The sequence below is a fragment of the Trachypithecus francoisi genome, unplaced genomic scaffold (assembly GCF_009764315.1).
Source record: "Trachypithecus francoisi isolate TF-2019V2 unplaced genomic scaffold, Tfra_2.0 Lachesis_group10, whole genome shotgun sequence".
NCBI classification, from domain to species: Eukaryota; Metazoa; Chordata; class Mammalia; order Primates; family Cercopithecidae; genus Trachypithecus; species Trachypithecus francoisi.
Window position 1 is genome coordinate 89,622,069 of NW_022681455.1, and position 72,089 is coordinate 89,694,157.

General features: G+C 45.9%; 1 protein-coding gene across 1 annotated transcript; it reads left to right on the plus strand.

Annotated features, from left to right (window-relative positions):
- The first annotated feature begins 21,472 nt into the window (after positions 1 to 21,472).
- Positions 21,473 to 45,596, plus strand: CUNH16orf78 (chromosome unknown C16orf78 homolog). The gene is made up of 5 exons (XM_033219917.1): positions 21,473 to 21,768; positions 25,440 to 25,559; positions 26,186 to 26,315; positions 42,603 to 42,858; positions 45,296 to 45,596. Exons 1-5 carry the CDS (start codon positions 21,619 to 21,621, stop codon positions 45,441 to 45,443), a joined length of 804 nt encoding a protein of 267 aa, XP_033075808.1. The 5' UTR covers positions 21,473 to 21,618; the 3' UTR covers positions 45,444 to 45,596.
- Positions 45,597 to 72,089: the final 26,493 nt, after the last annotated feature.

A 72,089-nucleotide genomic window follows, 5' to 3' on the forward strand; every position in this document is an offset into this window, starting at 1 on the left:
TGGATTTTTTGCACAAATTTTGATTTTTTAAAAAAATTACATTAACAAAAGTGAGTACTCAAACAGATACACGTTCACCTATGTTCCTGGCAATGTTATTCACGACAGCCGAGAGGTGTCAGCAACCTAAGTGCCCATCATCAGATGAAAGGATCAACAAAATCTGGTCTATCCACACAATGGAATAATATGCAGCCTTAAAAAGGAAGGACGTCCTAACACAGGCTACAACACGGCTGGACCTTGAGGACATTGTGTTAAATGAAATAAGCCAGTCACGAAAAGACAAATCCTGTATGATTCCACTGCTATGAGGTACCTAGAGTCATAAAAGTCATAGAAACAGAAAGTAGAATGGTGGTTGCTGGGCAGGAGGGGGAATGCGGAGTTTTTGTTTAATGGGGAAGAGAAAGAGCTGGGGAGATGAGTAGTGGTGATGGTTGCACAATGGAAATGCACTTACTGCCACTCAACTGTTCACTTTAAAATGGTCACAATGACTAATTTTATGTTATGTGTACTTTACCACAATAAAAAATACTGCGTGATTTCTTCATCTTGATTATTTATCTTCATTACCAAGTTTTTTTGTTGCCCTCTTGAATTTTATGCATGAGTTGAGAGCTTCCTGTCTCGTCCATGTCCGCCCTTGAATTCCCCATATCGTCTTCGTTTTACAGAGGATAGGGCTGAGCCTGAGGAATGTGAGAAGTTAAGAGGCCTGCCCAAGGCCATCTAGCAAACCAGAGGTGAACCAGGAACTCAAAAGTCAAGGTCCCAGCTAAGGGCTTAGGCAGTACAGCTCCCCCTGCTGCCCACCCCCAAGAAGCTTCCAAGGAGCTCTGTCTACACCACCATCCTTTGCTGCTCCTAGAGGGGAGACTGACTCCACAGGACAGGGCCTCACTGGATCCAGAACTCCTATGGTCCAGCTGTGCCCACCCTTTTGAAGATGGTCTCCACATCAACCCCACAGAGAAATTTCTGGGCAGATGCAGGGTTGCTGGACAAATGGGGAAATCAAACTGGGTCAAGTCCAATTTTTGCATTCCCTGACTGTGACAATGGCTGTGACTTATGCCCCTTCATCCTTCATCCTTCTCTTTTCCTCCTTTACTAACAGAATCCATGTTTTCTAGCTAGACACAAGCTGTTGGGAACAAAGCCCACATTTCCTAGCTTCCTTTGCTGGCTGTGGCTGCCTGCGACCTTAGATCTGGCCAAAAACCCAGAGTCAAAACATATGTACAACTTCAGAAAAGTGTCCTTATAAAGAGCAGCGCCCCCTTTCCTCTCCCTCCCTCATTCCTGCTGTCTGGGAAAGCAGGTATGATGGCCAGTGCACGTGCTGCCACATAGGAAGAAGCCATGTACTGAGAACAGTGGAGCCCAGGATAAAGGGGGCTTGGGCCAGCCCTGCACCACTGACCTGCTCTCTTCTGTTTGAGTTTTGGATCTCAGAAGGGCACAAGGCCATAAGCCCCGTGACAGCAGCCACTATAGCTTTCCTCTCCATAGGGCAAGGCCTGTCTCACGGAGACAGTATGTAGATCATTCTCCAGCCCCTGCTGGTCTTTCCTGGAACACTTCCCAGTGAATCACTTTCAGACAAGTCCTCCTTGGGTGGATTTCTGGAAGCCCAACATAAGACTTCCCTCCCCTTCCCAACTGGTATTTCATAGACTACATGGTGTCCAGTACCGCTGAGGGCCAGCTCTGGATCACCCTACCCTGTAAGTGAAGACAGAAACTTCTACCAAGCGTAAGTCATTGCTGTGTGCCCTTGGGCAAGCCTCTTGGCCTCGGTGGCTTTAAGTTTCTCACCTGTGAAATGCAGATAAAGCCAAATGAGAAAGTTGGTATGAACACATTAAGTAAAATGTAGAGTCATGTCACGGACTGAATGGTTGTTCCCGAAAAATCTATGCTGAAATCCTAATCCCACAATGTGATTAGGAAGTGGGGCCTGTGGAAGGGGATGAGGTCATGAGTGTGGAGCCCTTGTGAGTGGGATTAGTGTCCTTATAAAAAAAGACACAGAGGCTGGGTGCAGTGGCTCACGCCTATAATCCTAGCACGTTGGGAGGCTAAGGCAGGTGGATCACGGGGTCAGAAGATCGAGACCATCCTGGCCAACATGTGAAATCCCTTCTCTTCTAAAAATACAAAAATTAGCTGGGTGTGGTGGTAGGTGCCTGTAGTGCCAGCTACTCAGGAGGCTGAGGCAGGAGAATCACTTGAACCCCCGGAGGCAGAGGTTGCAGTGAGCAGAGATCACGCCACTGCACTCCAGCCGGGGTGACAGAGCAAGACTCCATCTCAAAAAAAAAAAAAGAGAGACACAGAGAGCATTCGCCCTTTCTCTGCCAGGTGAGGACACAGGGAGAAGGTGGCCATCTGCACCCCAGGAAGAGAGCCCTTACCAGAACCGACCACACTGGAACCCTGATCTCAGACTTCCAGCCTCCAGAACTGTAAGAAATATGTTTGTTGTGTAACCACCTTGCCTATGGCATTTTCGTTGTAGCAGCCCAAAGTGGTTAAGATGAGGTACATATTTGTATGATCTGGTAAGTGACCAATCTTTAAAACCAATAGCTCTCCACCAAATCAGTGACGGTCTCTGAGCCCAGGGTGTGTATTTATTTCCAGCAATTCTGGCTGAGAGATCCATCCCTCAGACTCTTCTATGGGGAACGTGCCCTGAATGTCCTCTGTGCAGCACCAAGACTGTGGGGACCGGCTTGTCCGAGGTGCCGAGGACCTGCCTGCCCTCCACAGTCACCATCACATCAGCCATTCCCCAGATGCCCCCACACCCTCACCCGTGGCCGCCTGGCCTCCATCTGCAGGCACCCTGCGTGCTGCCAGTTCTGCTGACTTCTCAGCCAGGTCTCCTCACTGGGCAATGAAGTGACAAGGTGCTGGGGCAGCTCCCAGAGCAGCCTCCTCAGCAGGAATGCAGGGACAGGGTCCTGCCCCCAGGGCGAAGGGCTGGAAAGGAAGGAGAGGGAGGACACTGTGGGGGGTGGGGGTGACACCAGCAACTCCCTGCTAAGGTGTCACAAAACCCACACACTTCACACTTTCAAAGCACTCCCTGTCTACACGGTCTCCTTATCCCCAGTGAGGAGACAAGGGTTCAGATACTTCAGAGGGCGTGCCAAGGTCACACAGCAGTGAGAATGGTGGTGTCTCTCCTCGTCTTCTGATTGCAGGACACTGTGTCCACCCACCTTCAACATTCCTCAGAATGTGGAAAATGGTCCAGATACTTGGGCCCTTGGTGGTAGACGTAGGAAGGACAGGAAAGGACATGCACCTGCTGACCATTTCCCTGCTGTGACCTGGCCCCTTAAAGAAGGGCCTGAACAGATGTAGAGGCAGAGGGAGGGCATCTTTCTGGGGCTCCAGGCCCCACCACATGCCCCTCCCAAAAACCTGGACCTAGCTCAGTTGAGGGGATGCCTCAATATCCACTCCCCTCTTCTGATGCTAGCACCCCAGTCCTGATTTGGGATACACTCTGAGTCCCTTGTCAAAGGTCCTGCCCTCCCCTGACAAGAGGGGTATCCTGTGACCAGCAGCCAAGCTGACCAACTGTGTCCCCCACCAAAATTCGAGCAGAGGGACACACAGGTGGCACAGCCAGCAGAGGCAGATGGCACGTGGCTCTGTCCCCAGCTCGGGCTTCCCAAGACCCAGATTTCCACCTTTTCCTGCTGCTCTGAGAGCTACTCCAGCTCCTTCCAACAAATGTGTTTGGTCCAAGTGAGTCAGGGCCAGTGCCTGCGGCTTGCAACCCCAGTGCCTGCCCAATGGCCCAGCCAGGCCCAGCAAAGGGAGACGTAGAGGAGTTCAGACCCAGCGGGCCACAGGGCCACAAGGCTTGTATGAATTCTTCCTGTTGGACCATGGGGACTTGGTGAGGGGGCAGGGTAGGAGCAGCATTCATGATGCTGAAGTCACAGTTACTCCCAATTATGTAGAGTGCACTTAATCAGAATCAGGAGCCAGGGAACTGGGTTCGAGGGCAGGACAGCCCGCACGGCTCCAGGGGTGCCAGCCCAGGATCCTCCATGCAGACGCAATGCCTGAGCTGCTCCCTGCAGCTTTGCCTAGAATGCAACATGGGGGCAGCTCCCACCTGCCTTTCAGGCCCCCCAGCCCTCCCTGCCTCAAGGTCCCATGGCTCTCAGTCCCCAGCTTCCTTCATCTGAAAGGAGCCCCTGAGACATTGGAGCCAAAATCCCAGCTCAGGCTTATGGCCCTTCCTTTCTTTCCTGGGCAGAAGTGTCTCTCTGCTTTGCAAGCTAATAGCATCATTACTATTTCCCACATGTTTACTGTGTTCAAAACCTTTATGTGGATTAATCCTCACCACCACCTGGGAGCTAGGTGTTATTATTAACCCAAATGTTGCAGGTAAGGAAACAGAGGAAGAGAGGTTAAAAATTGTGTCCATGGTCATATGGGCAGCAAGAGGCAGAGCCGTATTGTACAGTCTGGCAATCTGGTTCCAGCACACCCCCTAACCCTTAGACCACACTGCCCTGAGATAAAGAGGGCTGTGCCCTCTCTCCCAACCCTGAGCTCAACCTGAGACTCCACCCAGGACCTATGGCCAACTCCCTCCGTTCTTGCCACCTTCCTGACATCTCATCAGGCTCAGCCTCCCCCTGCACAGTGGTCACTAGATGCTGACAGCGTCCCCTCCCTTCCTCTCCAGCCCCACCCTGCCCAGCCCTTGCAGTGATGGCCACGCCTTCCTCCTCCCACCAGAGTCCCCTTTCACTCTCTCCTGTAAGCTTTAAACAAGAGGCACAGCTGGGAATCTGCTCAGCAAACTGCTGGGACGCCTACACTGGGGCTCCCAAAGCGCCCTGCTGGGGCTGGCCGCCGGAAGGCAGACATTTGGAGCTTCTCAGCTGACTCCAGCAGAGAAGTCACCGCCTCATCACCGACTGCCACCATGCTGTGATTAGTTAATCACTAAGTGCGTGGAGCTTTTAATTAACTGCCAGCTCTGCACGGGCAGCTGTTCCACGAACCACATCTGATCATGGCATCCCCAGTCCGGGCTAATAGAACACTTCAATCACACAATTGATGCTTGGATATTTTGATGCTGCAGGGATGGCAGCTGCCACTTCTGCAGCCGCAATGGAAGCCACCAACCATAGGATAAAGAATACACCATATTCTGTATGGAGGAAGAGAGCAGCTATGAGTTGGTGGGCCATCAGGTGCACAGGGGAGAAGCAAACTCTGCTCAAGATATGTGAGTGTGTTTCTAGCATAATGTTTATCTATTTATTAGAACTAAACTCAAACAAGTCTAAGGAATAAAGAAACCTAGAGGTGCCACATGACCAGAGAGTACAAGAATTCAGGTATGGCTGGCTCCAGGAGTACAAATGAAATTACCAGAGCAGATGGGGCTTGAACTGTCAGAAGGGCTGTATTTGCAGGCTTGACAAAATCAACTGAAGCTCAGGAACATATTTGAGACACAGAGGAGACAAGGATATTGTCACTTCCCCCATGGGCGCTGCCTTTGCTTTCCTCTGATGCGGTTATTCCCCTCACTTCTGGACCTTGAAATAATTCTGTCCCTGCTTCTGCCGTAGCCTTCTCACATTTAATTTAACCATTCGGCCACATGTCTGTGTTGTCCAACAGACTAGAATTTCCCAATTTCAGCACTATGGACAATTTTGGCTGAACAATTTTTTGTCATGGAGGCTGCCCCATGCCTGGCAGCGTGTTTAGTGGCATCTCTGGCTGGAGTGCACACCATGGCTCCCTTATTGCCCATGTGACCAGAGACACAATTTTTAACTTCTCTTCCTCAATGACCTTACCTGCAAAATTTGGGTTAATCATAACACTTACCTCCCAGGGTGGTGGTGAGGATTACTCCATGTAAAGATTTTGAACACAATAAGCATGTGGGAACTGTTAATAACACTATTAGCTTGCAAAGCAGAGAGACACTTCTTCACAGGAAAGAAAGGAAGGGCCGTAAACGTGAGCTGTGACTTAGGCTCCCATGTCCCAGGTGATCTTTCTAGGTGAAGAAAGCTGGGGACTGAGAGCCACAGAGCCTTGGGGTAGGGAGGGCTCGGGCAGCAAGAAAAGACAGGTAGGAGCTCCCTCCAAGTTCGCATTCTAAGTAAGCAGAGCTCCACAGATGCCAGTAGCACCCACCAAACCAAAAATGTTTCCAGACATTGCTAACTGTCTGCTGGAGGTTGGAGGGGGCAAAATCACCCCCTCATGAGAGCTCCTGCAGGGCAGCGTCTATCTCTGGTGCAGGGCCTGACACCCACAGGGTTTCAGTGATGCTTTGTGGGCAAAGGTGAGAGGGAGGAGGTGAAATAAGTGCAGCCATGAGAATGCCAGGGGGAGCCAAGCACGTGGGCTCACGCGATACAGAGGGAGACCTATGTGATGCTGTGTGTCCCGTGCCCTGAAAAGATGAATTCTTGTGCTGGGTCACTGAGAAACTCCTGTGGCACAGCAAAATCGCAGACTCGGAATTGGAGGCGAGTGGGTGCTAAGAAACTGAGCAGCAGCAGGAAAACTCAGACTCAGGGAGTGGAGAGTCTTGGGGGTGGGAACCCAGCTCCCCATGTTCTCCCTGCAGCTCCACACCACTGTTCACATGCACCAAAACAATGGCGGCCAGCAATTCCATATGCCAGGCATCGCTGTAAGCACTTCACACCTATGGCCTGATTTCAGAACTCTAAACAGTGATCTATGAGGTTTGTTACATGGTTTTGTCCCATTTTACAGAGGAGGAGAGGGAGGCAGAAAGGGTTTTGTTGTTGTTGTTTCTGTACTTGTCAAAGATGTCCAGTGGCAGAGCTAGGATTCGAATCTCAGTGACCTGGCCCCCAGGTTCATTCACGTGCCTGTTACACTCCATTAGCCCCTGCCAGAGGATGGAAAAGCTGGCCTCTTTTTTGCAGGACTGCATAGAGGAGATGTCTCTGGGGACAAGAAGTGGCAAAACACCCGTGTGAAGCTTTTGAAAGGGGCTGGCAGTTCCATCGTGAGGGCCTTCCCCATTGGGCTAACTAGAAACGGCTGTGGATTCGAGACCTGGGGGCTTGCTTAAATTCTTGACCCTCCACTGATCAGCTATGGCACTGTTGCTTCCCTTCCTGGGCTGCAGTCTCTTCATCTATGCAATGAGGAAAAGAATTCCAGTTTCCTGAGAAGCAAGAGGAATGGGGACTCCACTCCCTGCCACTGGTGGGACCTCAGTCAGCAGCTTCACCTCCATGACACTTGATTTCTCCAGCTATCAAGTAGGGATTATAGTACCTCTTTTGCCAGTTCGCTGGGAGAATTAAATGAGAGAATACATGGAAACGTCTAGCACAGCACCTGGTTGGCAGTGAATGAGACCACCCGAGAACCAGTATCAGCCTCGTTTCACACCCCAGATGTTTCCTCCAGGGCCTGGCAGTCTTAACCCCAGCCCCAAGCCTCACTCCCAACCCAACTCTCATATCCTAGGGTCAAACAAGAAAGCTGGGACACCTATGAGCAGGGGTCAGCTCAGCCTCCTCTCCCCACCCCTATGCACAAAAACTTCACACCCAGGGCTTTTTTTCTCAAGGAGAGAATTGCAAGACTGGTTCCACAAGATGGCTTCCTATAAAACAAAAAGGCAGTCACCGGCATCCCTTCCTGCAGTGTGCGCGGCTGTAAGTGGCCACTCCCCTCAGGGCAGCAGAGGGTGGGGGGTTATTACTACTTAAATTACGATGATTATAACCGGACTGGGACTTGCCAACCAGGCCACCAGTATGGAGCAGGACTAGCTTAAGATGGCCAGACTAAACCACCCCGGCTTGATCAATTTGCCCAGAATCTGGGGTCAGTCACCCTCTGTCTACCCACTGGGCCAGACTTCTAGGCTACCAGGCTGGGCTTTCTCTAAGAGACTGGTAACAGAGGGAAATGAGCCCTGAGTTATCATCCTGGACAGCAGGACAAACTCTCCGAGAGCCTACACACAGCCCCAAAGTACCTCCTCATGGATTCTTGCCTCCCTGCTCCAGCTGTGGTGCTGATGACCTGCAGGAGGAGGAACAAGGGCAAGGCCATTGCCTGGACTTTGCTGAAGGTGTTTCCCCTGCACTGGTCCCCCTGGTTTGGCCTTCCCAGGGCCTTCATTCTGTGCATTTCAGCATCATTCCCACCCTTGGTCATCATAGGCCCATGTGTTTGTCCATATTCTATATGGAGAACCTACTGGAAGCCGGGCACTTGGTAGAGATATCTCATTGGATGCCCACAGTTGCTCGGAATAGGGATTACTATTGACTTTATTTTACAGAACACAAAACTTGGACCAGAAAGATTAAGCAATCTGCCTGAGGGCACACAGCTGGCACATGGTGGATTTGCCTACAGAGCCTATGCTCTTAACTCTGATGCTATCATCATCATGCTGTCATGTGCCCTGAGTTTCTGGAACTTTGCAAAGCCCTCGGTTGTCTCATGAGCACCTCCACAAGGAAGCAAGGGTGATGTTAATGCCATTTTACAGATGAGGAAAATGAGGTCTATGAAAAACTGGCCTCCCTATAGTCATGAGATCAGGAGGCCCCAAGGAAAGAAACAGAGTCAGTGAATCCCCTGAAGCCGAGCCCTGCATTCTGCCCACTACCCTGCCCAGCCTCTCTATACATCCCTCATCCCAAAGGCCTCCCTCTCCCTTCTAGTTCCCCTATGGCATGCAAAAACAAGTGCACCAGAGAACTTTACATGTGTTCCCAACCCCTTAGCCTTTCCCTCTCTCCTCCCAGTGGCAAGCAGTGAAGTGTCAGGGTTTCACTGGCAATGAGACCTACAAGGACCCTTAGCCTCAGTCAGCTCAGGTATGCACTGGAGATAAATCCCCCACCTAATGAGAGCTTGGAAGGAGGTGGGGCTTGAGCTCAGACAGGTGTGAGTACAGCTGCACCGTATAGTAACTGACAGCCTGAGTGAACACATGTCTTGGAGCCTTAGGCTCCAAACCTATAAAATGGATAAGAATCTCTACTTCTCCAGATCAAAGATAGGGAGATACAACTTTGTCTTTGTAACAGTAAAGTGGGTGGGATTATTACCTAATCCAGGGGTCACAAACACATATGTCTTCAAGGGATAAGCAGGTTCCATAGATGGGTGAAGCTGGCCAGGAGGGATTATAGCAACAGGTGGCACCCCCACTGCTCAAGGGGGCCAGTGCTATCCAGGCCATCATATCAGACTATTTATTTACTTAAATCAGAAATCTGAGTGTGTGTGTGTGTGTGTGTGTGTGTTTTATTCCCTGATTTCTAAAACACTTTGCTGGTTGAATAAAACACATGTGTGGACTAAATATCACTTTAATATGGTTTGGCTGTGTCCCCACCCAAATCTCAGCTTGAATTGTAATAATCCCCATGTGTCAAGGGTGGGGCCAGATGGAGATAATTGAATTATGGGAGCGGTTTCCCCCATACTATTTTCGTGGTAGTGACTAATTCTCACGAGATCTGATGTTTTTGCAAGTGGGAGTTCCCCTGCACCAGCTCTCTTGCCTGCCACCATCCATGTAAGACGTGACTTTGCTCCTCATTTGTGTTCTGCCATGACTGTGAGGCCTCCCCAGCTATGTGGAACTGTGAGTCAATTAAACCTCTTTCCCTTATGAATTACCCAATCTTGGTCATGTCTTTATTAGCAACGTGAAAACAAACTAATACAACTTGCACCAGTTTGCAACCCCTAAACATATCCTTTTCACTTCATAGCAGAAGGGCAAGACTAAAGAGGCCACATAGTAAGCCCAAGGTCATCCAGCGAATGGACACAGAGCCCGATAGGCCTCATAGCATATCTCTGGCTCCTGGATCAGCCTGATCTCCACAGTTACATGCTGTTCCTTGCCTGGTCTTTAACATCACCCTCAAAGGCATCCAGCTCCAAGGCCTGTGCCCCTTGGGAAGCCAGTAGTCTCCTCAAGGGCCCTGCAGAGCCAAGGAAGGACATTTCCAGAGCCAAAGAGACTGCAGGGCTCTGAGTATGTAAATCACAGTGCACTCCACAGCACATCCATCCTGCGGCCTAATTGAGACATTTGCTTGTAATGTCCTAGAAAATAGGGCAAATGTGACATTCCAAGAGTCAGAGCCACTCGCCTGAGATGCCCTGCTGCGACAGGGGGACCAATGGCTTTTCTCCGGAACTTAGACCAGCAACAGAGAAGCCAGTTCTCATTAATAAGATTATATATTCTTTAGATGCCTTTTGTTTATTGCAATGATACTGGATATTAAAACAGCAGAAAGTAGTACAAAATAAAAACAAGACAGCTGCCCCATCTTTTCGGAACTGTGCAGCACCAAGGTGAAAAATCCTGTGGATTTCACCCTCGTGAACACCCCAGGGCTGGAGATGTGTTCAGACCTTTCTCCACTTTCAAGGCCCCCTCATCCTTGAGGGATGACTGCTGCCTGAGTCCTGTTTCTCAGACTCTTCTCTTGTGGAACCCCACTAGACTGGGGGCCAGGAGAACTGAGTTTGAGTCCTGACTGTTCTTATTCCCAGCCAAGTAGACTTGAACAAGTAGCCTTCCCATCTCTGTGCTTCAATTTCCTCTGCAGTCACTTGGCCTGATGTGCCTCCTAGCTGTGGTAAGGGTTGAACGAGGCAGAAACTGCAGATCGGTCTGAGCACGATCACATGAGTTTTGTCCAAATAATAATAACAATAAATTAGCATGCCCTTTTTTTTTTTTTTTTTTTTTAGAGACAAAGTCTCACCATTGCCCAGGCTGGAGTGCAGTGTCACAATCATAGCTCACTATAACCTTGAACTCCTGGGTTCAGCCTCCTACTTCAGCTTCCTGTGTAGCTGGGACTATCGGTGCACACCATCACACCCAGTTTCATTGTGTTGCCCAGGCTGGCCTCAAAACTCCTGGCCTCAAGCAATTCTCCCACCTCGGCCTCCCAGAGTGCTGGTACTATAGGCATATGTCATTGATCTCTGCCAACATTTCTTTTCAAATTGGTTTCTGTTACAGTTTGGACTTTTGTCCCCTCCAAATCTCATGTTGAAATGTGATTTCCAATGTTTCACCTGGTGAAAGGTGTTTGGGTCATGGGGTTGGATCTCTCCTGAATGGTTTCGTGCCACCCGAGTTAATGAATGTGTTCTCCCTCTATTAATTCGCATGACAGCTGGATGTTTAAAAGAGCCTGACAGCTCCTCCTCTCTGATTCTCCTTCTCTCACCATATGACACACTGGTTTCCCCTTCTCCTTCTACCACGAATACAAGCTTCCTGAGGACTTACCAGAAGCCAAGCAGATGCCAGTGCCATGCTTCTTGTATAGCCTGCAGAACTGTGAGCCAAATAAACCTTTTCATAAGTTACTCCACCTCAGGTATCCTTCATAACAACACAAAATGAACCAAGACAGTTTCCAACTAGTGTCACATACAAATCAAAATTTCTAGCTTCCCCCCAAAAAAAATTAGAAGATCTGACCACACTGGGCTCACCTTCTCACATGGCCACGACCACCTGACACCAAGTGACAGCCACTCTTTTAGGAAGGGCATGTGATTGACAGTTCACTCCACACACTTCCTACTGCCTTATACTCAGCCAGCTTCACTCCTCTATGTCACCTGCGTGACACCTGAATTTGAGACCCATGACCTAGCACAATAGATATGAAAAGTCTTCCTATTGCCCACCTCTGTCATCTTACACTCCTTTCCCATGATTCTTCCCTTAGGATGGGCTGCCCACGAGTGCTGTGCCCTCCTTACCTTTGGGAGGTGAGCACACGCAGTGTGTCTAGGTAGTTGTATGCATGCCCATCTGAGGCTTTCTTCCCTTTTCCTGTGGTGTGCCCTGGAAGGTTATACTCCACCATTTTATCTCTTAAGACATGTGCCCAGGAAGTTGCTTCTCCCTGGTACCTGCATTCGATTAACACTTTCGTGCAACAGGTTTGGGCCATCAAGAAATGGCCTCTCCCTAGTGCCGGCTGCCAATTTATCACTTTCAGAGAGGCAATGTGATGACTACCAAACCATCACCCAACATCCCTAGTGCATGAGAGAGAGCCTGTTCCTGCCCACCTCATACCTGTCTAACTATGTCTAACAGTACCAGATGACCATCTGGAGCACGGTGGGCCTGGCCTTTGGTGTCTTTTAAAATAACAGAGAAAGGCCAAGTACAGTGGCTCACCCCGGTAATCCCAGCACTTTGGGAGGCTGAGGTGGGTGGATCAGTGGATCATTTGAGGCCAGGAGTAAACAAATTAGCTGAGCATGGTAGCACATGCTTGCAGACCCAGCTACTCAGGAGGCTAAGGTGGGAGGATCTCCTGAGCCCAGGAGTTCAAGGATGCAGTGAATTATCATTGCACCACTGAACTCCAATCTGGGAGACAGAGCAAGACCCTGTCTCTAAAAGATCAAAGAGAGAGCTAATACTTTGTATTTGCAAGAGTAGAATTCTGGTAACCCAATCCCCAACCCAGCCCCTGACAAGGCCTCCAGCTGCCTTCTGTGGAGACAAGGGCAGGGCTTCCAAAACATGTAGCTGCTGGTCTCTACTACAGATTTGGGAAAGAGAAACTTTGGGTGAAAAAGCCTGAGAGTCACCCCCACGTCTTGTTCATTCACTCATTCATTCACTCGCTGGCTGTATTTGTGCCTGTTTATCATCGCCTCCCCTACCTACAGATCTGCTGAATGGGAGCAGACAATGTAACTGTGGCCTGCCAGCCTGTGCCCACCCCCACCACCCTTGATAAGATTGGGATAACAGTTGACCCAAGGAAAATCAGATCTGAGCCAAAGAGAGTGGACTGAGTCCTTTAGATTTCTTTCTTTTCAGGGGGTTGTTGGGGGAGGATTTGAACTAAGAAAAAATGCAATTTTTGGTGTCATCAAGTCCAAAGCTCACACCACTTGCAGCACAATAGCCAATAAGTCAAGAGACAAGGTCTTGGGGCAAGGAAAGTGACTTTATTTCAGAGAGGCAGCAAACCAAGAAGATGATGGACTAGTGTCCTAAAGACATCTTACGCTCATAGGAATTTGGGATTCCTTTAATATTATAGAAAGGGAGGAGGGAAAGGGTGGTGGTCAAAAGGTGACTGATGACGACAGACATCTGTGCGCCGGCAAGGGTAACTTTCTTTGGCCTTGGTTAGGTCACGATGCTCCTATAAACCTTTAACACAACACTATTAACCATGTATACACCCTCCTTATCTTCTCAGGGGTTAATTTTGGGAAGGGGCTATTGTCGTCCTTGCTTTAAAGGTAAACTATAAGCTAAAATTCCTCTCATACTTGGCTTGGCCTACGTACAGAGGTAAGCAAAAGCAGTTAACCTAAAAGGTAATCATTACATGAGGCGGGAGATTAGAATCAAAATAGAGTTTGTGATGCTAGACCTCCTTTTCACTGTTACAGTGGTAGGCACCTACGCTGAAATGTCTTGTAAAAAAAGGATGTAGGTAAAATGATCTAGAAGACACTAATTGTGATAGGGACAGAATCAGAAAGCCAGAATAAAAGGAGAGAAGGCACAACAGCTCGACAGACAAATGGACAGGAATGAGAGGGACGTGGAGCCCTCAGCCTTGGCTTCCATCTACTCTGTTTCTGGTTCCAGTACCCTGAGGCCCAGCTGGGTACCCTGGAGCCTTGGATTCTAAGATTATCAGTAAAATTTTCAAGTGGACATTTTGGGTGTGGGCTTTCCATCTCAGTTCACACGGTATCAACTTCTATGTTCTTGTGGAAACTTCCTTCCTTCTCAACAGAGAAACACTGTGTTAAGTTGTTAAGCAATAGCCTGCCCTCTCCTAGTGCTATTTTTACCTGGGCTAGTCTGAGTAGGTTTCTGTTCTCTGCATCTAAAAATGCTTTGACTAGTACAGATATTGACACAGTGATTCATTCTAACCTTAACTCATTGACTGATGCCCTCACTGGTTTTATCTACTCAATGTTTCATTTGAACAATTCAGTCATTCATTTACACATTGATTTGCTATTTATTATAGCAAAAAATAGTTGTCAAGCACCTGCTATGTGGCAGACCCTGTGCTTGACACCCCAGGTGATGTGGAAATGAACCAGGTGTGGTCTTTACTCTCAAAGTCTCATGAATAATAACATGGATGGAATGCAATTAAGTATAAGGTAGACATTACTAAATATCAATGTTGGTAAGTCAAGTTTAGCCTAAAGCTCCCTCCTTACATATTTTAAGTTTTGGCCTAAAGGTTTTTCTGTATATCATGAACTGTAACAAATGGAAGTGTAAACAGACCATAGCCTACACTTGTGCCAATTACTGAGTTTTGGCAATCAAATGTAGCCAACTGTTCAAACGATATTCAAATAAGGCAAATGCCAACCTGTAACCAATCCAGCTGTTTCTGTATTTCACTTCTCAGAGCCTACTCTGGCCTGGGAGGTTGCCTGATTCACAAATCATTCATTGCTCAATTAAACTCTTAAATTTAATTCAGCTGAAATTGTCTTGTATCAATGTGCATTGTACATTCAGTAGAAAGAAAGGATTTCAGGATAAAAATCAGAAAAGGTTTCTTGGAGAGACTAGGCCATAAAAGAGCTTCTACTTCAGTTTGAATTTGGAAATTAGAAAGAAGGGAAAATAAGAAAAGCCAGTGATGTTTCTCAAGTTTAATAGTAGCAGCCATTTGTGAAATGAGAGGGTATCTGAGAGATTAAAGAGCCCAGATAATTGGAAGAAAGTTTCTACTCTTGGAGACATAACTAACGTCATGGCTTGACTTTGATGCCTTCTAAATACACCCTTATCCCACGAGGCCAGGAGCCCACCAAAAGTGCCTTCTAGTCCCTGGGCCAAGTCACTCCAGACCCACTCTGCCTCTCCATCCCATTGGGAAACTAACCTGGGCTTCTGTTTCCCTTCTACCACCAGTGTTTCTGAGGTATTCCAGTCAGAAAAAATGTAATAAAGCTTTTTAGCCCAAGGTTAATATCCTTTGAGGAAAATGCATTTCTTTTTCAAAGTTGATTTGTTTGCATGAATGTTCAGGGAAAAAATAGACCTTGGAAGATAAACTTTCATCCATGGAAAACTTTCAAAACAGAACTTGCTCCCCACAAAAACTGCAGAAATAGAGTCTAGACAGTTTTGATTATGCTGTTAGTTTTCAGTGGGGTTGTACCCTTCCCTAAGAGACATTTAGGAAATTTGGGGGATTACCTTTGTAAGCCAAAAATAAAATCCTAAGTCACCCTAATTGACTGCACAGACCTCTCTGGGACAAGAGAAACTGAAAAATTGAATTCCTGGTCTTGATAAGAAGGAAGATTGAATATGCCTCAGTATGGTCCCTCCCTTACGGAGTTTAGGCACAAAAGAACAGAATTAACATTAAAATAGAGATCCCTGCTGGGCACGGTGGCTCACGCCTGTAATCCCATCACTTTGGGAGGCCAAGGCAGGTGGATCACGAGGTCAGACGATTGAGACCATCCTGGCTAACATGGTGAAACCTCATCTCTACTAAAAATACAAAAAAATTAGCCGGGCATGGTGGCAGGCGCCTGTAGTCCCAGCTACTCGAGAGGCTGAGGCAGGAGAATGGCGTGAACCCAGGAGGCGGAGCTTGCAGTGAATCGAGATCATGCCACTACACTCCAGCCTGGGCAACAGAGCAAGACTCCGCCTCAAAAAAAAAAAAAAAAAAAATAGAGATCCCAAGTTTCACAAAACAGACTCTTTGGCAATAAGATACCAAATTCCAACCTGACACTGGTATAACATCACATGACAGATAGAAGACCCTGAAGGAAATGAAACTATTTTATCCCAAGAGATTTTTCTTTGACATATTTTGAAATGGCCCTGCAAAGCCATCTTTTGTAGCAGAAAGTTTGCATCTGTAAGGAACTTCTGTTAATGCAGCCAGGCCTATCCCTGATCTAGAAGAAATTAGCTAAGAGTCAGATACCTTTTAAGGTCTACAAAGAGACATTTACCATCTATTCTCTCTGAAGCCTGCCACCTGGAGACTTCATCTACATAACAAGAACCTTGGTTTCCACAACCCCCTTTATCTTAATTCAAGCATTTATTTCTACTGACTTCAAGTCTTTAGCTTAACTCTTTCAACCTGTCACTAATCAGAAAATCTTTGAATCCACCTGTGACCTGTAAGCACCACCCCACTCCACTTCAAGATGTCCCACCTGCCTGGTAGCTCACACCTGTAATCTCAGCACTACGGGAGGCTGAGGCAGGCAGATCATGAGGTCAGGAGTTCAAGACCAGCATGATGAAACCCTGTCTCTACTAAAAATACAGAAAATTAGCTAGGCATGGTGGCATGCACATGTAGTCCCAGCTGTTCAGGAGGCTGAGGCAGGAGAATTGCTTGAACCCAGGAGGCAGAGGTTGCACTGAGCTGAGATCACACTACTTTACTCCAGCCTGGGTGACTGAGCAAGGCTCTGTCTCAAACAAAACAAACAAACAAACAAAAAATATATATGTGTATATATATGTGTGTGTGTGTATAAAAATATGCCAACTTTCTGGGCTGAACCATTATATATCTTACATATGTTGATTTATGCCTTTGCCTATAGCTTCTGTCTTCCTAAAATGTATAAAACCAAACTGTAACCCAACCACCTCAAGCACATGTTCTAAGGATCTTTTGAGACTGTTCCCTGGGCCATGGTCACTCATACTGGTTCAGAATAAATCTCTTTATACTACAGAGTTTTCTTTTTTTTGTCAACACAACTGACCAGCATTAACATTAAAATAGAGATCCTAAGACTCTAGTTAGGGAAAAATCATAATCCAAATTTGCTACAATATTTTTAAATTGGCAAATAAAGTTGTATACATTAATAATAAACAACATGATGGTATATTGTGGAATGATTAAATTATTATCAATTATTTTAGTTGTGACTAGATATTATAATACTGAAATACACCCAAAGGGAGACTATATTGTTTAAAATTTTCTTTTTTATATTAGTTTAGAGGATTATAGCAATTTTTTAAATGTATGTATGCAAATAAGTTTTATATGGATTTCATTTCCAAATAGCAAAGAGGGTATTACAAAATGTATTAAAAGGGCATTAGCAAGGGAAATTATCTATGGCCAAGTGAAGAGATAATAAATCCTCTTCCCAAAAAGCAACTATAAAGCTCAAAAACATTGATCAAAACCATCATACAGCACTCCAGAAATCAACTGGAAGCATACAACAGTTGGAGCAACATTTATGCTTGAGAACTGCAGAAGTCTGGGTAACACAGTGAGAATCTTTGGCACTCTAGCCTAAGGCTGCTCCCATCTCCTGCTCCTAGCTAAGTCAATAGGGAGGCTCCTCCAGGGTGGGGCAGACTGGGAGGAGAGACAGTTTCTCTGCTGTAAAGGGAGCTTACTTGACTTAGAGCACTGGGCCACATCCATTCTTGGCAGCCATGTTGGTTTAAGTAAAAGTTGCCAAGGCAGAAAAGCAGGAGGGCCAAAAGGTCCTTTATACCGAGAACATCACTTTAGTCATGACTGGGGCAAATGTTTCTAGCTAAAGCTGCATGCTTGCATAGCAGAAATCAGAAAGGGCCCAGTCTAGCCAGACTCTGCTGGCCAACTCTGAGGCTACACAGATATACAGAGGAGATGAAAAAGAGCCCAGTAGAAAGCAAAAAATAGAGGAAAGCATGAAAATGGACTGAAGTTTGAATGTATTCCTGTGGTAGGCTGCTTCTAAAATGGCTCCCATAAATGCTCTCCTCAGTATTAGCACTCTGTGTAATCCCCTCATTTTGGGTGCAGCTGACATAGGTACTTGCTTCCAATAAATCATATTCTAATATGGCAAAAATGGTGGATGTCATTTCCAAGGTTAGACTGACTTCTGTCTTGCTCTCACTCTCTCTCTGGTTCTTCCCCCTTCGTATGCTGATGAAGCAAGTTGCACGTCATGAGCTATCCTATGAAGAGGCACATGTCACAAGGAACAAAGGGTTTCTTGTGACAAAGAAGTGATGTTCTCTGTCCAATGGCCTGCAAGTAACCCAATCCTGCCATCAATCACATGAGGGGTGTGGAAGCAGATCCTTCCCCAGTCAAACCTTCAGATGACTGTAACGTGGCCACCACCTTGATTGTTGCCTGAGCCAGAGAACCCAGCTAAGGCATACCCAGATTCCCAACCCACAAAACCTGTAAAATCTTTCTCTTGTTTTAAGCCACTAAACTTTGAGATAACATTAAACAGCAATAAGATAACTGATGCAGCTCCCATACCCACATGTAGATTCATCAGCAGATCTCAGATGGCGTTACTCATTTAAGGTGTTTGAGCACAATTTCCGTCCAATTAGATATGCAGACACAGAGATAATGCTTAGGAAGCTAGCCTTAAATATTTTTAAAAAGCAAAAATGTAAGAAATGTCATCAGAAATTTCAGCAGCTTCACACAACAGGGAAGACAAGATTCCCAGACAGCAATTCCATGATTCACAATAAAACATGGAGTAGGGGAAATCAGAATCCAAAGTTGTTGCAATTTTTTTAATTGGCAAATAAAATTGCATATGTTAATAGTGTACAACATAATGATACATTATGGAATGGCTACGTCAAGATAATTAACATATCATTACATATTAATTAACATATCCATTGCAATATTTTCGATGCCCAGTTTTCAACAGAAAATTACAAGATATGCAAAGAAATAGGAAAGTGTGACACATACTGAGGAAAATAGCAGATAGTAGAACCTGTCTCTGAGTTTCCCTAGATTCTGTATTTAGCAAACAAAGATTTCAAATAGCTATTCTAAATATGTTCAAAGAACTGTTTAAATTTTTAAATAAAATTATGATAATAAAGAATCAGCAAAGAAAGATTCCCAATAAGGAGATAGAAAGTATAAGGAAAGAAATGGAAATTCTGGTGTTGAAAAGCATAAATTACAATTTTACTGTAAAGACCTATTACAACAGATTATATATGGCAGAGGAAGGGATCAATGAACTTGAAGACAGAGTGATAGAAAGTATCTATCTGAGGAACAGAGAGGAAAAAAAAATGATTGAAGTAAAATGAACAGAACCATAGGGGCCAGTGGGACAACAACAAGCTGACAGATGTATATGAGAAAACCAGAAGTAGAAAATAAAAAGGAAGGAGCAGAAAATATATGGAAAAACCAGTGGCCAAAAACTTTCAGAATTTGACTTAAAAAAATTAAATACATATCCAAAATATTCAATAAACTTCAAGTAGGATAAAAATGTAGAGATCCACACCTAGACAAATCATAGGCAAGCAGTCAGAAGACAGAAACAAAGAGAAAAACAAGAAAGAGAAAAATGACTTATTACTACAAGAGGCAACAATACAGTTAACAGCTGACTTCCCAAATAAAACAATAGAGGGCAAAAAGCAATCAAATGACATATACAAAGTGTTGAAAAGACTGTTAACCATGAGTTCCATTATCCAGAAAATCTTTCTTCAAGAATGAAGGTAAAATAAACATATTACCACATAAACAAAGACAAAATAATTCACTATTTCAAAATCTTACAAATATATTGCAAAATTAATAAATCCAGATGTAAAATACCACATGTATATTATTTTGTTTATATAAAACTCAATAACAGGAAGAAGTTTGAAACTGGATGATAAGGCCGGACGCGGTGGCTCACGCCTATAATCCCAGACTTTGGGAGGCCAAGATACGTGATCAGGGTCAGGAGTTCAGGACCAGCCTGGCCAACATGGTGAAACCGCATCTCTACTAAAAGTACAAAAATAACAGAGTGCCTGTAATGCCAGTTACTCGGGAGGCTGAGGCAGGAGAATTGCTTGAACCTGGGGGGCGGAGTTTGCAGTGAGCTGAGATCCCGCCACTGTACTCCAGCCTGGGTGACAGAGACTCTGTCTCAAAAAAAAAAAAAAAAAAAAAGCAGAAATTGGATGATAAGATGATGTTTACCCTTGGAGGGTGCTAATAACTACCAGGGGCTGTAGGGGAGATTCTGGGGTACTGGTTACATAGATGTCTTCGTTTGTGATTCTGGCACATTTCTGTATACTTAATTTCCTTCAGTAGAAGTTTACTAGAGCAAAAAAGGGAAGCCTGACCATGCCACTCCCTCCCCCCTTTTTTGACTTCCTTTATTATTTTCCTTTTGCTCCCTTTCCCTTCCCAGTCTGAGCAGAACCTGTGGCCACCAAGTTCCTGGATGGCCTGGCCTCTGGCCACCTCTGTACCATTGCCTCTTTCCCCCGGTACTCTAGCCACTCTTGCCTTCTGCTGTTAGTGCCATGCCCCCCACTTTGCACAGGCATATGTCTCTGGTCCAAAGCCTTTGCACAGGCATATGTCTCTGCTCCAAAGCCCTTGTCTTAATCCACTCAGGCCTATGACAAAATAGCACAAAGTGGGTAGCTTATAAACAACAAACATTCATTTATCACCATTTTGAAGCCTAGGAAATCCAAAATGAAGGCTCTGACAGATTCTATGTCTGCTGAACCCATTTCCTGGTTCATAGGTGACACCTTCTTACTACATCTCCACATGGTGGAGCTCTCTCTAGTCTCTTCTGCAAGGGCACCAATTCCAATCATGAGAGAACTGCCCTCATGACCTAATTACCTCCCAAGGCCCCACGTTTTAATGCCATCAAGAGAGACACAAATGTCCAGACCATAGCAGCCCTGTTGAAGTCTATTTATCCTTTAGCTCAGAGCTCAAAGGTGGCCTACCCACTACCCCATCCAAGTCTAGTACCATTGCTATGGCCTTTCTTAGAACTACATTCCTTTCTTTGAGAGCACTCATCTTCACTTGTCATTATGGATTCATACGGTAATTATCTGCCCTGCTTTTCCACTAGTCCATATGTCTTAGGAAGTCCGCCTATGTTTTTCTCCTGCATTAGTATCCCCAGCACCATTCCCAATACTTAGTAGGTGCCTGATAACCACATGTTGGATGAATAAATGAACATAGACAAATTGGGCTTATAAAAAACTTTCTTCTAATTAGAGTACACTGTAGAAAGACAGGATGCCAAACTAAAGAATTTAGACCTTTTTTAGATAGGCAACAAGGAGCCATTGAAGGTTTTTGAGAAAGGAAGATGCATGGGCTGACCTTTATTTTAGTAAGATCTGTGTGGAGGTGGAGGTGAAAAGGCTGCAAGGAGGCTGTGGCAGAGTCCAGAGGAGACATAATGGCCTGAAGAGGGGTAGTGGCCACATGGGGAACAGTGGGAGGTGGCCAATGTCCCACCTCTACTCTGACCCCAGAGCCAGCTACCAAGCCTGGCAATGACCTCACAATCACTCCCCAGGCCTTCTACCCTTTAAAGCCAATATCCCAGCGTCTTGGCTCACTCTGCCCTTTATGTTCACATCTGGAGGCCACACCTTACCTTCTGAATCACCAGGCCATCGAGTCCAGATAAAGGGATCAAGAGAGTGAGAGAGTGCCAGCCACCTCCCACCCAAGCCACTAGCAAGACTCCACAATGTTAGAGCAACCAGTGTACCTGAAGGATTTAATGCCCACAAAGAGGAAATCCATGTGGAAGACTGCCGAAGAGAGGCGCATGTCTGACCTCACCCGTGTGCTGGAGTGGCTGGAGCGGAGGCAGGGGAAGAAGAAACAAGCTTCCGAGGTGGGTACCATCCAAGAGAAATGGCAGGAAGACTTTACTCAAGATAGTTGCAGTAGGGGAGAGAGATTGGACTTGACTCTCCTGAAACAAAAGGCGGGATAATTTTGAAGTGCTGGGATAAGCTAGTGAGAAGTACCCAAGGACATCAATGGGGTGGGGGAATTAGTTAATATGATTAGGCTGTCTGTGTTGCTAATTTGCACTTATCAATGTTAGGCTCCCATCCTCTCACAGAGACTGAGAGACAGGGTACAATCTTTCTTGATGATTATATTTCAAAGGGTCCTCCCAGGTCCTTGAGAAAAACATTCCTGGATTGTAAAACTAGCAAGAGGGTGAGAAATTTACATCTCAAAGGGGCAGAGAAAAAATTTACAAATGCAAGTTTTCTAGAGGAAAGGTTCTAAGGAAAAGGAGGCCAAAGACCTATCATCAGTAAGAAACCTGTCTAAAGTTTAGTCAAGCTGGGCAAATGTTAGTATCGGTCAGAATTCTAGAAGAGCCAAGGGGTAGTGGCTTCTGGGTCTCCGTATTGCTGGATGGGATTTTCCTACTGCCCTCAGCTCTTCCCTCCTTGTGATGCCTTCAGAATCAAAGAACATTCGTTCCTCACTGCCATTACTGCAACTGCGACTCCAGCTAACATACCTCCTCTTTTCTACCCTACATTGAGCTAGTTCTAACCTGCCCTTTCCTCTTTCTCCAAGAAGTATAGCAACCAATTTGTCTCAGTTTTTCCCAGAGCTCCCCCAAGACCCATTATCTATGAAGAACCAAGCCATGTCTTTGGAAAGTGGTGTCCTCTGCAGAAGATGTCACCTGGTCTTGAATCTCCTGACCCTAGACCAAAATGAGTAAAAAATGCCATTACTAATGACAATGCTCATCACATCACTAACTTTTAATGTTTATTGTGGTGAAGGCCCTGTGTTTAGATTTGTACCTGGGTTATGTGGTCAACTGCTCCCAGTCAGGCTACCAGGGAGGCGCTATTTTTACCCCCAGTTGAAGGATAAGGAAAGTGAAAATAAGTCTTTTTATTGCACTCACAGAAGTAATAAAGGGCAGAGTCAGGGCTCAAACTGAGATTTATCCAATTCCCAAATGCATGGGCTTTGCTGGGCCAACTCCCCATAACTGCCTCCACTTCCTCTGCTTTATCCAGGTCAGCACCTGCCTTTGGGGAAAGCTTCCATTCTGTTCATGTACTTACTTACTATATTAGTCCATTCTCACACTGCTACAAAGAAATACCTGAGACTGGGTAATTTATTTAAAAAAAAAAAAAGGTTTAATTGGCTCATGGCTGTACAAGAAGCATAGGGGGTTCTGCTTCTGTGGAGGCCTCAGGAAGCTTACAATCATGGCAGAAGGCAAAAGAGGAGCAGGCACTTCACATGGCCAGAGCAAGAAGTGGGAGGATGAGGTGCCACACACACTTTTAAATCACTGGATCTTACGAGAACTCTCTCCTTCATGACACTACCAAGGGGAATCATGTTAAACCATGAGAAACTGCCCCCATGATCTAATCACCTCCCACCAGGCCCCCACCTCCAACACTGGAGATTACAACTTGACGTGAGATTTGGGGAGAGACACAGATCCAAACCATACCACTTACCATTTATAGTCAGAAAGATCTCGAGTGCCAATTCCATCAGACTCATCTGACAAACATATTTTACTCTAAGGTGCTAATGATTTACAGATAGCTTACCCACTGCCTTGATTTGGGGGCGAAGGGGAAGCTTGACTTCTGGGTCTCTCCAAACTCAATTTAATATCGATCACAGGAATTACATTCACTTCCACGGTTAATATGTTCAGGTCTATCTCCTTTTACCAGGATAAGATTCTAATAATCACATTTTAACAGCTTTACCTTAAATGTGGCTTTTATTGTAAATAACTTTGGACCTAGAGAGGGAGAAAGTTTACATGGGAAATATAATTAAGTCATCAAGCATCATTACCTTTCCCAGAAGCATCTGGGTTTTTAAAGAAGCTTCTAAGAGAAAGATGACATGTCCTGACAGGTCTCCGACAGCAGCAGGTGACAGGGGACCCTCTAGTGAGAAGGTTGGGGTCTATCTTTACCACTCAGGGCCTTCTGTGGCCTCCTCTCCTGGGGTCTGGCCTGGCCATCCAGATCTCCCCACAACAGACTGCTCATGGTATTTCCCCTTGTGATCCATTTGGCATCAGCGAAGACCCCTGAGGTCTGAAGTCTCAGCCATGGAGGATGCTGAATCCATGAATGTTGCAGTTTCCTTAAGTCTAAGGCATTGCCATGTCGATTCTGCTCAGGCTTCCCCAAAATGGGAGCTGTGTGGGAAGCTACTCAGGTGACTCTTCTGGGGAGGCTGAGGATTGAGCTGGGGGTGGTGGAAAGGGCTGCCCTGGAGGAGATGGGTCAGCCTAGCTCCTCATAGCGTGAAAATGCAGCCTTGGTTCTGAGTTGCACTGTTTCTCCACTAAGCCAAACAAAACCTCAAAGCTAACCAGCATTACCTTCCTTAGAAGGCAACTTGCAACATGAAGCAGGGCCTTGGACAGCTTCCTTCCACACTCCCAAACGGCTTATGGAAACTTCCCTTCCACCCACCCCGCATAATAACCTACCCCCGATAATTCATGGAGGGCAGTGCACATGCATGTCAAAATTCAGTTATTGCTCTCAGTAACTTTATGAAGTAGGTCCTACTATTATCCCCACCTTTCAGACAAGGAAACTAAGCCACAGAGAGAGCAGAAACTTGCCAAGGTCACTCAGCTCTCAGCTGTGGATAGAGCAGGAATCCGGGCAATCTGACCTGGAGACTGCAGTCCAGGCCACTGTCTCCCCGTAACCATAAGCAGTACATTCCCAGAGGAGACCCAGTCTATTTAGTTTTTCCCATGATACTCTGGCACCCACCCCTACTCCTTACAGACTAGGCGGGGTGCTTCCTGGGTGGCCTGCCCTTTATGTGCTTCTGCTGGGCTCCTGGACTGTGGGACCCTGGAGATTCCTAATGACCCTGCCCTCCCTGCATCCCCTGTAAGAACAGGAGGACCAGGAATGTGCCATGCACAAGGAACTCCATTCACGGCAGGGTGTGCTCAGCTCTTGGGTGGGTGGTAAGGAATACCTGGGGAAAGAGAAAGGCAAGGTCAGTGGTGACCACCCCTCCAGGAAGACTGGATGGGGTGGGTGCCTGGGGTGCTCCGGGACCAAGGAAGAGGCCGGGCTGAGCAAAGGCCCAGAGGTCTGGATCAGCAGCACCTGCTCAAAGTCAGGGCAGCCTTCCTGTGGCTCCAGACTGGAGGCAGGGGCAGGAAAGTCACAGCTGGTAAGGGCACGTGGAGGCTGGAGGGGCTTCTTACCAGGCTAGGGAGTGAGGCCCTTATGAGGGGGGGAGGATGTGATGGGGAGCCCCTGATGGATTCTGAGGTTGAGAGGAACAGGACCAGGCCTGAAGCTTACAACGTCACTCTGTGGGCAGCGACATGTATACCAGGGTGCATCCAGAAGCAGAGGGACAGTGACAACCAGACCTAGAGTGTGTGCACTGAAGCCTGTGGAGGGGAGGGGCAGCCCCTCACCTGGGAGCCTTCTCCTCGGGGAAAGGGAAGGGACGCTGTCCCCACAGGGGTGGCTGCAGGGCTCTCTTCCCTTGGCTTTTCAGAAGCAAAAGCCCAAAGTGGTGATAGTCCTTAAAGGAAATGAGAAGAAGGAAGAGAAGACAGGCAAAGGCCTCGTGACAGCACGGGGAGGGAACCACAAGGCCACGGAGACTTCCCAGAAGGTAATGCGGCCCCCCATCCTCCCCTCACCCGCACTGGGTTTCCAAATGAAGGAGGGGGTCCCCGCTTCTCTCCTGCATAATGTCTGCCTGCTTTCTAAATTTTAAGGCTCTGAAATTCACTGTGGCCCCACATTAACACTCATATAAAATCTCCACCCTTCCCTACCCTGTCCAGCTGTGCTACTCAATTGCTGCCTCCCTGTAGTTTCATTCTTCACTAGTGTCACATCCTCCCTCACCCATATTTATCCCCCGAAGCCATTCAGGAAGACCACTTGGAAGATGAGAACACCATGGCTCAGTGAGGGACAGGAGCTTTCTGGCCAGGCGGCTAACAGGGCAGACCCACCCAGACCTAATGGCCTCCAAGGGCCTGTGTTTCCAAGGCCCCCAGGGACCCCTCTGATATATGGTGGGAAGAAGAGGGAGGCGTTGGTGAGCAAGCACCCATGGGCAGACCTTGCCCCTCCGACCTCTGCCAGGGCCCGGGGAAGCTCTCTCCTTGGTTGCCTTTGCCTGCCTTTCAGCAAACCCTTGAAATCACTGTTTGTTTGCTTGGGATGGAGGTGGGGAGGGTGAGCCAGGTCCTGTAACTGGGGTGTGACTTCTCACCTGTTCCCTCCAAGGCCTTAGGAAAGAGGTTCAGGAAGGACAGGGATGCGGTCTCCTACCGAAGGCTCTATGGAGTGGAGCAAAAGGGAAAACGTCTCAGCATGGTCCCTGGCAGCTATGTCAAGGATGGCCCCAAGAAATCTGGTAAGGGAAAAACCTTGGCCCAGCCGTCAGAATCCTCCTCCATAATCTCTTCCTTTAGGAGCAACCGAAAGCTCATGCCATCCTTAGAGCAGTAGCATCCACCGCAATCCAACCATTGTGCACACAAGAGTCAGAAGCCCGCATGGAGGCTTGGGAGGGACCACTCCTGGGGTCGCTCTTGGCAAGCGGGATGTGACGTGTACAGGAGGTGAATGTCTGTCAAGGCCCTGGCCCTCCTGAGTGTTCCCTTCTCAGGAAACCAACTTCATGTGTCCAGGTTCCTGAAGCCATTTTGGTGACATCAACTTCATGAGTTACAAATCATCTAATTAATTCAGATACTGTGACAATATCAACTATAAAAGGTACCACTCCTGCTGGCCTGAAACTTGCCAGGAGTTGCTCACCTCTAGGAAGGAATGAGTTTAGGCTGTGCCAGATCCCCAATTTCAAAGACTGCCTGGGTCCTGACCCTGGCTCTACCACTTTATAAGGAACTCAGAGTTGTATAATCCTGGACAACTTATTCCACCTCCGGAGTCTGGTTTTTCATCTGTAAAATGGGATGATAATAATACCTGCCTCATAGTATGGTTGTGAGGTTTAAGCAAGATGAGGCATGAAAAGTAACTAGCCTGACCAAGAGGAGGTGCTGAATGAATATTAGTGGTTTTTTTCTAAGTAAAAATTTTGCTAAAGTTTCAGGTGGTCTTTATTGTGGTGCTGGAAAAACAGATGCATTTGTTATGTCAGGCCCCTTGGGACAGAGGTGTAGGGTAAAAGAGAAATCTGGAAGGGATTCCAACTAGCCCAGGAGAAAAGTACACAGGAGCCTCCAAGCAGAGGCTGTCAATTCTCATACATAAAATTGCCCCCATTGTGCCCAACAAAAACGACAAAATCTTTTTTTCCCCTTTTCATTTAATATACCAAAGCCATTGTGACCAAACTGCAGTCACATCCCTTTAAGATTTAAATGCAGTCGGTTTTCAGTGCAGTTTAGGATCCCAGATTAAATCCTAGAATAGCACTTTAGGGGCATTACTGGTGAAATCTGAAGAAGTTCTATAATATACAAAAAAATCTTAATTTCTTAGTCTTGACAAACATGTCATGGACGTAAGATGTTACCATTAAGGGAAAATGGATGAAGGATATACAGGAATACTCTTTATTTTCTTTGCAACATTTCTGTAAATCCATATGTGATGGTTAATATTGAGTGTCAACTTGATTGGATTGAAGAATGCAAAGTATTGTTCCTGGGTGTGTCTGTGAGGGTGTTGCCAGAGCAGATTAACACTTGAGTCCATGGACTGGGAGAGGCCAACTCACCCTCAACCTGAGTGGGCACCATCTAATCAGTTGCCCGTACAGCTAGAATAAAGCAGGCAGAAGTTGGAAGGACCAGACTTGCTGAGTCATCTGGCCTTCATCTTTCTCCTGTGCTGGATGCTTCCTGCCCTTGATCATCAGACTCCAAGTTCTTCAGCTTTTGGACACTTGAATCTATACCAGTGGTTTGCCAGGGGCTCTCAGGCCTTTGGCCACAGACTGAAGGCTGCACTGTTGGCTTCCCTACTTTTGAGGTTTTGGGACACGGACTGGCTTCCTTGCTCCTCAGCTGGCAGACTGCCTATTGTGGGACTTCACCTTGTGATCGTGTGAGTTAATACTCCTTAACAAACTCCTCTTCATATATACATCTATCCTATTAGTTCTGACCCTGGATGGAAACTTGACTAATACACCACAATTATTCTAAAATATTTGAAGTTTATTTAAAAAATAAACTAGATTGCCTTATGCCTTATGGGAAGCCCCATACCTTCCCCAAACTTTCTGTGACTACCAGTGTAATGTCTGGCTCCAAAATCCTGGTCCTGCTGGGCCCTGGAGCTTCTGTAAATATTGCTTCCAGTGGCTGCTATTTTGTCTCTTTGATTTCTCCTGAAACCTCTTACATGCAAGTCATTGTATGTAAATACATTCTATTGAAGGCTTGGGGCCAACAGAGGGAAAGAATTACATCACAGAATCATACAGCAAACAAATTAGAGGTTGATGATTAGACTCCCTTGTTCTTCAAAGTCCTTTATCCAACCCTGCCACCAGGAGATTTTTCCCTAGCTACATGTCTTTGCAGGAAGTAGCCCCCTGATGTTTTTCTCAACTCCAAGACTGGGTAAGGCGAGGCAAGCCAGGAGTTGAGGCCGCCAAATTTAAGGAAGCACTCACTCTCAGATGCCAATCATGCACTAGTGTGAGTTTCAGAGTGAATGCCTCCTTAAATTTTGCACCCTGGGCACCTTGCTTTCCTCGCCCGAGTCCTGGTACTGCTCAGTTCTCCCTCTTCCTCTCTCTTTCCTCTTCTCTTTCCTCCCTGCTCTTCCTTCTCCACCTAACACTTTCCCATTGGCTTTTTACTTGAAGAGAACCATGTTTCATTTGTCTTGTTCCACACTCAAAGTAGTCTATTAAGACATTTTCTTAAACAATTCACTCCCTGAAAGAAACCCATACCAGCTGATTAAATAATTATTTCCATCTCACTGCACAAGGATGCCAGCAGGTCAGGTTGACTTGACACCCATTTGGTTCCCTGCAGTTCCCTTCTTTCCACCATTCAAGTCGAATCCACTCTATGGGAGAATGAAGAAGCCTTGTCTCTCCTGATGTAATAAGACCAATGGCCAGTGGGTTACAAATGACCACTGGTTGCAAATGGGCCAGCCCAAGTGTAAAAAGTGCTCAGCGGCATCTGGAACAGTCTGGGCCTCAAGATGTGGCACCCAGAACCTAGTCAGGGCTGAGCTTAGGCACGGTAAAGAGAGCCTCTGGTGTAGACTGGCAAGAGGACTAAAATGAATGGGTATGATCTGAATTGGCAGACAAGTTCAAAACAAAGCAGCCCCTAGGAAGGGCCTAGAGATAGTCACATACACCATGCCTGATGTTAGCTTGGGTTGCCATAGGCAAAGCACATCCTGATTACATTACATTACATGCACCTTCCCAGGAAATGTTACTATCTCAATGTGGAAGTTGGATGTCAGAGTCTATCCTATCACTTCTGTCTCACTCTCCCTTCATGACCAGTGACTGGGTCCTGTAGCTTCTGCCTCCTTAATATCTTTAATCTCTTTCTCTTCTTCTCCATTTCCACAACCAATATCTTAACTTAACCATGATCCTCATCCCCTATAAGAATCACCAATTGCTTTCAACCTCTATGACTGCCACATTGACCTTCCTCAGTTATTTATGCCTTTATATTTAAAGTGAGTTTTGAGTCAGGCAGCATGGCTTATGCTTGTAATCGCAGAACTTTTGGAGGGAAAGGCAAGAGGATCACTTGAGGCCAGAAGTTTGAGAACAGCCTAGGCAACATAGTGAGACCCCCATCTCTACAAATAAACAAATAAGTAGAGTTTCTTCATTACACCACTAAAATAAATTAATAAAGCTCCAATAACTAATTCTACAGCAATGCAGCTCTATGAACTGACTGACAAATAATTCAGAGTAATCCTCTTAAGGACATTCACTGAGCTACAAGGAAACCAACAACTGAATGCAACAGGAAAACAATACTTGGGCAAAATGAATTCAGCAATGGAATAGAAACCATTTTTTAAAAGCCAAAAAAGGCCAGCACTTTGGGAGGCCAAGCAGGCAGATCATCTGAGGCTGGGAGTTCAAGACCAGCCTGAACAACATGGAGAAACCCCATCTCTACTAAAAATACAAAGTTAGCCAGGCGTGGTGGTGCATGCCTGTAATCCCAGCTACTCAGGAGGCTGAGGCAGGAGAATTGCTCAAACCCAGGAGGCAAAGGTTGCAGTGAGCCGAGATCACACCATTGCACTCCAGCCTGGGCAACAAGAGCATAACTCCATCAGAAAAAAAAAAGCCAAAAAACAGTTCCTGGAGCTGAAGACCAAGATGTCTGAATTGAAAAACCCAATAGAGCGCTTCAATGGCAGACTCAATCAAACAGAAGAATCAGTGAATTTAAAGACATGTCATTTGAAATTATTCAGTCAGAGGAGTAAAAAAAAAAAAGGACTGAAAAAGAATAAAGGAAACCAACAGACTTATGATACACTAGCAAGTGAAGCAATACATATTATGGAAGTCTAAGAAGGAGAATAGCATAATAAAATGTATTGAAAGAAATAATGGCTGTAAAGTTTCCAAATTTGAGGAAAGAGATGTACATTAAGATTCATGAGGCCCAGTCATCCCCAAATATGTTGAACACCAAAAGGTCTGCACCAAGACATATTATAACTAAATTGTCAAAAGTCAAAGACAATGAAAGAATTTTGAAAGCAGCAGAAAAAAAGCTACTTGTCATACACAAGGAAACCCCCACAAGACTATGAGTAGATTTCTCAGGAGAAACCTTGCAGGTCAGGAGAGAATGGAATGAAATATTTAAAATATTGAAAGAAAATAGCTGCCAACCAAGGATACTGTACCTGATAAAGCTGTTTTTTAGAAATAAAAGGAAAGGACTTTCCCAAAGAGTGAGAGTTTTCATCACCATTGAACCTGCCTTATAAGAAATCATAAAGTGAGTTCCTCAAACTGAAATAAAAGGACACCAATTAACAATGTAAAACACATGAACGTATAAAATTAACTAGTAAAGATACATATATAGTCAAATTTCAAATTCTCTAATATCATAATGGTGATATATGAATGACTTTCAACTCTAGTATAAAAGCTAAAAAACAAATGTATTAAAATTAACTATAACTATAATAATTTGTTAATGGATACACAATACAAAATATATGTATACTGTTATATCAATAACCTAAAATGACAGGTGGAGCGTAAAAGTGTAGTTTTTGTATATGATCTAAGTTAAGTTGTTACCAGTTTAAAATAGAATGTTATAACTATAAAATGTCTTATGGCCAGACACGGTGGCTCACGCCTGTAATTCCAACACTTTGGGAGGCTGAGGGGGTGGATCACGAGGTCAGGACCAGCCTGGCCAATACGATGAAACCTCATCTCTACTAATAATACAAAATTTAGCCAGATGTGGTGGCATGCGCCTCAGCTACTCAGGAGGCTGAGGCAGGAGAACTGCTTGAACCTGGGAGGCAGAGGTTGCAGTGAGCTGAGATCATGCCATTGCACTCCAACCTGGGCGACAGAGTGAGACTCCATCTCAAAATAAAAAAATGTTTTGTACAAGCCTTATGGTAACCACAAAAAACAAACCTGTAGTAAATAAATGAAAGAAAAATAAATAAAAACATACTGCTCCAAAAACTCATTAAATCACAAAAGAAGACATCAAGAGAGGAAAAAAAGAAAGAAAGAAACTACAAAGCAGTCAAAAAACAACGACCAAATTGACAGTAAGTTTCTACCTATTGATAATTACTTTAAATATAAATGGATTAAATGCTCCAATTGAAAGACATAGACTGGCTGAATGAATTTAATAAAAACAAGATCCAATTATATGCTGCCCATGAGAGACTCACTTTAGCTTTAAGGACACACACAGCCTGAAAAAGAAGGAATTGGAAAAGATATTCCATGCAAATGGTAACCTAAGGAGAGCATCAGTGGCTATACTAATATCAGATTTTAAGTCAGAAACTGTCACAAGAATAAAAGAAGGTTGTCATGTAACAGGGGATTGATTCATCAAGGAGGCATAACAATTGAAATATTTATTCACTCAACATCAGAGTACCTAAATATATTTTAAAAATTAACAGAACTGAAAGGAGAAATAAACAGCAACACAATAATAGTAGGGGGCTTTAACACTTCACTCTCAACAATGGGTAGGTCATGCAGGCAGAAAATTAATAAGGAAAACAGCAGATTTGAACAAAACTGTAGACCAAATGGACCTAACATATGTTTACACATCCCGTCATAATACACATTCTTCTCAAATGTATGTAGAATATTCTCCAGAAGTGATCATATGTTGGACCACAAGTCTTTTTTTTTTAAGTGCAGCAGTACATGTGCAGATGTGTTACATAGGTAAATTGTGTCATGGGGGTTTGTTGTAGAGATTATTCATCACCCAGGTGATGTACCCATTAGTTATTTTTCCTGATCCTCTTCCTCCTCCCACCCTCCATCCTCAGGTAGGCCCCAGTTTCCTTTGTTCCCCTCTATGTGGCCATGTGTTCTCATCATTTGGCTCCCACTTATTAGTGAGAACATGCAGTCTTTGGTTTTCTGTTTCTGCATCAGTTTGCTAAGGATAATGGCCTACTGCTCCATCCCTGTTCTTCAAAAAAATATGGTTTTGTTCTTTTTATGGCTGCATAGTATTCCGTGCTGTATATGTACCATATTTTCTTTATTCAGCCTACCATATGTGGACATTTAAGTCAATTCCATCCTTTGCTTTTGTGAATAATGCTGCAGTGAACGTATGTGTGCATGTGTCTTTATGGTAAACTGATTTATATTCCTTTGGGTATATACCTAGTAATGGGATTGCTCAGTCAAATGGTAGTTCTATTTTTAGTTCTTTGAGGAATCACCACACTGCTTTCCACAATGGTTGAACCAGTTTACACTCTCATCAGCAGTACATAAGTATTCCCTTTTCTCCACAACCTCACCATCATCTGTTATTTTTTGACTTTTTAATAAAAGCCACTCTGACTGGTGTGAGATGGTATCTCATTGTGGTTTTGATTTGCATTTTCCTAATGATCAGTGATGTTGAGGTTTTTTTCCATATGCTTGTTGGCTGCATGTATGTCTTCTTTTGAAAAGTGTCTTTTCGTGTCCTTTGCCCACTTTTTTTTTTGTTTTTTCTTTCTTGTAAGTTTGTTAAAGTTCTTTGTAGGTGCTGGATATTAGACCTTTGTTAGATGCATAGTTTAATTTTTTTCTTCTATTCTGTAGGTTGTCTGTTTACTCTGTTGACAGTTTCTTTTCTTGGGCAGATTTGATTTGTCAGTATTTTGTTGAGGCTTTTTGCATTAATGTTCAAGGAATTGACCTGACGTTTTCTTTTTTTGTTGTGTCCCTGCCATATTTTGGTATCAGCATGATGCTGGCCTCATAGAAAGAGTTAGAAAGGAGTCTCTCCTTCTCAATTTTTTGAAATAGTTTCAGTAGGAATGGTACCAGCTCTTCATTGTACATCTTGTAGAATTTGGCTGTGAATCTATCTGGTCCTGGGCTTCTTTTGTTGTTGTTGTTGGTAAGTTAATTACTGATTCAATTTTGGAGCTCATTATTAGTCTGTTCAGGGATTCAGTTTCTTCCTGGTTCAGTTCAGTCTCGAGAGGGTGTATGTGTCCAGTAATTTATCCATTTCTTCTAGATTTTCTAGCTTGTGTACAGAGAGGTTTTCATAATATTCTCTGATGGTTATTTGTATTTCTGTGGGGTCAGTGGTAATATCTCCTTTGTAGTTTTTAATTATGTTTATTCGGATCCTGTCTCTTTTCTTCTTTATTAGTCTAGCTAGCAGTCTATGTGTTTTATTAATTCTTTCAAAATACCAGGCCGGCTGTGGTGGCTCACACCCATAATCCCAGCAGTTTGGGAGGCCAAGAAGGGCAGATGCCTTGAGCCCAGGAGTTCAAGACCAGCCTAGGCAACATAGTGAGATCCTATCTGTATTAAGAAAAAAATTAAAAAGAAAAAAAAAAAACCCACAACTCCTGGATTCCTTGATCTTATAAATGTTTTTTTGTGTGTGTGTCTCGGTCTCCTTCAGTTCAGCTCTGATTTTGGTTATTTCTTGTTTTCTGCTAGTTTTGGGGTTGGTTTGCTCTTGGTTCTCTAGTTCTTTTAGATGTGATGTTAGGTTGGTAAATTGAGATTTCTCTAACTTTTTGATGTGAGTGATCAGTGATATAAATTTCCCTCTAAATACTACCTTAGCTGTGTCCCAGAGATTCTGGTATATTATATTTTTATTTTCATTTGTTTGAAATAACTTCTTGATTTCTGCCTTAATTTCATTATTTACCCAAAAGTCATTCAGGAGCAGGCTATTTAATTTCCATGAAATCGTATGGGGTTTTTCTTCCTAAGATAAGGTCTCACTTTGTTACCCAGGCTGGAGTGAAGTGGCAGGATCGTGGCTCACTACAGCCTAGACATCTCATGCTCAAGCAGTCCTCCCACTTCAGCCCCTCAAGTAGCTGGGATTACAGGTGCACACCACCATGACCAGCTAATTTTTGTATTTTTTTGTAGAGATGAGGTTTTGACATGTTACCCAGGGTGGTCTTAAACTCCTGAGCTCAAGTGATCTGCCTTACTTGGCCTTCCAAAGTGCTAGAATTATAGGCATACCCCTTGTGCTCAGCGAAATTGTATGGTTTTGAGTGATTTTCTTGGTCTTGATTTCTAATTTTATTGCACTGCACAAAACACATCTTAACAAATTCAAGAAGACTAAAATTATATTAACTATCTTTTCTTAACACAAAGGTATAAAACAAAAAGTCAATAAAATGAGAACAATTAGAAAATTAAAAAATATGTGGAAATTAAACAACACATATCTTCGCTTGTGTTTCTAGCTTGTTCCATCTATTCTTTGCTTTCTCTTTCTTCTTTTCCTGCCCTCTTTTAGACCAAATATTGTTTATGATTCCATTTTATCTCCTTCATTAGCTTCCTACTTATAACTCTTTGTTGCAGCCGGGTGTGGTGGCTCACGCCTGTAATCCTAGCACTTTGGGAGACGGAGGTGGGTGGATCACCTGAGGTTAGGAGTTCGAGACCAGCCTGGCCAACATGGCAAAACCCCGTCTCTACTAAAAATACAAAAATTAGGCAGACATGGTGGTGCGTGCCTGTAGTCCCAGCTACAGGAGGCTGAGGCAGGAGAATCACTTGAATCCAGGAGGCAGAGTTTGCAATGAGCCGAGGTCGTGACACTGTGCTCTAGCCTGGGCAACAGAGTGAGACTCCATCTCAAAAAAAAAAAAAAAATACAAAAATTAGCCAAGTGTGTTGACACACATCTGTAATCCCAGCTACTCAGGAGGCTGAGGCAGGAAAATCGCTTAGACCTGGGAAGCAGAAATTGCAGTGAATCAAGATTGCACCCCATTTCACTCCAGCATGGGAGACAGGGCAAGACTCCATATTAAAAAAACACAAAATCATTTTAGTGATGATGTTAATGTATATAGTATACATCTTTAAACTAGCACAGTCTATCTTCATTTTATGTAAAGCATAAGAATCTTACGAGAGTATACTTCCATTTCTCCTCTCCCCTTCTACATGCTGTTGTTGCCACACATTGTATTTTTCCATATTATAAATCCCACAAGTGTTATGATTTTTGCCCTAAGCAATTACGTTTCCAAGAGACTTTTGTGTTTACTCACACATTTAACATTTCCAGTGCTCTTCATTGGATCCAGATTTCTGTCTGGAATAATTTTCCTTCTACCTGAAGATTTTCCTTTAATGTATCTTGTGGTGTGGCTTTGTTGGTAATAAATTTGTATAGCTTTTGTATATCCAGAAGGGTCTTTATTTCACTTTTGTTTCTGAGAGACCTGAGTGTAGAATTTTAGATTGTCAACTTTTCTTCATCCAATACTTTAAAGTTTGGTCTACCGTCCTCTGGCTTGTTTGCAACGGGAAGCTGACTCTCTTCCTAATTTTTGTTCCTCTGTAAAGTGTTTTTTTCCTCTGGCTTCTAAGATTTTCTTTTAAGAAAGGAGCTTATGATGTGCCTTAGTGTCATTTGCTTAATGTTTCTTGTGTTTGTATTTGGGGTTTGTTGAAATTCTTGGTTTATAGTTTTCATCAAATTTTACCAATTTGCTGGCCATTATTTCTTCACAAATTTATTTCATTTCTCCATTCTCTCCCCTGTCTTTCAGGCACCCAAATTACACATATTTAAAGTCCCAAAATTCATCTTGTGTTTTTCTTCATCTTTCAGTCTTTTCTCTTTGTGTTTCATCTCGTACAGTTTCTTGTGCTATACTTTCAAGTCCACTAATCCTTTCTTCTTCAATACCGAATCTGCTGTTAATCCCATCCAATAGAATTTTTCATTTCAAACATTGTCATTTTCATCTCTAGAATTTCAATTTGGGTCATTTTAAATCTTCTGTGTCTCTTCTTAATGTGACCTTGCCTTGGAGGGCATAACAGGAGTATGCCATACTAGCTGTTGTCGTATTCTTGTCTACCAATTCTTTCACTGGAGTACTTTCTTTTCTGGCTTGTTCTGGCTAGTCCTCAGCTGAGGCAAATCTTCATAACTCTGCAGTTCTTGCTGCAGCTTTTTCCTGTTGTTCTAGCTCTTACAGTTTACCTAAATTATCTGGTCTCTCTCCTCAACTCAAGGGGACTCCTAGGCTCTGTCTAGGCTTCCCTGCAACCCCATGCTGCAACCTGGAAGCATCTTCCAACTGAAGGCTGGGGCAATCATGAGGCTCCCCTCATTTCTTTCCCCTCACTCAAGGATCACTGCCCTATGTTGCGTGTTGTCCAATGTCTAAAAACTGCTATTTTATGTAACATGCCCAGTTTTTTAATTGCTTAAGGTGGAAGGATAAATCCAATCCCTGCTACCCCATCTTGACTGAAGGCAGAAGTCTCAAATTGGCCTTTCCAAAACTTAAACCTTATTGAATGCAATAACAAGTCACTGAAAAGTTTTACGAAGGAAATTACTAAGTTGAATTTAAATTTTAGAAAGTTTGCTCTGGCTATGAGCCAGGAAAAGATCCTGGGAAAACAACTGTAACACCTTGCCAAAGTAAATCGTAGTAAAGTGTGAGTAGCTAGACTGGGAAAGGGAATTCCCTCCATGGGCACCTATGTCCAGGATATTGTGTAGACACCAGGCCAAGGATACATCCCCTAATGCACAGGGCTAGAAGGCCATACCCCCTTTTGTCTCCACGAGCACAGAGTGAGCTTCTGGTGTCCCGAACATGGCTCACTAGAAATATAACCTATCTCTTCGGCCACAAACCCAGGAATGTGGGTCATTTTTGTCCAAAAGAGTGGCCAGGACAGGCTTCCAGAAAAAGGGTCTGACAATGTGGGCTCAGGTCCTCAGTTCACCACTGATAATCTGTGGCATCTTGAGCACATTACCTAATCCCTCTGATCCTAGTGTTCTCCTTTGTCAATGGACATGACGTGGTTGTGAGACTGATGTGCCCCCACTGCCAGAAAGCCCTTGAACGCTGCCTGGTATGTGAGTCACTCAACACATGTCAGCTAATCTGTGTAATTGTCATTACTTTTTATATTGCTACTGCTCTTTCCTTCATGAGATCCACCTTGCACGGAAGAGGATCAGATGTTTCAGGAAAGGCAATTGCCCTTTCTCCAAGGAATTTCCTTATTTGTGTAAAAGAGAATGTGCAGCTCATGATCCTCCCATAGCATAGCGCCAATTTTCTGTACGTGCAAACGGACTGCTGAGGCCACCTGACCTTATCACCCTGTCAAGGACCAGCTACGATGCCAGAACACCATGTGCCATAAAGAGTCCTAATTCAGCCACTAACTCATTGCGACACCTTGGGCAGGTCACACCCACTCCTCAGGCCACTGTCTCCACATTTATGTAATTGTAGGAGGTCTAGATGCATTTCGACTAGGAATATCCTGATAAAATTCCCAAACTTTGTTGATGAAATCTTACAAGCTTACAGACAGAATAATTTACTTACAAGGGGAAAAAATATCAACCTGCCATCAACCTGGAAGTGGAATAGCACATATGCATTGCTAAGAATGAAAACCCTCATAATACTGCCCCAATTCACATAAGTCACTATCAAACAAATGAATTATATTTGTAGATTCAGAAATATTTAGGGATTTTTATAAGCCATACATTCTTTCATCTGCAGAAAATTCTCTAGGAGAGACTAGAAACAACATATTGGCAAGTAATTTAAAATCAAAATCTAGATAAACATTTAAAACCAGGTGAGATAGAAAGGAAAAGCAAACCACAAGGAAGTACAAGTAGATGAGTTAGAACTGAGGCTAAAAGAAACACATAGAATAAAAGAGAGACCTTTTTAAATGTTAGAATAAGTAATAACCATAAACCTACACGCATCGAAAAACGTAGAAGCTAAATAAATAAAGCAAGACATTTAGAAATGCAGGGAGAACCTGTTAAAGATACAGTTATGGTGGTCCATTTTATTTTATTTTTATTTTTTGACTTTTAGGTTCTAGGAGTACATGTGCGGGTTTGTTACATGGGTAAATTCTGTGTCGCTGATGCCTGGTGTATAAATGATCCTATCACCCAAGTAGTGAGCATGTGATGTGGTTTGGCTGTGTCCCCACCCAAATCTCATCTTGAATTGTGGTTCCCACAGTTCCAAGTGTTGTGGGAGAAACTGGTGGGAGGTAATTGAATCATGGGAGTGGGTCTTTCCCATGCTGTTCTTGTGATAGTGAATAAGTCTTATGAGATCTAATGGTTTTATAACTGGAAGTTCCCCTGCACAAGTTCTTCCTGCCTGCTGCCATGTAAGACCTCTCTTGCTCTTCTGCCACGATTGTGAGGCCTCACCAGCCAAGTGGAACTGTGAGTCAATGAAACCTCTTTCCTTTATAAATTACGCAGTCTCGGGTACAACTTTATTAGCAGCATGAGAACAGACTAACATAGCATAGTAACTGGATAGGTAGCCTTTCAACCCATATCTCCCTCCCACTCTCCCCACTATGGGGGTAAATTTTAATACACCTCCTTCAGAAACAAATAGAAGATCATATAGACAATAACAGGAAATACATAGAAGAATGTAACTATGCAGTTAACAAACCGTAGCTTTACATCTGAATAGAGAACATGTATTTTTTTATATCCAAACAATATTTACAAAAATCACCTGTGTGCTTCATCACGGAGAAAATACTAACATTCACAAAAGTAAAGATTTTAGGGCTACCTATATCATCCCAAACCAACAATTAGAAATAACCCTCAACTTTAAAAATTGGAAATTAAAAAACATACATCCAAATTATGCTTGTATCAAAGAAAATAACTAATGAAATAAGCCTGTTTCATACCAAAACCTATGAGACAAAGGCAAAATGTATGCTCAGAAGAAAATGTACAGTAAAAACTAAAAGTAATAATTCTTTATAAAACACATAATAAAAGAAATTGCCAACACTTTTATTAATTTAGTAAGTAGAAGAATTATGAAAAAGAGAAAATTAATATATTAAATACTGGCTGGGGTTAATGAATAATATCAAGATCAAAAGTTGTTAAAAGCCTAAGTATCAAGCTAGTTTTTTGAAAAAGCAAGTGACATGAAAGCAATTGCTATGAAGTAATCATAAGCCTTGTTAAAAGGAAGAGTAAAAATATACAAGATTTTATATGAGAAAGGATGTAAATAAAATAAGAGAACTGTAATAGAATACTATACCTCTATACAATATACAATACATTTTAAAACCTAAAGGAAATGGATGATTTTCTATTATACTATATATTATCAAAATTGGTACAATAAAGAGCAGAAAAATTGAATATGGCAATTTCTGCAGGGAAGGTTGAAAAATAATTAACATTTTTCCACTAAAAAATGGCACTAAGACAAATGGTTTCACGCAAGGTTTTAACATTTAAAGAGCAAATAATTTTAACGTTACTTCAACTATTACAGACTGCCTAAAATATAGACATTTCTGCACTAATTTAACAAGCTATTAAATTAATGCAGAACTTTAATATTAAAACTTATACCAAAAAAGTTGGCCAATCTCACAATAATATAAATGCGAAAATCTAGAAATTTTTAGCAAATATACTCAATGTATGAAAATACATCACATGTACAATGTCTGAAATGAATTCCACCATGAACAAGTGGGCTTTATTACAGCAGGTAAGAAGGGGTTCATTATGAGGATATCTAAGAACACAATTTATTACATCAACATATTAAAGGAAAAAATGTGATTATATCAGTAGATGGCAAAAAAAAAAAAAAATGCAATGAGTAGAATCAAGCAATTATCACCAGTAAAAACTCTATGTTAACCAGGGATAAACCACTAAAATATGATAAAACATATACCCCAAATAGGGGCAAATATCATTCTAAAAGATGCAATGCCCAAATTACTTAAAATCTGGAACAAAATGAGGCTTAATCCCTATCATCATTATGGCAATGTTTTAGAGGGTCTGTCAAATGTAATATATATTAAAAAGAATATATAATTTTGATAAATATTGGAGGAATGATAAGTTCATTTTTTCCCCCTAATATGATTGTATATCTGCAAAACTCATGAAATTCTAGTTAAAAAGTAATAAAATTTACTGCGGTTGCTGGTATACTAGACAAATATAGTTTTTTGTTTGTTTGTTTGTTTGTTTTTGGGACAGGGTCTCTCGCTCTGTCACCCAGGCTGAAGTGCAGTGGTGTGATCATAGCTCACCGCAGCCTTGACCTCCTGGGCTCAAGCAGCCCTGCCAAGTCAGCCTCACAAGTAGCTAGGACAACAGGCATGTGCCACCACACCCCTAATTTTTATTTTATTTTATTTTTTATTTTTTGGTAGAGATGGAGTCTCACTTTGTTAGTCTTGTCAGGTTAGTCTTGAACTCCTGGGCTCAATCCATGCTGCCCAGGCTAGTCTTGAACTCCTGGGCTCAAATGGTCCACCTGCCTCTGCCTCTCAAAGTGCTGGAATTATAGACATGAGCCAGCATGCCCAGCTGACAAATATAGTTTTTAAAAAACAGTATATTTAGCCAGGCATGGTGGCTCACGCCTGTAATCCCAGCACTTTGGGAGGTTGAGGCAGGCAGATCATGAGGTCAGGAGATCGAGACCATCCTGGCTAACACGGTGAAACCCCATCTGTACTAAAAATACAAAAAAATTAGCCAGGCGTGGTGGCGGGCACCTGTGGTCCTAGCTGCTGGGGAGGCTGAGGCAGGAGAATGGCGTGAACCCAGGAGGTGGAGCTTGCAGTGAGCTGAGATCGCACCACTGCACTTCAGCCTGGGTGACAGAGCGAGACTCCATCTCAAGAAAAAAAAACAAACGGTAGACTTTTCTCTATATGCTTGTCATACCAGTTAGAAATGGAAATGAGTACAAAATATTCCATCCTCCTGAGTAAAAATACATAAAACACTTAGAAGGAAATTTAGCAAGAAAAAAATATTAAGGTGTCCAAGCTCTAGTCCAACCTTCACGCTGGCCACAGGGGACCCAGGATGGATTTGAATGTGGCTCAACATAAATTTGTAAACTTTCTTAAAACATCACGAGATTTTTTTTGCGTTTTGTTTGTTTGTTTGTTTGTTTGTTTGTTTTTTGTTTTTCTCATCAGCTATCATTAGTGTTAGTGTATTTTAGGTGTGGCCCAAGAAAATTATTCTTCTAATGTGGCCCAGGGAAGCCAAAATGTTGGGCACCCCTGCAAGTCCAACAACATTTTGTTTGGTACAAACCCCATATTTGGGTCACATCAGACACTCACCATTTCATTTCGTGTATTTGTGTCTTCACACATTCTGTTCCTCTGCCTGTGATCCTTTCCTTCCTTTTCTAACTGATCAACTATTGGCCCTTTCAAACCCAGCTCAAAACTTTTCTCTTCTCATACCTTCCCTGGGATATCAGAAGATATCCTCTAGGTTACCTCCTCTACGCACATTCCACTTAGGGGAACTCCCACTGGGGAGGATGGAGAGAACAGACAGAAAGAAGCAGAAAGAGGGAAAGAGGGAAAGGAAGGGAGTTGGAACAAGGCAAGGAGAAAGGAGGGAGGGGAAAAAGGATTGAACAAACAAAGAAGGAGAACCTGGGTTAGGCGCGGTGGCTCATGCCTGTAATCCCAACACTTTGGGAGGCTAAAGCAGGTGGACCATTTGAGCCCGGGAGTTCAAGACCAGCCTGGGCAACATGGCAAAACCCTATCTCTACAAAAATGTAAAAGTTTATCAGGAGTGGAGGCATGTGCCTATAGGCCCAGCTACACGGGATGGTGAAGCATGAGGATCACTGAGCCTGTGAGATAGAAGCTGCGGTGAGGTATGATTGTGCTACTGCGTTCCAGCCTGGGCCACAGAGTGAGGAAACTCAGTCTCAAAAAAAGAAAGTGGGGAAGGGGTGTAGAGAACCTGTGAAAGCCATGAAAAGACCTCATATCTCAGAACAGGTATTGTTTGAAGTCCATGCATCCCTACAGCCTTCATCCCCTTCCTGCCTACCCCACCTCTCAAGCCTCCCATGATCTAACTCTTTGATGAAATCTGTCCAATTTCAGATACAGATATCAAGGATGCAGTCGACCCAGAGTCTACTCAGTGGCCAAACCCATTCCGTCGACAAAGCGTTGTCTTAGATCCCGTGTTACAGGACGGTACCTTTAGCAGCCGGAGGGCAATCTTCATGAGAGACTGGTCCAACAAGATGCCTGACATGGCTTACGAACGCAAGCTAAAGAGCCTCATGGAGAAAAGCACCGAGCCTAAGATGGAAACCATAAGGATGCTGAAGCCAGAGGAGGTGCTGAGCTGCCGGTGAGAGCTGCCACCCCCTGGGCAGAGGGGTGGGATCCTGGAACAGGCTTTGCTTACTCCTGTCTCCGGCTCAAACACCTTGGCTTAACCTGAAGATCTAGGAGTAGGGGCTTGGCGTGGCTGAGCTCTGTCCTTTGGTCCCAAAGGACTGCTCTGGGGCTCAAGCCAGTGGGTCTTCAGCAGCTCACCTGCTGGTAGACCATCGCCTGAATGGGCATGTCATTTAGGTGCTGCCATTTTGATGCCACACCTTTCAACAACCCTCCCAATATTTCCATTTGTTTCAATATTACTCAAAAAGGAAAGAATGTGGCTTTGTCTTAACAGGAAGATTTCCCTACAGTCCTTTGCACTGTGGGGTTGAGTTGCTGGTGATGGTAGCCACCATCCCCAGTGACCTACCTGCTGCATGTTTGGGCTTTTAGACTGTCTAAGAGATCATGAACAAAGTGTGAAACCATTTGCTATTTACTGCTCTTCCCAAAGAGTCTCCCTTCTCACTTGCTCTCTGTCCTGTTTATCAGGGCTTTCTGGGTTTCAACAGTGGAGCCCAGATTCCCCTCCGCCTCCAAAAACAAACATCCTTCTCCCTAGCCCAGTGTTTTCCTTTACCGTAAAGTTGTAACTGACAAAGTTCGGAAACTTTAGCAAATAAGGAAACAAGACAACAGAGGAATGTAGTTGCTATCATCCTTGTAAGGTTGACATCAGTAAACTCATCTGTAGGTTTAAGATGGCCTCAAATGTCTAGCGATCTAATAACCCCATCACAAGGTCCTGCTCTGCTCACTGACGGGCAGAAGGTTAACTGGCTTCAAGATGAACAGGCAGAGACCTCAGCAGACTGCCCTTGCTGGTTGGTTCCATGACTGGATGACTTTGGCCATGGCTTTCAGATGGACCATGTGGTTCTAATTGACTCTGGGCAACAAGCAGCCTACCTGAGTTCCATGGTGGGGGAAAAGAGATTTGGACAGGACTCCTGCCCTCCAAAGAGACGGAAAGAATATTTGAAGAGATAGCATACGAAACCATTCAAGAAACAACCAAGAAAAGAATGGAGTGGTTCAGAGTGAGATTTATTATTATTGAGACAGTCTCTCTCTGTCGCCCAGGCTAGAGTGCAGTGATGCGATCTCGGCTCACTGCAACCTCCAGCTCCCAGGTTCAAGCAACTCTCGTGCCTCAGCCTCCTGAGTAGCTGGGATTATAAGCGTGCACCAACAAACCCAGCTAATTTTTGTATTTTTAGTAGAGATGGAGTTTTGCCATGTTTCCCAGGCTGGTCTTGAACTCCTGTTCTCAAGTGGTTCACCTGCCTTGGCCTCCCAAAGCACTAGATTACAGGTGTGAGCCACAGCGCTTGGCCAGGATGAGTTCTTAACAAGTGTCCCCATATACTTATGCATGAGACCCTCATAGGCTGATCAGGCAAAAAGTAGTCCAAGTGTGGGAACTGGTGAGGGAGTCTGAGCTGGCCATTAGAACAGGTAGGCTCTGGGAAGACCTTAAAGAACAGTGGCCATTCCTGACAGGCAGAAGATCACATTATATCAACACACAGCGCCTCTCCCATAGTCTGTGGCAAAGTAAGCAACCAGCAGGCAGCCTGAGTAGGGGCCTACACTCTATACTAAAGCTGGGACCAAGGTCAGGGTTGCTGGTAGAATAAGAAGCTCTCTGGATCACACAGTATAAGTGGGATTGATCCCATTCTTCAGTATCAATCAGAATTTTGGGGCTCTAGCTAATATTCTAGATCAATGATCTGATTTTTAAATTGTGTGGATATTATTAAGAAACAAATGCTCTCCACTATGCCTGCAACTTTGCTCAGCGGTTATTTCCACTGTCTGTATCTTTCTCAGCCCGTGGCCTCTCTCAGTGTATGTGCGCATGACAGTGACAAATCACGTAACAATTCACATTCTGCCTTTTCTCACCACTTGGTACTGTCACAGCCATGTGGCACCATCTTCTTTATGCCATTCTAACTATGGCTTTTTAATTAAGCTCCTTGACATGAGGTAGTCCATTATCGGATTGACTATTTCTCTGTTAGTGGATTTACTCATTTTCCTGTTGTTGACAATCCCAAAATGAACATCTTTTATTTATATAGCTTTTCTTTCCATTGACTTCTCTTCTTAGGATACATCGAGAACCTGAGTGGGGTTACTGAGTCAAAGATAATGAATGTTTTTTTCTTTGGAGGCAACTGACTGCCAAAAAAGTTACACCAATGCAAACTCCCACCTCCTTTGTGGGGTGTCCCACTGTCTTATAAAGTCTCTATCAGCTCCACGGATGACTGGGAGAGCCAGCCCCTTGCAGAGCACCCACACTGACTGCTGCTTAAATCTAAGCTCTTTTCAATAAAGTTAGAAGCTGCTGTGACTCCACCTTCAACTGACCTCTTTTGCCTTCTCTTGAACAGATACCTGAGGTTGTCCAAGGAGAACATTCGGACCTTGCTCAAGCTGTGCAAGGATGCAGGAATGAATGTGGATATCCACCCCCACATGGTCGAAGGGGACATAGACGCTAAAAAGGTGTTCCCCGGAATACGCAGTGTGGCACTCTAAATAGCTCCTCTCGCCACCACCTTCAGGCTCCTTCTGTCATGGGACCCTTCGTCTCCAGATGCCATCCTCTGGCATACTACAAGTAGTCCTTCCAACCTAGTGCATCCCTTTAGAAAATAAGCAATCAGAAAACAAGCCTCGGTTGTGTGATCATTGTGCTGCGGTAAGACTGGTCCTTGACATCCAAGTCAGAACCAGCTTAGGAGAAACTGTAGTTTTTCTCCTGACCAAAAGAAGAATCCTTAGAAAGGGCTTCTTAGGAAGGAAGGCTTAGGAGTTTAAAAAAAAAAAAAAAAAGTTGGGGGAGGGGGTCCAGGGTCCTCAGAGGGAAATTAGAAAGGACAAAGTGTAAAGGGGCTGGTTGAGAACACACACACATGCCCCACGCCCATGAGCAGGACTTGGCTTTGTGGGGACCTGGCCTTCTTGTGTGCAGAGTGGGGGACTGTTCAGGGGCAGTGAGAGAGGGAAATGCTATAAACATATGGAGGCAAGGAAGGAGACCTATGGGTGCTTACAACCACAGACCCCAAAAGCGGCCCAAAACCTTTCAGAAATGGTAGGTGCCTCAATATCAGCAAGTTCAGGACCTTATTCATTTCAAGAAAAGAAGCCGCAGAGGGCAAGAAACTTGCTCAGAGTCACATAGATGAGAAACGGCAGGGTTGAGATGAAAAGAGTATCTTCCCCAAGTCTCCTGCCCTGCTCTCTTGCATGATTGTGGCCAATCCTGCAGAAATCTTTTGAGACAGAGCCTTCCCATCTGGGTATGCTGGCCAACCAAGGTCACAAACTCAGGCCCTTCCAGTCCCTGCAAGTGTTTCAAGCAAGTCTGAATCCCAAGTGTTCTACTTAATAGCTGTGTGACTTTAGGAAAGTTCCTTTACCTTTCTGTGCCTCTGTTTCCTTGCCTGTAGAATGGGGTTAATGGCAGTATGTGCTGAGCAGGGGTGCTGTGAAGAGCACGTGAGAGCTTGCATGTGAAGTAGGGAGCACAGTCAGTGACAACCGAGAACTCCATACAAATGTGGGCTGTTTCATAGTTCGCTGAGGTAGACGAGGAGCTGATTTTCCAGCCGCTGCTTTTCTGAGAGGGATCCCCAAAACTAGGCATGTCAATCCCCATGGAAAAGCTGCTAATACCAAATCCACATCTGCTTATGGCAAACCTAAACATCTAATGATCTCTGGGTCTCCAAGAGCTAGGACACACCCGAGAGACTCCCGTACAGAATCTCCGCTGGGCAGCCACTACTCCAGCCAGTCTTGTGAGCAGGTGTTACTCCTTGACTCCATATACTAAAATAGCAGGGATTTTCCTTCCATGTACTTTTAAATTTCCGTATCCTACTCTGAGGTTCTAAAGTGATCCCTTGAAGGTAAGTAGTTCTCTCCACTGAAAGTCATTGCCACTGGGGCTCAGAGAGAGGCCCTGGAGGTTGCCAGACCAATCCTCCCCCACCCCATGCCAGCCCACCCTAGGGTTGCTGTCACCACTAAGGAATACAACACCCCTCCAAGGAACGAGCAGCCCAGAGAAGCGTGAGCCCATGTAACTTGCCTAAAGTCACACAGCTACTAAGTAGGACACTTGGGATCCAGCAAGCCATGTTTAGACAGAACTACAGTGAGACCCAAGCCAGAATCCAAGGAAACAGCTGCAAAGGATTAAGAGATACTCCCTCTCACCAGCAAATACTGGTCCCTTGGGTAGAAATGTGCTGCAAAAAGGGGAAAGGAAACGAATTTTCTGAGCATCACAAGTGTCAGGCACTTCATCAATATTACCTCAGCCAAAATCAAACCTGAAAGCATCCTCAGACGCCTTCACTTCAGTATCACAGATCTGGCAGCCAGAGAGAGCAATGCCAACCACTGTCCTGCATTGAGGACCCTAGTCTTGATTGTCTGGTAAATATTCACATTCAGGCAGGACTAGTGATGAGGAACAAATTAAACAACAGATAAAATGGCCCTAAAAAGTTAAATGTCAGATACATTAACGATAGCAATGTAATATGACAGTGACCATTTAACCATTTCATCTTCAGATTTGTTTTTTCCACAGTTTTCTGTGATACAATTCAGTTTGATTATCTCTGCAGTATCCTTAGTGTGTCCGTTTTAAAAATGCAATAGCCAAAAATGGAGCCAGAATAAGGCATGAAGCCAGTGGCTGGATTCCTTTTTTGTAATAAGGACTGACTTCAAGATGACATGTAGATTTTATGTATTCATTTTTCTCCTCCACCAGCTGTATTATATGGCTGATGTGCTATACTTCCCTTATGGTCCGCTAAGACCCTTGGATCATTTCCTGAAGAGCTGGAGTCATACATCAGTTCCATTCCTCCACAGCTCACTAGGAGCCCCAATGTGTAGAAAGGTATTCAGAAAAAAGGGAACCCCAGCCCTTCTGATGTCACAGAGAAGCTGAGGGAGATGCCAGCATTCTGGCCTCAATCAGGAACTCTCCTCACTGTGTTGAGGTTGGTAGTAGCAGGAGGATGTATGTGATCCCAAACACTGCATCCACGCTCCACTTCTCCAAATCCACCCAGGGCCCACATTGTCCCTGAATTTTCACAGATTTTGATTCATGTGCGGTCAGAGAAAGAGGTCAAACCTTGAGCTCCTCTAGTCCATTGGTCTCCAGTCATATTCCTCAATCCTGACACTCAGCCATTACATAACTGCTACGCACCCCCCAATGGGTGTGTCATCCCTGCCCCTATGGTAGTCCAGGGATGCCATCATTAAGAAGACCTGGTCCTGCCCACATGGGGTTTATGGTCCTGAAAACAGAGGAATAACCAGCTATTTAAGAGCACCATGTGATGAGTGAGGTGAAGGGAATCCAATGTCCTCAGAGAACAGGAGGAGGAGGCCCTTCACCATGGGCTAGGAGCAGCAGATGATGGAAAAGCTTCTCGAAGGAGGAGATGTCTAACATAACACTTTTACGGGTAAATAGGAGTTTCCAGGATCTTTGTATAGGAGGGAAGAGCAGACAGAGGGAACAGAATGTACAAAGGCTCAGAGGCCAGAGACAGCGTGGCATGGCGGGAAAACTGCAGGTAGGTCAGTCTGAATGGAGCGATGATTAACAGAAAGCACAGTGGCAGGAGCTAACATGCTCAAAGGGCTTACAAGCTTCACGACAAAGGCTTCCCTCACTGCTGAAGGTTATTTTTATTCATTTGTTATCCATTCATTTAGCAAATATTTATTGAACACCTACTATGTGCCAGAAACTGTTATAACTACTAAGGACACAGCAGTGAATCAAAGCAGTGCTTTGATTTGAGCTGACATTCTAGTTGGGGATACAAATAATATGCACTTCAGCAAAAGTCTTTTTTTTTTTTTTTTTTGGCAAGTAATGACAAAGATTTTAGCAAGTAATGAGAAAATGAAAACAGGGTGGGACACAAGAAAAGTGACTGGAAGGAGGGTAGGAGAGGATGGCTTTAGTCAATGTAGTCAGGCCGGGCCTCCTGGAGGAAGTGATTGGGTTGGTACCTGAAAGATGAGAAGGAGCCACTATGAGCAGATCTGAAGGGACAGCTGCAGCAGAGAGGATGGCAAAAGCCAAGACATGTTCATGGGACTTGCAGGAAGGTCAGTGTGGTGGAAGCAGAGTGAACAAAGGAGAGAGCTGGGAGAACTGATCGGGTCAGGCCTTGGAGGCTACGGTCCTGAGTTTGGAGATAATTCTAGTTGCAACAGAAAATCATGTTGGAGGGCAAAAGTACTCTGGCTTCTGAGAGAAGAAAATATTCTGTGAGAAAGAAAAAGAAAGCCTGGAGATGATTATGGAGGTATATCAGTCAGCTACAGCTGTGTAACAAATAACCTCCAAAATATAGTTTAAAACAACACAAATTATCGTGATTCCACTGGTTGTTTGAGCATCTCTGCTGATCTTGGTTGGCCAGGCTTAGCTGAGCTAGGCTGGAGTTACACATCTGCAGTCAGCTAGTGGGTTAACTGGGTCTGGCTGATCTAGTGTGGCCTTGTCTGGGATGGCTGGCCTCTGTTCCATGCAGATCTTCCTCTAATAGGCTAGCCTGGGCTTGTGCTCATGGTAGCAGCATTCCAAGAAGTGCACAAGGTCTCCTGAGTACTAGGCTCAGAAATGGCACACAATCACTCTCACCTCACTCTAGTCTTCAGTGCCCAACACAAGTCCCAAGGTCAGGTCAAATTCAAGGATGGAGAAATAACCTGTACCTATAGAAAAAAAGAGTTTCAAATAACTTGGATGCAGGGAGTAGTCCAAGACTATGGGCAATTCTGCAATCAGCCTACCACAAGAGGCTAGTGTGCAGTTCAAGAAAGAGAAGGTTGGAGGCTTAAAGTAGGATGACCATGGTAGAAGCAAATTACTGAGAAGATATTTTGGAGGTAGAGCTGGAAGAATTTGTGACCAGGTTGGGTGTGGACATGAGGGAAAGGACTCAAGAATGACCCTTGAGCCATCCTTTGGCCTGAATGATTGTCGGGTGTGCCATGAGATGTGTTGGGAAACAGCAAAAGAGAGAAAGGCATGAGTTGGGATTTGGGTTAGAATTGGTTAGATGGGAGATGTTGCCAGCATCCATGATGTTCCAGGGGTTAGTGAAGAACCACTAATGGGTTTGGAGCAGGAAATGATGTGGTGAAGGACAGATTGGAGAAGCAAGCCCAGAGACAGGGTACATTCATTTCTCAGAGCTGCTAGAATGAAGTACAACAACTGGGTGGCTTAACACAACAGATACTTCTTCTTTTTTTTTTTTTTTTATGAGATAAGGTCTCACTCTGTCACCCAGGCTGGAGTGCAGTGGCATTATCATGGCTTACTGCAGCCTTGACTTCCTGAGTTTATGCAATCCTCCAACCTCCACCTCCCAAATAGCTGATACTACAGGCATGTACCACCACACCCAGCTATTTTTTGTAGAGACAGGGTTTCACCATGTTGCCCAGGTTGGTCTCAAACCCCTGGACTCAAGCAATCCTCCAGCTCTGGCCTCTGAAAGTGCTGGAATTACAGGTGTGAGCCGCCACCCCCAGCCCAGGCATTTTTCTCACAGTTCTGGAGAGTAGAAGTCCAAAGTCCAGGTGTTGACAGGACTATGCTCCCTCCAAAAGCTCTCAGGGAGAGTCTTCCTTATCTTTTTAGCTTCTTGCAGCCCCAAGCATTCCTTGGCTTGTGGCAGCACAACTCCAGTCTCTGCCCCCATCTTCACAAGGCCCTCTTCTCCATGTGCCTCTGTCTCTTTTTAAGGGCACCAGTCCTATTACACTAGAGCCCACTCTATTAACATGATTATATCTGTAAAGACCCTGTTTCCAGATAAGATTATTCCCAGGTATCAGGGGATAGAACTTCCACATATCAATTGGAAGAACACAACCCAACCCATAATACAGAGACCAAAGGTGGAGTTAGAGGCCCAGAGACGGGTGGAGCATCCCCTTGTGATTCCCCGAGTTCATGGTAGAGTCGCTGCTGGAAGCCACATGCTTAACGCTGTCCTCGACCTGCCCCCAGAGCCACACCCTGCTGCTTATCTGTGCCCAGTGAAAGTGCCAGAGCTTGAGCCCCAGGCTGATGGCCCTGGGAGGCAGACCCATCCCACTGCCCCTCCAGTGGTACATTCAGAGCCAGGCCTGGGGAGCTTCTCCCCCTGCAACTCCAAGGCCCCTGTTTGGGGACCTGTACATCAACATGAAAACCCTGGTCATGAAGTAATGTTAGCAAGAGATCTAGCCTAGCCCTGCAGAGCTGAATGCCACATCCTCAAGAGACTGACTGGTGCCTCCAGAACCTCCAAGGAGGAACTGCTGTGGGAAGCCCACCTCTCAGATGCCAGATGCACCTGTAGCACCGGACTGAAGGCTTTTCTGGGATTCGGCATGAACTGGAAAAGGGAAAGAAAATGAAAGCAGAGAAGAGACCTTGCCCTGCTCAAAACAGCTGAGGCTACACGGCTCCCTCTGTGGGTGCAGAGTCCTTTCATTCTTGGACGTCACAAACATAAGAAGCCTCAGATTCATGTTCCTGACATCCCGGCTAGGCGAGCCCACAGTGAGCCCTAAGATTCACAGGTTGCATTGAGAAAGTAATTTTTATCAGACAACCCCAAGCCAGCGTCCATCAGCAGACAGCACCACCTGCAGCACACTCTAAATGGTTGTTTTACAGACTCTGAAATTGCCTTATGAATAGTATAATTCTATTGCACTCTCTAAAACAGTTACCACCAGATACAGAAACAGACAAACACATACACCAGGAACAGATTCATGCGTGTACTATCCCCTGGTTTATGGCAAAGGTGACACTGTGGTGCAGTGGAGAAATGATGGTCTTTCCAATAAATCAGGCTGGTCAATTAAATATCCATATGGAAAAAATACTGACCCTCTGCTTCCCACCATATGCAAAAATCAATTCCAGATGGATGCAGACTGTGGAAGTTTTTAGAAGACTGGTGGATGACAATCTCCATGACCTTGGGGTAGGCAAAAAGATTTTGAACACAACACAACAAGCTCCAATAATAAAAGAAAAATGTAATAAATTGTATTATATTAGAATTCAGAATTATTTCTGGCTCACACTTGTAATCCAGCGCTTTAGGAGGTTGAAGTGGAAGGAACGCTTGAGGCCAGGAGTTCAAGACCAGCCTGGGCAACACAGAGAGATCCTGTCTACACAAAAGAAAACTGTATTTAATTAGCCAGGGATGGTGGTGGATGCCTGTAGTCCCAGCTACTCAGGAGGCTGAGGTGGGAGGATCACTTGAGCCCAGGAGGTTAAGGCTGCAGTGAGCCATGATCATGCCATTGCACTCCAGCCTAGACAACAGAGCAAGACCCTGTCTCAATAAAAGAAAAGAATTTCTGCTTATCCAAGACATCACTAAGAGAGTGAAAAGGCCATCAACACAAGCAAGAGAAGATACATCTTCTGACAACATATCTGACAAAGGACTTCTATCCAGGTGATATATTTTTAACTCTTATATATTGGTAAGAAAAAGGCAGGTCACTCAGTGGAAAAAAATAGGCAGAAGTCTTCTATTATTATAGAAACTTCACAAAAGAGGATAGCCAAGTGACCAATAAACATTAAAAAAATCATTAATCATCAGGACGTGCAAGTTATAAAACACGATGCAGAATCACTACCCACAATAGAATGGCTAAAGACTGGCAATGACAACGCCCATTGGTGAGAATCTGGAGCAATCAGAACTCTCACATTCTGCCATTGCCCCTGCAGGTTGGCACAACCACTTAGGAAAACTGGGAGCATCCAGTAAAGTTGAATATACACTGCTCTGTGGTCTGGTATTTCCTATGCATACGTGCTGAACAGAACTGCATGCACGTGTGCACCAATAGATGTGTGCAACAATAGACGTATGCACCAATGGACGTGTGCACCAATAGACGTGTGCACCAATAGACGTGTGCACCAATAGATGTATGCCCCAATAGACGTGTGCATCAATGGACATGTGTACCAACAAACGTGTGCGCCAGTGGACGTGTGCACCAATAGACTTGTGCACCAATAGAGGTGTGCACCAATGGACATGTGTGCCAATGGGCATGTGTGCCAATAGACTTGTGCGCCAATGGGCGTATGCACCAATGGACATGTGCACCAAGGACGTGTGCACCAATGGATGTATGCACCAATGGACATGTGCGCCAATGGACGTGTGCAGCAATGGACGTGTGCATCAATAGACATATGCACCAATGGACGTGTGCACCAACAGACGTGTGAACCAACAAACGTATGCGCCCATGGACGTGTGTGCCAATGGACGTAAGCACCAATGAACTTGTGCACCAATAGACGTATGCACCAATGGACGTGTGCACACGTGTGTGCCAATTGACATGTGCACCAATAGACGTGGGCGCCAATGGACATGTGCACCAATAGATGTGTGTGCCAGTGGATGTGTGCACCAATAGACATGTGCACCAATAGACATGTGCTAAATTTTGCAGCAACTTTATTCTATATAACCAGGAACTAGAATCAACCCAAATATCCATCAGGCAACAGTAGAAAGCATATCTTGCAGTATAATCATACAATGGAATACTGCATAAAAACAAGAATGACCAAACAATATGGATGAATTATACACACCATATGGTGCAAAAGCAGCAAAATACAAAAAAGAATGCCTGTAGAGTTCAATTTATACAACCTTCAACATAGGCCAAAAAAAAAGACCTAGGCCTAATCTATAGTGTTGGAAGTCAGCATGGTGGCTATCCTTGGAAAAGGCGGTATGTGACCGACTGGAGGCCAGTTAGTTTAAAAAATTCATTGAGCTGTACACTTGGGATTTATGCCCTTTAGATGTGTATATTGTACTTTAGTTTAAAGTACATTTTAAAAAGAAATATACTAAGTGCTTTTTGTTTAAAACAAAGTTCTGGTTTCATTTGCTAAAAACAATAGGCTCCTCAATGGTGAAGCTATTCTAGTTCCTTTCACCTTCCAGAGGCAGAGGCTAAACCTAAGTCCCTTAAGGCCTGGCCCATGTCCTCCATGTGTGCAATGACTGGCAGGGTGTGGCCTTGTGCAGCTGCTGGGGTGAATTTCTCCCCTACCATTTCTTTCCCTCCTCTTCCCCTGCCCCTTCCCTTCCCGCGCCACCAGGTGGGGCTCGATCACAGCAGAAGGCTACTCTCCTGACGGTGCCCACACAGTCTGGCCCAGCTGCTGGCGAGCCGTCAGCCCATCCAGACCCTCGAGCCTAAGCCTCGGGTAGGTGGACACAAACCCAGCTACTCACTAACATCACTTTTCTGAGACTTCAATTCTTTTCCTCCAAATCAGGGCAAGAAATGCAAGTTAAAATAACCACAAAGTATCACTCTATGAAACTGAAACATGTTAGAAAGCTAGGGAAGGCCAATGTTGGCACAGATGTGGAAAAGAAGGAAGCTTCATGCCTTGCGGTAGGGAGTGTGGGCCACTGGAGTCGCTCTGGGTTAAATTACACATGGACACTGCAGGGACCTAGCAAGCAGCCCCACTCCTGGACGTATATTCCAAAGTTCCAATCCAGGAGATCTATTTAAGGACCCCAGCACTGGCAAGAGTGTCTGGGTGCTGGTGGATGGCAAAATGAGGTGAGTGAAAAAGATGGGAAACAGGATGAGAAGTGACACTCTAGTCTTAACACAAATGGAAAATACACACATATAACAATACACTGCTTACAAGAACACATGCAAATACATTCAGACAACTGGAAAAGGATTGGGAAGGGAAGAAGGAAGAAATGAAGGAAGGAAAGGAGGAGAAATAAAATGTGAAAGAAAATACCAAGTTTCAAGTGTTGGTGTGAAAAGAAGAATCCAAGTGAAGTTTCAAGAGTCTCTAGCACTTAGCAGGCACCCAGGAAATTTTCATTTTCTACATGTGCCTTTAAGCACTAACATTTATTGAGTGCCTACTGTGTTTTAGGCAATGTACCAGGCTTCGTAAAACAGTAATGAACAAAGACCAAAAAATGGAAATTCCTGCCCTTGTAGTAACTTTGAGACTTATTCCACAAACCTGAGTATAGGAGAAAAGGCACACCCCCCTAAATCAAATCCCTAAAAATCTGATTTCAGGTCCCTGCTGAGCTGGACTGGTGGAAATTCAATTTCCATCCCTTAGTGGGGCTCCCTCTCTTATACCCCCAAGGTCCTGGACAGAGCAATACCTTGGGGTGTGTAGGATTCCCAGAGTCTGGTGCCAACCTACACTGGTCACTGCTGAGTTACTGCAGGTCACAGCCCAAAAAGCTCAAAAAGTCTCCGCTCACAACAACCACTTCTCTACCCTCTAACCCCGCCGCTGCCACACCATCTTCTGAGGCTTATGCCTTCCTCTCACCCCAGTTCTCAGCTCAAGGAGCATGGGCTTCCAGACCAATGCAGGCAGCCTGTCTGCGGACCCCTTCAACTCCCTGCCTGGCAGCAGAACCTTTCTGTGGCAGGTAACTGAGTGCAAAGCTACGCTCCTCTGGTAAGGTGGGCAAGGGAGGGAGACAGAGAACAAAGGTCATCAATTCTCAGGCTTTCAAAATCTTCTCCAAGACGATGAACAAAACACAAGTTAAAATCACAAGAAGCAGCCCTGACTTCATTCATATTTCTAGGATTTTAATTTATCCAACATGCACTGGTTGGGCACTTACTGAATGACATGTGTTCCAGGGCCTAATATGAGTGGTGTGGTTGCTGATGACACTGTGAAGATGATGCTAGCGATGGCTGCACCTAACTTTGGCAAAAAAAGGAAAATATATGTGCATGTGTATACGTATGTATGTTTATATATGTATGGGTGCATGTGCATGTGGTGTGCATAAATATTTGTATGTGTTTGTATGTATACATGTATATGTGTCTATATATATATATGCATGTGCGTTTCTACATGTGTGTGCGTGATGTCAAGTAGCTTCTGGAAATCAGTCCAATCATTTCCTGATCTAGTCTCTCTGGCTCAAGATGCAAATTCCAGAGAGAGGGTCTCATTGTCCTCTCTAGGGTCAAGGCCCCCCATCCCTTGGCCCAAGGAAGATGGAACACCGAAAGTGCCAGTTCCACCAAGGCCACACACAGTGGAAGAAGGATAGTTCCTAAGGGGAACTGAGATACTTATTGGTTCTTTTGCTGGTTAATAATTTCTCCCCAAACAATAACAAATACATATCATACCACATGGTTCCTGTGGATCAGGAACACAGTGGTATAGCTGGGCCTGTGATGAGGTTGGCATCAAGCTGTCAGCCAAGCTGCAGTCATCCGAAGGCCTGGCTGGGCTGGATGATCCGTTTTCCAGGTAGCTTAATCTCACAGTTGGCCAGCTGGTGCTGTTGGCTGGAGGTTTCAGCACCTCTCCACATGGGCTTCTTCACGGGGCTCCTTGAGTGTCCTGACAACATGGCGGTTGGCTTCATCCAAGCAACCAGCACAAAAGGGAACAGGGCAGAAGCTAGAGGGCCCTTGTTGCTGTCCCCTGGGAAGTCACACACCCTGCTGCATTGCTTCTCTTCTGTAACGTCCTATTGGTCACACAACTCAGCCCAGGTCAGTGTGGGAGGGAAGAACACAAGGGTATGGAGACCAGGAGCCAAGCATCACTGGGGGCCATGGTGGGGACTGGAGACCACAGGTGGTATTACAGAAGGAAGTGGATCTGGAGGCAAGGCAGGCAGGAATGACAGATGCTGACCGCAATGATGATATCTTTGGAGCTCACAGTCTAGAGGAAGACAGAAGATAATACTGCCATCGGTAATGCATAATTACTCAGCTGAGAACACCCTAGTAATGGAAAAAAGAAAAAAGAGGGTAGGACCCAAGAAGGGGCAGCAACTGACCTTGTCTGGAGGAGTCACGGGGGTCCTTGCAGAGGTGGTGACATTTGCATTGGACCTTGTAGGGAAATAGAAGATGGGATGAGGGTACCCCAGGCAAAGGCAGGAGATGGGAAGTGGGTGGAGTCTAGCTTTGCTGAGTGGTTGAATGGGGCTAGCACAGGAGAGTGGCAGAAAAAGACCTTCAAGCTTCCCAAGCCCCATCTGCCTGTGCGGGACCTACTCCCAGGCCCTCCTCTGCTTCCTGCCCCCAGAACTCAAGATCTCTGACTGCCAAGGGAGACTGGGCCTGGTTTCTCTGTAGCCAGGACCCATTTCCCCCAGTGAACTGGCCCTCTAGGAGGACAAGTTACAGGCCCTGCCCTTCTGGGAGAAAGGCCTGACTCCTGTTGGGTCCTGCCACCCACCCCAGCTGAGAAGCAGGGGACAGGGGAGTGGAGCTCTTTTTTTCCCAGAGTCACTGGACCCTGGCCAGCCCCACCATTCCATGCCCCGCCCCACCATTCCATGCCCCTTTCTGGGACTGATAACAGCCAGTCAGGGTCCTGCCATTGCACTTGGCCATTCCTGAGCTCTCCCCACCTGCTGCTACAACACACACATGAATTCCCACTTGCTCCAGGCCAGCTGGGATCAGCTTCAGCAGGGCCGGCTCGAGACACTTTGCTTAAGGCATCACCCTCCCCAGGGTGCATTAGGCAGGCTTCACTGGCCAGAGAAAGACCAGCCTGTAGGGAAACAGGCTCCAGGGGTTCAAATCCCCAAAGGAAAGGGGCTGCCTGGCCCCAGCTGTAGAAGCAACAAAGGGGTGCAGCACACAGCGGCCCCTCCCTCCTCATTCAGGTGGGCGGTGAGGCCATGCTGCATCCTAAATGGCCAAGGCCAGAGTCACGTCCATGCCTCCCATGGGCAGGGCTCAGTACCCAGGACCTCTCAGGCTCCCTCCCCACAGGGCCCCAGCAGCAGAGAGGCTGCCACCCTGGACCCAGGCAGGAGGGGAGGAGCAGCTGCCTGCTCCCGGCATGCACCCTCTGGGCCCCCACACTGAACACCAGCCTGCTAGCACCGCCCCCAAACCAACCTGAATCCAAGACAAAATTCCCCACGTCCTCCAAGCTCAGGAGGGTAGTCTTTGTCCCAGATCCTCCAAAAGCTCCGGAAGAGTGAAACCTCTGCTTGAACAGCTCCCAGCCCTGGAGCAGAGAAAAGGGGAGAAACCACACCAAAAATCACCACTGCCAGCATTTGCCTCTGAGTTACAAAACGTTTTCACTTATTTTCCACCATCAGACACCCACTGCAACTCTGCAAAAGGAACAACTTCATCCTCGTTTTACTAATGGGGAAGCTGATGTCCAGAGAAGGGGAGGGACCTGTTCAAGTGCACAGTTACGAAGCTACCGAGCCAGCATTAAGCCAGGCATTTTGACGAAACCTGGGTCCTCTTTTTAAATCACTCATTTACTCAAGCATTCAGTCAACTTGCAGCAAACATGCACTGAGCTCTTATCAGAGGACAAGGGATGGGCTCACCACCCCACTGCAGTGATGAGCAAAGACAGACATGGTTCCATAAGGTTACAGCTTAGTTGGGGAAGCAGTTCTTAAATAAGCCTTTAAAAGTACATAATTGCAAGTGAAAGAGCACCGTGAAGAAAAGAATGATTATTTAAGTTATTAAAAACAAAATTGGAGGAGGAATGACTTCCCCCAGAGGGTAACCAGAAGACAGTGTTCTGAGGAGACACTTTGAAACCATATCAAACAAGGCACAGCAGAAATGAGCTTCAGGATTGATTAATAATGTCTGCCATGACCAGTGGATTCAGAAGTAGTGGCATGCATGCCAGACACTTGTTTATCAAGTTTATGCCCTCACTAGGATCCTTGATATCAAAAAGAACTAGACATAATTTTAATTCTCCTGGAACTCACCATGATGTAGAGTAGATAAACATTAGCAGAAGAAGCCATGATACAAAGCAGCTCACTGGCTTCATTAATAGAAAAATCAAGGAAGTAAAATATAGCCAGTGAGGGAGTAACTGGTACCCAGTAGGGTGATGCTAGCAAGGCTTGGAGGACTCTTTCCATGGGACATGGGAGCTTGTTGAAAAGAAGGCCCTCCTTTTAAAGAGGAGAAGGCACTTAGCACCAGAGGATGTTGAGACATTTCTGTCTATGGCCTAAGTTGGGGGGACAGCTGGTTCCAGCTCTGACTTCCTCCACATTCCTAACCATTCCAGGCACAGTCTCTGCCTGGAGATACTTCTCCACCAGCGCTCAGAGCACCAGCCTCACCTCAGATCCACTGTGAGAACTGAGCTTCTTCCAACAGTCCCCCTAGGCTCAGCATCCCATTAAGGCTGCTTATGGCTCCTTTTGCCACTGGTGTAGGGCAACCTGCTCAAAACCCACCAGATGTAAAACAGCATCCTTGAGAAGCAATTGTTAGGTCTTTCTTTTTTTTTTTTTTTTTTTTTTTGAGACGGAGTCTCGCTCTGTCACCCAGCCTGGAGTGCAGTGGCCAGATCTCAGCTCACTGCAAGCTCTGCCTCCCAGGTTCACGCCATTCTCCTGCCTCAGCCTCCCGAGCAGCTGGGCCTACAGGTGCCCGCCACCTCACCCGGCTAGTTTTTTTTTGGTATTTTTTAGTAGAGATGGAGTTTCACCGTGTTAGCCAGGATGGTCTCGATCTCCTGACCTCGTGATCTGCCTGTCTCGGCCTCCCAAAGTGCTGGGATTACAGGCTTGAGCCACCGCGCCCGGCCTGTTAGGTCTTTCTAAATATTCAGAGCAGCCTGCACTTAAACTGTCATTGCACTTATTCTGACTGTAATCAGTCATTTCTGTGGCTCTTAATTCATTGTCTGTAAGTCCCAAGACAATGGAGCTGGATATGGGATACTCAACCCCAGATCCCCAGTGCCTGGCACATAGTGGGCCACTCAACAATTTTATTGAATGAATGAACTATTCTGGAAAAATAAAAGAGTTGGGACAACACAGAGAGGCTGATAGTTTGGGTTTTGCCCCAGGGGATAAGGCATCCTCCAGGTTTCGGGGTAGTCAGCAGTGGGTGACAGCACTATGGTGGCAGTTTCTCTTGAGTTCTTCCCTCCACCCTCAGGGATGGAAGATCTCCAAGACAGGGTGGTGAACCACATCATGTGCACCCTCTGGTCCACAGCCTGGCCACTTCATGCTGTTTGGAAGAGGCCATTACTTTCTTATTGTGCCCACTCTGTTGGTCTTGTGTTGTGTGCTGGCACCTCCCAGGCAGAACCCTTGTTTTGAAAGAGTTAAAAAGTCCTCTTGGGAGAGTAGACTAGAAAGACAGTCAATGAGGTGGATCAAAGGCACCTAGAATCAGAACTCACAAGAGCTCAGTGAAGATGGGCTTAGAAGGCTCCTGGAAGTCAGGTTGTACAGGACGAGTAAACCTCACACAAGTAGACAGGAGAATCTTTGGAGAAGGGGACCTCCATGGAGGAGGAAAGAATAATGTGGGATCAGGCAGAAGATTGGTCTGGTGGGAGTAGGGTCTTGGGGAGGTGTAGGGACTGGCAAGAGAAGGTGAGGTGGAGCTAGCTCATGGCAGCCCTTGGCTGCTGGCTGAGAAGTTCAAAGTTGAGCCTATGGGCACCAGGATGCAACCATGAACCTTCAAGAAAAGACAGTCTGAGCTGATTGTCTGGGGCTTTGAGGGGTGATGGGCAGAAAACATATGTGTGCCTCCTTGGCAGCCAGATTTTGTAGAAAAGGGGAGAAAGGCCCCAGGGAGCCAGCCACGGATGACTTCTGTAGACCTTGGTTTTCAGAACATGACCCATCAAAGCAGTCAGTAGTCTTGTTAGTTCTCCAAACAGCACATCTTCCCTAGATCAAGACTCCAGTGGAAACACAATGGCCACAAAAGTGGTTTTTGTGTCTTGGTTTTCTGGGTCTCCCACTCCCCCCTCCCTCCAATATCTATTCTCCATTATTGGCCAGACAAAGCTCATCCCAAGATCCCTGCGTCTCCGTTGTAGCGAACATCTGTCCTTTCTCACCTGCGCATTTACCCATCTGCGTCTCCACGAAATCTTTCATCCCATCGACAATGTAAGGATTCAAGTAAGGAGGTTCACGTTGTCAAAGAAGCCTTGATCTGAATGCCTTCCCCCCACTTTCTCCTTAAATGAGTTGTTAACAGGAACCCAAGTGTCTGTTGAACCTAAAATACTTTTTTTTTTTTTTTTAAATAACATTTCAAGGTAACTTACGGGTGCACTTTAAGAAGCGAGGACTCAGCGTGTCCCTGGCGGCTTCCTCCTTGAAGCTCTGGTCTTCAGGGCTGTGGGAGGCATCCAATCAGACAGGCCGCCGCTGAGGGCCAGGGGAGGAGGGCTGCCAGGGTTTTATTTCAGATTCGAGCTAAGACCATGAAATGGAAGGCAGGAGGAAAAGTGAGTGAGTGCATGTGTGTGTGTGTGCGTGTTTCTGTGTGCGTACGGCCAGAATAATGAGTCGCACTAATTCATAGAATTCCATTTTGGCCATCACACACGGCTCCCTTTTCTCTTGAAGGCCACTTTGAAAAATCCCGTTTTCATAAGTCATTTACTTCCCCTAGGAGGGCAGGCCTTCTAAAAATATTCCCCACTTCTTACACCTCAGAAGCAAATTATTTATGTTAAAGCAGCTTCGTTATCTGGGCCCCACCGGGCCAGCTTGGAAATGGAGGTGACTTCCAGAAAGCGCCATTGTCAATGGCAAAGTCCTAGAAGGGGCCCATTCCCAGTGAGGCAAGGCTTTCCGCCAAGCCCATGGGGCCCAAACAACACTTGCGGATCCATAAGGGGAAGCTCCCTTCTATTTTTCTACAAATATTTACCTACCAGGCACTGCCCTTGATCATGAGTAACCACCAAGCAGACAAGGCTGCTCTCACAGAGCTTGCATTTCAGTTAGGGGAGATCGACCCTTGATAAAAATGCAAATAAATATACTGAGAGCGTGAGGGCAAAATGATGGGAGAGGCCTCCAAAGGATGTACTGGACATTCTGCAGGGTGAGCAGTCAGGGCCCTTTGCAGCCACACCCAAGTAACAAGGATGCTCTACAAAGATGGAGGAAGTTGTGTTTTCCAACTAGAGGGCACCGCTCAGGGCAAAGGCGCAGAGGTCAGAGAAGCTGGGTAGCCGGAAGGAGCATGAGAGGTCTGTGTGGCCAGAGCAGAGGGAGCAGGGTGGGGTGCAGAGGGAGGGGAGGCCAGAGGGCCCAGGGACAGAACCACGAGCCTTGAGCCCAGAGATGAGAGAGGGGAGTTTTTGTGTGCCTGTTTGCTCTCCAAGCCGCCCTGGACCACAAATTTACTGTGATTACAAGCCCCACAGGAACAGCGTGCCCCAATAAGAACCAAGATACAGGGGCCGCTGCCGAATGTGAAATTCCCCGCGCACCCCTCATCTCCACTCCCTCTCTCCACCTGGGAAAAAGCAATTAAAAATCACCTCTGAAAAGTCGGAGGGAGGAGGAATGGAGTTGAGGAGGGGGCATGCTTTAAATGTAGGTGGAACCTGTCACTGGCCCCCCAGAGGGGAGTTTGTCTTCCCCCTTTAATCAGTCATAAGTCCTGTCATTATCCAGTGGGGGAGAGAGAAAGCACGAGGCGAGGAACCGCTCCCTGGAGAAGCCCCTCCATTCTTTCCATGTCCATAAGGCAATTAAGTCTTCACGTTCTCAAACCTGAAGGCTTTCATGGGCCGAGCCAATTGGTGTGTCTCCATAATGAGGGGGGCCTTCTGCTCCGGGGGCACATTTTCCCGGTAGTTTCCAGGCTCATCCTGTCCTGGCGGAGAGGCATCTGCTACAGGCTCTGAGCTCTGCTGCCCACCCAGCCCTGGGAGGAGAGGTCGGAGCAGGCTCGTTTCTCCCAGGGTTTACCTGGGACCGCAGACACAGCCCAGGACACCTCACAGGCTGGGGGGTGGGCCACAGCCGGGCTAAGGATGCAGGGCCGAGGCCCTGGTGAGCAGGAGGGTGGGCTGTGACACACAGCCAAGGCGGGGGCTCTATGAGCGGCACAGGGCTGGGGCCCAGATGAAAGGCCTTCTGTGAACAGGCTCATTACCAACGAGCCCTAGATTAAGCCTCTATTATGGGCCTATAATTGGAGAGTTAATTATTCAGCTGCCATTGTGTGCTGCGATGGAACCAGGATGGTTCACACAGATACCAGGCCTCGGCTCGGGGGTCTCCTGGGTTACCTGGCAGGACAGGATGGGTGTCAGGTGGGGAAAGGCCTCCGTAAACCAGGTCTTACCCTAGAAGCCAGGGGTATAGTGGGGAGCAGCACAGATCCTCCCTGCCCTTATGGGGTGGGCAGTCACACAACGGAGAGGGAGGCGGGGGAGATATGGCCACACAGATAAGAAGAGAAAAGGTGTGGTTGGCGCAGTGGCTCACGCCTGTAATCTCAGCACTTTGGGAAGCCGAGGCAGGCAGATCACCTGAGGTCAGGAGTTCGAGACCAGCCTGGCCAACATGGTGAAACCCTGTCTTTACTAAAAATACAAAAATTAGCTGGGCGTGTTGGCACATGCCTGTAGTCCCAGCTACTCGGGAGGCTGAGGCGGGAGAATCACTTGGAGGCTGGAGAATCACTTGGAAGTGGCAGAATCACTTGAACCCAGGAGATGGAGGTTGCAGTGAGCTAAGATCGTGCCATTGCACTCCAGCCTGGGTGACAAGAGTGAAACTCCATGAAGAGGAAGAAGGAGGAGGAGGAGAGGAGGAGGAGGAGGAGGAGAAGGAGAAGGAGAAGGAGAAGGAGAAGGAGAAGGAGAAGGAGAAGGAGAAGGAGAAGGAGAAGGAGGAGAAGGAGAAGGAGGGAAAAGGTGCTGGGAGGGGATAGTGTGGGGTGGCCCGTGAGTGGCTGCAGAGGCTGTGGCTTCAGACCCCCGCTGGGAAAGCCAGGTCAGGAAGAGGCATTTCAACCTGGGGGAGTTCAGGGGAAGAGAGGCTCCCAGCAGAGGGAGCAGCAGGTGCAAAGGCCCCAGTGAGAGATATGAAGAATCGGGGTATGAGGTGGAGACCCAGGCAGAAACCAGACTAGTCAGTTTTGTGGCTTAAAATAAAGGAATGACCAGGCCCAGTGGCACATGCCTATAATCTCAGCAATTTGGGAGGCTGAGGCAGTAGGATCGCTTGAGCCCAGGAGTTTGAGACCAGACTGGGCAACACAGTGAGACCACATTTCTAAAAAAAAAAAATTAAATTAAATAGCTGGATGTGGTGGCACACACCTGTAGTTTCAGCCACTTGGAAGGCTAAGGTAGGAGGATGGTTTAAGCCCAGGAGGTTGAAGCTGCAGTGAGCTATGATTGCACCACTGCACTCCAGTCTGGGCAACAGAGCAATACCCTGTCTCTAAATAAATAAAATAAAATAAAATAAAATAAAATAAAATAAAATAACAGAAGACTGGCAGGTTCAGCTTGGCATTTCTTACAGCTAATCAGGGCCACCATGTGGAGAGAAACAAGGCAGGGAACAGAGAGACTTAGCAGGAAAGTACCATGGGCTCACCAGAGCTACCATCCATAGAGAACCCAGGGGTGGCAGGGGAAGGGAGAAAAGTAGGCACTGAGGGCTATGCTGATGTTACTAAGGCCAGAGACACAAGAATACCCAATCACTTCCCTGCCAATTACCACCAACTCTCCACTCTGCCAGGAGAGCTGCACACAGGACCAAAGAGCAGGGCACCTCAAAACCCATCCCGTCTTGGCCATGGTGAGGGAGGCAGAGGGCAGAACCTGTGGGGTAGTTGAGGCTTCACTGATGCTTTCAAACGCCTTCCTGGAGGAGGCAGCAGTGAGGGGGAGACAGGCAAGACTCCCAGAGCAACCAGAAGACCATAGCCACCACCTCAAGTCTTCAGGAATCCCAGGGGCTGGGCTTTCTGTGGTCTCAGCTGTGTGAGTTTTGAGGCAAGGGTGAGCCATCCTAGGAGTCAGCCGTGGCTGGCAGTAAGGAGTGGGGAACTTGGAGACCCCGAGAGACCTTTCAGTCCTAAAGTCCTGGGATTCCCCTGAGTCGGGGGGTCAAAGGGTCTGGGAGAATGGATTAGAACAGCCACTCTCACTGCTAGGGAAGGGGCTCCATGGTCACCACCCTTCCAGATGCCAGAGACAGCTCTGAGAAGGGAAGGAGCCCAAGCCAGTGGCTCACACAACCCCAAAACCCTCCTGGCTGAGGTTTTTCACACCCAAGATCACCGTGGTGGCAGTATTTGCCATGTCGTTCTTCTAGGACTGCTGGGGGGAGGCCTACTGTTTGTTAATAAGGATAGAAATGATGCACACAGAGCCCAGACATGCCATTACCCCTTATGGGCATCCTCCTCCTAGCCCCATTTTACAGATAAAGGACAGTCTTAGAGCAGTGATGGGAGCTGATGATAGCCTCAAAAACTGAAACTGTCTTGTGCCAGGGGCTGAGCTCTTGGCTTTCTCAGCGTGGCACAGTGCCAAGATGGCATTTGGTGTCGGGGGATGCATGGAGCCACTGCGGCCGCCCTGTGCACTGAGACCACCAACTGACACCTTCACAGAGCCAGCAAAGAGCTGGGGCCCCTCTCAGATGGTCTCTACCCCAGAGGCCCAGGGGCCCCACCACGGGCCCCAGGCTCTCATCACACCCGCCCGACACCCCACACAGGCAGGCGTCTTGGCTGGGAGTCATTGTCTCTAACAAGTTAATTGTGATGGTGGAGTGCGCCTCCCCCTCTCCCACATCCCAGCGCCCCATCAAAGCATTCCCGTAATGACAGGAGGCCGTGAAAGGAAACTTGCAGGTGGTTAAATGCAGTTTCTTGCCTGTACAAGGTAGCAGGGAGGGGAAGGACTGTTTTGTTTAAGGAAAGCTGCTACGCCACTTTGATGTGAGGTTCATTCTCTCACAGAGAAGATGCTGGTGAATGAAGCCAGCACCAGGGCGGGTGGAAGCTCAGAGCCTCACCTTCCATGGCAGACAGAGGCAACAGGCAGAGACAAGGTGGCACAGCCAGGCCAGGGTGAGTGTGGGCAACCTGCTCACTCCTCCTCCAAGAAGCACCATAGACATTGTCTGGAGTGAGGCTCAGGGCTGGCCACTCAGCTCAAAAACGTGCGGCAGCTTCCCATCCACAAATGGGTTTTTCAAACTCCCAAGCAGCCAATATATTACAGCCGTTAGAACTCTTTGGTTGCAAGTGACAAAAACCACAACCCAAAGTGGCTAAGCAAAGAGGGAAATGTGCTAGCTCTTGTTAACTGACAGGTCCGTGGACAGCCTGACATCAGATACAGCTTGATCCAGGAGCTGGATGGATCAGCTCAGCTCTCCTTTCTTTGCAGGCTCTCTTCTCTGACAAGGTCTCCCCTCAGATAGTAAGGGGGCAGTGCCACCCTGAATTTATCCCTTTCTGGCTTCAAGCCCAGCAGGAGGGAGCCAGAATGCTGCTTCCGGGTCACGCAAATGCCCCTTGACTGACTCTGACTGGCTAGGCTTGGATGACAAGGCCTCCTCCACGTTGATCACTTTGGCTAGAGCTGTGGAAGGCCTCTAAGAATCAGAACAGGGAGATGATCTTGGAACTTCTAATCTAGCGTTCCTCCTGGGATGCCACCTGGCCGTAGCCATGCCTAACTCTGCTCTTACTAGGGCACTAGGGAGCAGCATCACCTGATGTTCAATCACAAACCAGTGTATGCTTAGGAAAACATTATTTTCCATGGGGTCAGGCAGGAGTTCTTTTGTTTGTCCTCAACAGTCCTCTTTCCAGCCCCCACGGGAAAGGCACGGACACTGGCTGCTTCATGTCCAAAGCGTGAAACTGGCTGCTTTTTTGCCGTCAGCCTTCCAAGCCCCTGTAGGGTTGGCCCCTACGGGCTGAGTCTCCCCTGTAACTTAGCCCAGATGATAGACAACCAGTGACTAATAGCTCAGGTTCTAGAGTCAAGTCTTGATTCTACCAAGAAAAGTTATTTCACCTCCAGCAAGCTTAGTTTCTCCATGTTCAAAATGGGGATAATAAAAATACCTAATTTATAGTATCATCAGGAGAATTCAGTAAGGTTATGCATGCAAAGTGCTTAGCCCAGTGCCAGCATGTCCATTGTGAATTTGATTCTGTGCTAAAAGCATTTTATACACTAGTCACTCAGTCTTCAATGAGTTCTACAAACACACGTTTTTAACTCTTTAATATGGAAATATTTACACCTACCAAAGGTAAGAGAATAATAGAATTAACCCAAGTGTACTCGTAACTTTCATTGTTGTCAACATTTGGCCGTTGCTGTTTTGTCTCCTCTTGCCGCCATCCTACTTTTTTCTTAAACTGGACTATTTTAAAGAAAATTCCATTGGCTGGGCACAGTGGCTCATGCCTGTAATCCCAGCATTTTGGGAGGCCGAGAAGGGAGGATCACTTGATCCCAGGAGTTCGAGACAAGCTTAGGCAACATAAAGAGACTATCTCAACAACAGCAGCAACCGCAACAACAAAATTTAAAAAGAAAAGAAAATCCCAGACATGCCATTTTACCCGTAAATACTGCAGCTTATAACAAACAGTGAAGGCTTCTTTTTTCATCCTAACCCGAATGCCATTATTATACTGAACCAAAGTATTAATTTCTTCATATTGTCTAACATCTAGTCCTTATTCTGTTCTTCTCAATTCTCTCCAAAATGTCTTCTTACAGTTAGCAAGTATTTTGGAGCACCAACTATGTGCAAGGCTCGCTAGCAGGCACCTGTAGGAGCAGCAAACAAAAGACAGAGTCCTTGTGCTCGTGGGGTGCCCCTGACCGTTGGGGAGGAAGATCACACACAAGAACATAAATAAACACTGTTATTTCAGAGACCAGTGAGGATCAGGAAGAAAACTAAAGCAAGATGGAGGGTGGAGAGATGCGAGGGGTCATTCCAAGCAGATCAGTCCAAGAAGCCTCTCTGGGAGATGACGTTGGGCCCAGAACTAATTGATGAGAAGGAGCAGGGCATGAGGCACAAGCAGGGAAGATGCTCCAGGCAGAATGAGCACCAGGGCCCTGCTCAGGCATAGGCTTAGTGAGCACTTGGAAAATGTGGCTGGAGGGGCTGTGAACGTGGGTGGGGAAGGGGTAGGAGGGAGAGAGGGTCAGATCACTGAGGACTTTATAAGCTGCTGCAAGGAGCTGAATGAGATGGGAATCACGATAAGGTTCACAACAGAGAAGCAGTGTGATTGGACAGAGGCAGGTTGAGTCTGTCAAGAGTCCTGTGTGGGGCACATGACATTTTTGATGAATATTAAGCATTCGGGATGAGCTATCAAGCACATTTCTAATTCACAAAACAGCCCTTGAGAAATAAGCCCATTTCAAGGGTGAGAAAACATGGGCTCCGGGGGTGAAGGCCATGGTCGCTCAGCAAGCGCGTGGTAGGGACAGGCCCTTACCCTCATCATGGTGCTCTGCAGATTGCTGCTGGTCTGGGGGAGAGGTAGCAGAACAGACGAGGAGCTCAACCCATAGGTGGAAAGATGGAGGCTTGGAGGGCTTGGGTCAAGGCCACATGGGCCAGCAGCAGCAGAGACCATGCCTGCCGCCCCCATCAGCATCATTTGGAATGGCTGGGGTTGCCCACTGTGTGCATCTACACAGAGAGGCGCCCACAGTCCAGGCATTGATTCCATTTTCTGGAAAGCCAACCTGGCCACAAGAGTGGGTGTGCACCTGAGTTTGTTCCTATCGATGCTTGGATTTCAGGAAGCTGCTCCGCACTCCAGATGGATTTGCCAAAGGCAAGGAGAGTGCCTCAGGAAGCCTGGACTCTTAGGAGCGGTGGCTGCCTTTCAGGTGGATGTTCCTGACAGTGCCCTGGGTCACATGCTAAGAATGGGAAGGAGCAGCCTGGGAGGCCCTGACAGGGAGGGCCAGCTGGAAAGGCAAGGTTCAGGAGGGAGGCAAGATTTGCCATGAGAAGTGGAATTCAGCTCTGGGTTACTCCGAATCAGAGCACCTCACCTGGAGCCTTCACTTGGGTCTTGGACAGATGATATCAGACCTTCGAGATGAAACATGATATTTGTTCCCCAATCTCCTAACAGCCCTTAACACGATGCTATGACCCACATTTCAATATGAGACAAATGAGGCTCAGCTTCATGGAGTCTGTGAACTAGGATAGAAAAAAAAGGTGACATCTTTATTTTCACCCACCTCTAATTAAAATTTACTATTCCCTTAAATTACAAATGTAGTAATAAATTAAAATAGTCTGATCAGTGCCTTACACTTCATCACCGCAAGAAAGCACAGATATTGTCCTCATCATACCACGGTGTTGCAGATACCTCTAGACAGCACTTACGCTTATCGCTGCTGCAAAATGATAGTCACTTGACACGAGGTAAGGTGCCAACAAGGAAGCCTGTTCCTACTTCATGATTTAAAAAAAATTTTAATCATTGTGCTTCCATAAAATTGGCTTCATTTACAATGCCATATCTTTTATTTTATGCATTTCAAAGCATTGTTCTGAGACTGCGAAGTATTCCATGGCACAATAAAGGCTAAGGCCTCCATTCCCCACAATGGGTAAATGCAGTGCCTGGTGCAATGTAGGGACCCAGGAATGGTTCACCCATCATCCTTCACCAGGTGACAGAGACAGATGGTGGCTCAGTCCAAGAATAATCTGACTGCTCCTCTTCTGGAGGTCCCTAGAGAGCCCCAGAGGAGACTCACCGAGTCTTGCAGATCAACCTGAGCCTCTACTCCCTCCGCTAGCACTCCCTTGCCACTCAGGGCTCTGCTTGGGGTCTGGCTACACCACAGCCCCACCTCCCAGCTCAGTGCAGACCACCATTCAGTGCTGAGCTCCCAGCAGAGCCCAAGCCCTGAGAAAGCCACCTGGACCTCCCTATACCCGCTACCTTGTCTCCCTGCTTCTATTCTGCCTCCCCTAACCCCACCCCACCTCCAAAACCACCTACTACATTACAGCCTAGTGAGCTTTTAAAAACATCCCAGCACTCTGGGAGGCCAAAGCAGGCAGATCACTTGAGGTCAGGAGCTCAAGACTAGCCTGGCCAACATGGTGAAATCTCATCTCTACTAAAAATACAAAATTAGCCAGGTGTGGTGGTGCGTGCCTGTAATCCCAGCTACTCGGGAGGCTGAGACAGAAGAATCGCTTGAACCTGGGAGGCAGAAGTTGTACTGAGCCAAGATCACGCCACGGCACTCCAGCCTGGGCGAAAGAGGGAGACTCCGTCTCAAAAACTAAATAAATAAATAAAGTCCTGTCTCATATGTCCCCAGTCCACTTCCAGTGCTCCATCACTGTCCTTGCTCTTAGGATAAAGACCTAAATCCTCAGCCTGCTCCATAAGCCCCTGACTCATCCCACACCCATTCCCCTCTCACTCCCACTCCCTCTACTTTCTGTTCCTCAGATGTACACCCACCTCCCAACTCGGGACCTCGCAGGTGCTGTTCCCTCTGCCTAGAATGCGATTCCCCCTTCTCCTCACCTCCTTAACCCCTGCTGCTGCCTCACTGGGCCAGCTCCTTCTGACATGTGCTGTCATGGCTTCAGGGACCTTTCATCAGAGCACTTGCTGCGGTTATATTTTACACATTTTATTTAGACATATTTATAATACATAATTCTGGTCTCAGTGTGTATTAGTCAGCTTTAGCTAAGATATGCTTAGATAACAAACCAGCCACAAACCTCACCAACTTACAACAATAAGGATTTACTTCCTGCTCTGGCCACACATCATCCCTGACTTGGTTCTGCATGTCATTTTCCTTCCAGGATCAAGCCTGAAGGAGCATCTCCACTCAGGACATGCATTTGCCATGGCAGAGAGAACACAGCAATGGCAGAACCAAGGGATGGTCCTTCTGTTCACAGTGGCCACACCTTCCATTGGTAAAGCAAGATCCATGGCCTGGTCAGAGGGTGGTGTGGAAGCCTCACCCTCTTGCAGTGTGAGACACTGCAAATTCCAAGTAAAGTCCCAGTGGACAAAGGTCTTCTGATCTCCTTCCAGGAGGCAGTCAATAACTGGGGACAGAAGAACAGCCTGGCATATCTCACTCAACAACTGTGTGCTCCTTAGGGCAAGATCGAGGCTGGGTTTTCTCATCACTGAATCCTACAGGGCAGGATGGGTGGCAGGCAAAGGAAAAAGAATCATGGAGGATGAATCCCAAGTTTTGTATCCACTGAGGACAGGGGCCCAGCCCAGGTTGTCAGGGGTGAGGAAGGGAATCACAGAGGGACAGCTACACTAACTGGTGGTCTCCTGGCAGCTACCATATAGACCCGAAAAACCTGGAGTTCTGGAAGGAAGGGGCAGAGAGAAAGATGTTGGGGTTGAGCAGCCAAAGGTTTCTACCTTGGCAGTGAAGAGATGGGGTAGCCACCATTGCACCAGCACGTCCTCAGCTTTTTGCTCAGAGCATCCCATAGCGCTTGTTATCCCTTGTCTGGCTAAATGTGTGCAGGCTCCCTTTCCTCCCCTTCACTCTGGGCTTTCCCTTCTATTTCTGTTCTGTTAAAATTATCCAAGACTTCCTGCGTTGTTGGCTGACCCATATCCTTTTAGGAATGTAATGGAATCTTTTATTTTTTTTAAACCAAACTTATAACAGAGGGAATGGAATTTCTAACCTGGTTTTACTTAGAGAGAAACTGACAGTCAGAACTTATGAAGTGACTTCATCAACCTGTCACATCAAGCAGGAGTGCTCAGAGCTCAGTGCTCCTTCTGTGACTCTGCCCTGGTTGGGGGGACACACCCTCGCTCCATCCCTGCCATGTCCCGCTGGAAGCAGAATTCAGCCGGTGCGGCCAGGGTCTGACTCAGGGTCACATGTCCCAAGTTCTCACTGCTACTTTGGGGTCCCAAAGTATCTGGGAGTGGGAAGAAGCAGCCACTGTCCCATTCCCCACTTCCACCACCAGATTAATCCTCCTGCCACCACACAAAATCAGAACCAACACCTGGCTGAAGGATTGCGTGTTTCTAAATCTTTCCACTCCTAAATTCTAACAATCAGTGGAGGCCAGGCATGGTGGCTCACACATGTAATCTCAATACTTTGGGGGGCTGAGGTGGATGGATCACTTGGGGCCAGGAGTTCAAGACAAGCCTGGGCTACATAGCAAGACCCCATCTTTACAATAAAAATTTTAAAAATTAACTGGG

Excerpts from the sequence above, each read along its gene's own strand:
- CUNH16orf78 (XM_033219917.1), top strand. The coding sequence starts at position 21,619 with ATGTTAGAGCAACCAGTGTACCTGAAGGATTTAATGCCCACAAAGAGG. Across the intron at positions 21,769-25,439 it reads AGAAGAAACAAGCTTCCGAG|AAGCAAAAGCCCAAAGTGGT; the intron begins GTGGGTACCATC and ends TTGGCTTTTCAG. Across the intron at positions 25,560-26,185 it reads CCACGGAGACTTCCCAGAAG|GCCTTAGGAAAGAGGTTCAG; the intron begins GTAATGCGGCCC and ends GTTCCCTCCAAG.